Source organism: Anolis carolinensis, chromosome 5 (assembly GCF_035594765.1).
Source record: "Anolis carolinensis isolate JA03-04 chromosome 5, rAnoCar3.1.pri, whole genome shotgun sequence".
Taxonomy (NCBI): Eukaryota; Metazoa; Chordata; class Lepidosauria; order Squamata; family Dactyloidae; genus Anolis; species Anolis carolinensis.
The window spans coordinates 89,696,315-89,760,986 of NC_085845.1; the positions used below are offsets into that span (position 1 = coordinate 89,696,315).

General features: G+C 41.4%; 3 protein-coding genes across 3 annotated transcripts; all 3 read left to right on the plus strand.

The window, feature by feature from the left end:
- The first annotated feature begins 329 nt into the window (after positions 1-329).
- Positions 330-12,179, plus strand: LOC100563278 (phospholipase A and acyltransferase 3). The gene is made up of 5 exons (XM_003221466.4): positions 330-461; positions 4,181-4,316; positions 7,144-7,406; positions 9,123-9,241; positions 11,256-12,179. Exons 1-4 carry the CDS (start codon positions 423-425, stop codon positions 9,234-9,236), a joined length of 552 nt encoding a protein of 183 aa, XP_003221514.1. The 5' UTR covers positions 330-422; the 3' UTR covers positions 9,237-9,241; positions 11,256-12,179.
- A 10,492-nt stretch (positions 12,180-22,671) lies between these two features.
- Positions 22,672-37,870, plus strand: LOC103278954 (phospholipase A and acyltransferase 3). The gene is made up of 6 exons (XM_008111480.2): positions 22,672-22,777; positions 25,323-25,387; positions 28,098-28,251; positions 29,167-29,405; positions 31,250-31,335; positions 35,759-37,870. The coding sequence occupies exons 2-5, from the start codon at positions 25,346-25,348 to the stop codon at positions 31,325-31,327; spliced, it is 513 nt and encodes a 170-aa protein (XP_008109687.2). The 5' UTR covers positions 22,672-22,777; positions 25,323-25,345; the 3' UTR covers positions 31,328-31,335; positions 35,759-37,870.
- Positions 37,871-40,739: 2,869 nt separating this feature from the next.
- LOC134299312 (phospholipase A and acyltransferase 3-like) lies at positions 40,740-60,548 on the plus strand. The gene is made up of 5 exons (XM_062981776.1): positions 40,740-40,932; positions 42,002-42,100; positions 46,283-46,436; positions 52,047-52,285; positions 60,334-60,548. The coding sequence occupies exons 2-5, from the start codon at positions 42,077-42,079 to the stop codon at positions 60,409-60,411; spliced, it is 495 nt and encodes a 164-aa protein (XP_062837846.1). The 5' UTR covers positions 40,740-40,932; positions 42,002-42,076; the 3' UTR covers positions 60,412-60,548.
- The last annotated feature ends 4,124 nt before the right edge of the window (positions 60,549-64,672 follow it).

Below are 64,672 nucleotides of genomic sequence, written 5' to 3' on the forward strand. Positions count from 1 at the left end.
TTCCATCTTCTGTTATTGTGTAGTGTAGATACTCTCAGTATTCAAGGCTTAAGGAGGTAGTACAGCTTTAACAGACAGGTTTCCAAACCTGGTGCTCTTCATAGGTGCTAAATTATAAACTTTATCATCCCCAGCCAACAGTCCATAATGACTGTGTAAACTAAAGGACATGCGATCCAACACGTTTGGGGATATCAGTTTGGAAAATGTGCCATAAACTGGTAGTATCAACCAACATCCTTTTCTAGAACCCAGTCATTTCCAAGAAAGCAGCCAATCTACAGCCGATAAGCTCCCATCACTGTCACTCAAACTGTATATATAGACGTTTATGGCATTCAGACAAACACAAACTGTGTTGTGGAGTTCATAGCACAGTATTCTGTTCTAAGGCAAGAACAATAGGACTTTGGATAGGAGCGATGGAAAAACAGATAGTCTTGTCAAATATACCGGACATGGTAATGCTATTATAATGGAATGCTTTCCTTTTTACCTTTATATTTCCGTCTCTTATCAGTTGACATTTTTATACAGTAGAGTCTCACTTATCCAAGCCTCGCTTATCCAAGCCTCTGGATAATCCAAGCCATTTTTGTAGTCAATGTTTTCAATATATCATGATATTTTGGTGCTAAAGTCATAAATACAGTAATTACAACATAACATTACTGCGTATTGAATTACTTTTTCTGTCAAATTTGTTGTATAACATGATGTTTTGGTGCTTAATTTGTAAAATCATAACCTAATTTGATGTTTAATAGGCTTTTCCTTAATCCCTCCTTATTATCCAAGATATTCGCTTATCCAAGCTTCTGCTGGCCCGTTTAGCTTGGATAAGTGAGACTCTACTGTATTTAAAAAGACAATCCTGAATCAGAACCAGAACTATATTTGTCATGAAACAGTTGTCTCTTTCTGTTCCTTTTCTAGTGTAACATAATGTGTAGAGATATATGATGTAAATATGTTTATTCAGATTTTAGCTGCTATTTCATTTGTACATTTTGACTTTTACCCTATGTCTTTGCTTTTATTTTAAGTCTGTACTTTGCTTCAAGAGTTTGTTTAAGCAGGATACTGGGATAGTGATAGTGTATATGTCAATATATATGAATCTATGACAATAACTAATTACCTTTTCACATGAGCTGCTGGAATTGCCACGCATCGTAGTGAATCCGGCAACTGTTGTTGGGGGCATGTAGAATCCATCGCACCACACCCCGCAATGCCTGGCTTACCTTTAAGCTGATGCCATGAGGGGAAGTGTTGACTGTACTTGTCCCCTCCCTCCCCAGTGTATAGCCGTGGTGCTATACACTTATTCCGCACTAGATGACCCCCAGAGCCCCACTGGAAGTTTCTTTGTGTCATGAGATGGAGACGGTGAGCTCCATGGTTCAACAAGGGCAGAACTGGCATATGCCACCAAAGCAAGCCCCGTCTGATGAGGTCGTTACTCGTAGAAGGATGGTGCTTAACCTTTTCTGTAACAATAGTATCTTACCAAATGACTGAAGCATTGGTCAGCCTCTGTTATGTTTCACTGCTCTTTCTGCAGGTGGCAATATCTCAGCAAGAGCAGATGACAATAAAACCAAATACGATGTGTTCACCCAATCCTATTACACTAATATGTTTAGCAGCCTGCACAGTTTTTTACCCTGTTTCCCTGAAAATAAGACATCCCCGAAAAATAAGACCTAGTAGAAGTTTTGCTGAATTGCAAAATATAAGGCCTCCCCTGAAAGTAAGACCTAGCAAAGTTTTTGTTTGGCAGCATGCCCAGCACCTGCCAAACAGAACACCAGAGCATGCAGGATTGGTACATGTACATACCATAGAGTGTTGTACATGGAAATAATGGTAGTAACAAGATATTCTTGATAGGATTCACAGTTTGTCTGGTTATACTGGTTTGTGATGACAACTACTGTACAGTATATAATAAATGTTCATTTTTTTGTTCAACAATAAATGTGAATTCTTCTTCATGGAAAAATAAGACATCCCCTGAAAATAAGACCTAGTACATCTTTGGGAGCAAAAATTAATATAAGACACTGTCTTATTTTCGGGGAAACACGGTAATTCACTTTTCCCTCATAGTGCATTAATTTGGTGTCGGGCTGATCTATCTGCCCATTTTATAATAGCCCCATTCTCGAGGTGTTGCCAATGCTATATTGCACTTTGTCCATTTCAACTGTGAAATTACCTTCCCCATTTCGGCCCATTTCGGCACATGTTGCACTTTGCATGGGTTCTATGAATTAGTCTCCAGTGTTAATATTGTATGTTTTATGTTGATTTTAACGATTGTTTTTACTGTAATTGATGTTTTTATTGGATAACTGTTTTATTGCTGTGTTTTGATATTTGATTGTTTTATCGGGCAAGGCCCCATGTAAGCTGCCCCGAGTCCCTTTGGGGAGATGGGGCGGGGTATAAAAATAAAGTTATTATTATTATTATTATTATTGACACAACGACGTTGTATGACACAGCAAACAAGATAGATATGCTGGGTTTCGTTTCACAAAATCACAAGTCGAACACTTCCCAAGTGTCTAGGACTGTGTGATGTATTTTCGGATGATGCGTGCAGATCCCAGCAGGGTGGCCTTTTGCAGTTGGCAGATCGTAATTTTGTCAATGCCTATTGTTTCCAAATGCCGGCTGAGATCTTTATTATTATTATTATTATTATTGTGCACTTGCTCTGAAACCTGTTCTTTGTCTTTCCTTGTAGTAGACATGACTCTTATCCTGTATCAATAAGACTTTACCTACCACTCTTATTTTAATTTTAGCTTTAATTTTTTAAAAAAATAATGGGTATAGTTTGCAAGATGTTTCTATCTCAGCATAGATTTTAAAAATCTCAAAGCAGCTTATAAAGAAAACTGGTTAAACATTTAATAAAATGATCATTATTTACATTCAAAACACCTTAGACATAATAATGATTTAGTATTTTCAAAATCAAAAGCTATGTGCTTCAGTACTTAAGATGAATTAATGCTGAGCATAATGCTGAGAGGACAGCCTAAAGATCGGGGTAAGAGGATTGGGGAGGAAGATTGGTGCAGTTGCGGCATGTCTTGTTTTCCTCCCGAAATAAGGATGGAGCAAGCAGCACAATGTGGCCCCAAGGCAAAAAAAAATGCCCATGCCTGGGTTAAACCCTTGTGCCGGCTTAACTGCTGGCCTGAAGATCAGCGGTTCAAATCCACGAGACGGGATGAGCTCCCCTCTGTCAGCTGTAGCTTCCCATGTGGAGACATGAGAGAAGCCTTCCAGCAGGGTAGTAATACATCCAGGTGTCCCCTGGGCAACGTCTTTGTAGACTGCTGATTCTCTCATACCAGAAGCGACATGCAGTATGTTATCAATTCGCTTCTGACATGATAAAAAAATCTTCCCCAATTCCTGAACCTGAAAGCCACTAAACCGTAAGTGCCTCCATTTGATTTAATTTTAGTTTTTCAGCCTCTTCTAACCCATCACGATATCCAGCATCTGAGCAGTTCCAGCTCATCTGATGACAAGGGGAAATAGAGCTCCATAGCGTGATTTCATCCAGGTGCTTCAAATAGATATTGAAACATGTGAGGGATAAGATGGTACCCTGTGGCACACCACAGATTAATAGTCATGGCACTGAACAGGAATCCTCTCAATGCTATTCTCTAGAACCAGCCCGATAGATTGGGGCTGAACTAGTATAGGAAAGTGCTTCCCACTCCCATGCCAAAGAGCTGTTTCAGTAAGACTCCATCAAAAACACTTTCCCTGATAGAATAAACGTCATCACCCACAGGAGTCATCTAGTCACTCCTGCTCTACTAGACTTGCTCTACAGTCAAGGCGGACAAGGGTAAAGTGATGCAACAATGCAAGTGGTGGGATAAACTATCTTACCCACATCATCAGGCCACAAGTATGGAAACTGATTCCAGAATATATGACTGGAAAATACCTTGAGAAACTCCCTAGACACTGTGATATGTGGTGTCAAGTTGTGAGCCATTTTTCTCTTTGAAATACATAGTAATTTTTTCATAGCATGTAACCATCAGTTGCATTCATAAGATCTCCTGCGATCTATATTAAACCTATATCTAATTTACACTTATTGATTAGTAAGCCATTCTTTTATTTTAAAATTCAGGTTCACTCTGTTACAAATTTCATCTTTTCCAAAGAAGAGCCGAAGCCCGGAGATATGATCCACTTCCAGCGAGCTCTATATCAGCATTGGGGAATCTACGTGGGAGATGGCTATTTGATTCATTTCACATTGCCAGGTATAAATTGGACGTGAGAATATCAAAACTATGATTGTCATAATATGAAATCAAGAGCTCTTCAACACATTACTATATCACCATAACTTTTATAAATGAAACTCCTTTAGCTTAGACTTCTTCACACCAGGGATCATCTTTATATATGCTGCTACAGATGCCACAAGGGGGCAAAGAAGTGCTTGGTCATCCTTCATTTATATCTTGTAACAGACAGTGACAGACACATATCAGGAAGCGCTACACGGTCCATTCCTATTGAGAGGCTCAGGGTGGATCACATTGTATACATATAAGGCAAACATTCAATGCCATATACACATAGAACAAAGACAGAGATAGACGCAGAAGCAATTTAACCTTCTCCTGAGGAGATGTTTGATTCCGACCACAGGGGGGAGCAGCTGCTTCATCATCCACTGTGACAGCACTTCCTCATTCCAACGGCTGCTGGATGATTTTTATGGAGTCGTAAATTAGTTAAATAAGCCTCCCCACTTTATAAGTGGTACCTTAATTTCCTACTTGATAGATGCAACTATCTTTCGGGTTGCTAGGTCAGCAACGAGCAGGGGCTATTTTTTATTTTTAATTGTCGGGTGCTCACCCCGCCACGGGCTGGCCTCGAACTCATGGCCTCTTGGTCAGAGTGATTTATTGCAGCTGGCTGCTCACCAGCCTGCGCCACAGCCCGGCCAAAACAGTTAGCCCTACACATTTCCTTAAGTTAGGGTTGCAGGACACCCATGAAAGTGAAAAACCACCATTAAATCTTATTTTTCTTAGCCTGAGGGAATCCCTCTCTTGGAATCTCTAGTTCCTCCAGCATATTTCTATGGTGAACTGCTGATGGATGTAGATTATAGGGTTATGGTGGAAGACATAGAAAGTCTACAAATCCACACATACTCAGACAAACTAAAGTTACATCCACAAATGTGAAGAGCCAACTGTATGGGATTTTAGCTTGGGCATAAACACCATCATTATTGCATAGGTATTATAAGAGACTAGCTGTGCCCGGCCACGCGTTGCTGTGGCAAAGTGGTGGTGGTATTGGTTGAAAATTGTTGTGTAATTTTTATTTGACGTTATTTGCATTTTTTATTAATTTTATTGTAAGTTATATTTTATTTATTATATTTTATTATTTTCTTGTATTATTTTTAGCTATTTTCTGTTATTATAGTATTTTATTGTATTAATTTTTAGTGTTTTTTATTATTTTTTATTGGGTTGCTAGGAGACCAAGTTGGAGGAACTTAGCCTTCTAACTGGCAGCAATTGGATAAAAGCAATTATTCCTCTCTCTCAAATTAGGACTTTATTTTTCTTTTCTTTTTGTTGTATCAACCTAGAGGCGTGGATGATGGGTTGTGTTGTCAAATTTCGAGGTTGGGGGCCTGTAGTTTTGTTGCTTTGTGGGTCGCCATGATGCCATCACTCTTTTATATATATAGGTAGGGTATGGCCGAGAGGCTGTAAGTTATGCCAGTGCTCCAAAGCAGCACAGTGGTGCTACCCATTCTATTGTGAAGAGGTAGTACTTTGTGACAGTGTGGCCAGTGTTGTTACTCAGTTGCCTGCGGTTCAGAAAAAATGTCTGTCTGAGCCTATCAAGTTGTCTCTAACATTGGCCTTATTGATAACTTCAGACTGAAAATTTTCAAATTCACTTTAGTCCTACTATTCTACACTACTTGCACTACTTTGCACTACTATTCTACAATCCTACTATTAATCCAATTTTGGCCATCGCAATTGAAGGGGGATGTAGATAAGCTGGAATGTGTCCAGAGAAGGGCAACTAAAATGATCAAGGGTCTGGAGAACAAGCCCTATGAGGAGTGACTTAAAGAGCTGGGCATGTTTAGTGTGCAGAAGAGAAGACTGAGAGGAGACATAATGGCCATGTATAAATATGTGATAGGGAGGAGGGAGTAGGCTTGTTTTTTGCTGCCCTGGAGACTCGGACGCGGAATAATGACTTCAAACAACAGGAAAGGAGATTCCACCTGAACATTAGGAAGAACTTCCTCACTTTGAGAGCTGTTCAGCAGTGGAACTCTCTGCCCCAGAGTGTGGTGGAGGCTCTTTCTTTGAAGACCTTTAAACAGATGGCTGTCTGTCAGGGGGTACTTTGAATGTGATTTTCCTGCTTCTTGGCAAGGTGTTAGACTGGATGGCCCATGAGGTCTCTTCCAACTCTATGATTCTATTATTATATTCCAAATCACAAGAAATATCTCTGGGAAAACCTGAGATACTACTCCTTTTCGTCGACATATGATTTCTAAAAATTCAGTCCCATGACATCTGATTATTTTTTAAGTAGTGTCAGTAGGAAAAGGTGTTGGATTTAATTGAAAATACAAATACAGATTGAGTATCCCTTATCTAAAATGTTGGGCCAGACATGTTTTGGATGATGCCCCCCTTGCACTCCCATTTTTGAATGCCTGTATTTCCTATGTATAATCTGAACATGAAATCCATTTTTTAATATACACTTAAACACATAGCATGAAGGCATCCTTGGAATACTGGGAGAATACTCTAGATATAAATGCATTTCTTTCAACAGTGGGAAGAAAACAACCGTAATTATTAATCCTTGCATGCAAAAAAATAATTATTATTGTACTTATTCTAAAACTGTGAGATGAAATTTTCTCCGCATCTTTTGCTCACATGCTCTTTTGTAATTCAAAACCAAACCAACCAAACAAAAAACTCTTAGCTGATGATATTTTGTAAAGCAGTGTGCCCGTGTGCTGTCTATGCACAATGGTATTCTCTCCTTGCCTCTTCCTTTCCAATATCTTAGATTGGGACGAAACAATCAAGGAAGTCCTAGCTGGGAAGACCCTGAAAGCCACAATACGAAAGGACCCCCTAAAAGTTGTGGGGGGTAACCTTCCCTATGGTGTGTACAACCAATATGACAAACAACAATCTCCGTTATCAGCTGAAGAGATAGTAAAGAGGGCTGAAAGTCTGTTGGGGTTACAGCTGCCATACAATGTTATGAAATCTAACTGTGAGCATTTTGCCACTATGATGAGATATGGAACACCACAAGAAGGACAGGTGAGTGCTACTTTTACTAAGAACACTGTTCTAAGAACACTGTTCCCAGAACAAAAAATCACATTGTGTCATCAACAATGGACTGAATGAGGGCAAACAAATTGGAACTTAAACCAGACAAGATAGAGGTGCTCCTAGTCAGTTAGAAGACCAGGGAACAGGGATTCAGCCTGTGTTGCATGGGGTAACACTCCCCCAAAGACACAGTTCCACAATTTGGGGTTCCTCCTGGACTCTGCATTGAAACTGGACACCTGGGTTTCTGCAGTGGCCAGGAGGACCTTTGAACATTTAAACTTGTGTGCCAACTGTGCCCATTCCTTGAGACATGAGATCTGGCCACAGTGGTTAGATCCTTGGTTACATCTCATTAATATTACTGTAACATATGCTATAGGAGCCCCGGTGGCGAAGTGTGTTAAAGCACTGAGCTGCTGAACTTGCAGACCGAAAGGTCCTAGGTTCAAATTCCAGGGAGTGGAGTGAGCGCCCGCTGTTGGCTCCAGCTTCTGCCAACCTAGCAGTTTGAAAACATGCCAATGTGAGTAGATCAATAGGTACCGCTCCGGTGGGAAGGTAACGGTGCTCCATGCAGTCATGCCGGCCACATGACCTTGGAGGTGTCTACGGACAACACCGGCTCTTCAGCTGAGAAATGGAGATGAGCACCAACCCCCAGAGTCAGACATGACTGGACTTAACGTCAGGGGAAACCTTTACCTTTACCTTTAACATGCACTATGTGGGTCTGCTTTTGAAGAGTGGTCAGAAACTTTGGCTGGTCCAAAGAACTATGGGGAGATTGTTAACTGGAGCTGGCTACAGAGTATGGACAACCCCCTGTTGCAATAGGTCAGTTTATTCCCAGGAATAATTCATTATGACACTTGATAAAGCTCTGGTCCAGATAAAGCTCTGGTCCTGTCTATTTGGCAGATTGTATATCACAATATAAATCTGTCCATGTCCTGTGATCCTTAGAAGAGGCTCTTATCTTGGTCCCACCACTATTGCAGGTTCAGTTGTGGGAATGTCTCCCCCTCAACTTGAACTCCCTGCTAAGGAAATCCAGAATGCCTTCCTCTTTACTGTTGGATGGCTAGCAAAAATCTTTTTATTTAGGCGGGGTTTAAAAAAAAAGTCTTTTAAGACCAAGCCAAGGGGATGTTGTGTGGTGTTTTATGTATTTTCAAAAATTATTCATAGGTTTTAACTATTGTTAAATAGCCCTAGGTTTAATTCTATTTTAGTGCTTATAGTCTTTAGGTTTTATATTGTATTATTTTAACATTGTTTGCTATTTTGATTCTCTTGCAAAAGAGAAAAAGCGGGATATAAATATTGATGATGGTGATGTGGCTATACAGTTGTAGAATATATGCCGGGGGGGGGGGGGGGGGCAATGAAAATGATGAAGAGGTGAGCACATATTCCTTACAAGCAAAGTCTAATGAGGCAAGGATATTAGTGTAGGGAAAAATATGAATGAAGATGATATAACAGAGATTAATAAAAATATATAATGATATGACTGAAGTAGAGAAGGTAAATACATGTATCTCCACTTGTAATACTCATGCCATTTGAGCGCTCAAATAGCATGAAACTGAAAGAACGTTAGGCCAAGCAGCCAGTTGACTATTGTTTTGTTTGCTATTACTACTACTGCTGCTAATATCCCATTGATATATTGATGTTAACACTTTTATATATTAGGCAGGATGGCTTGGTTTCACCGCAGACCCCGAATTTGTGAGCCAAATAATACAAAAATTAAGAGAGGGGATTAAGGAGAATGACCACTGCTGCCAAAACGATTTAGAGTTTTAAAGAAGGTGAGTATGCACAAGAGGCTAAAATTGTGCCTGACTCAACATCTAATTACCTCGTACTCCAAATTTACAGTTTCTAAAAAATTAGACCTGTTTTTACATAGCAGGGCCTTCCAGACAGGGAAAAATTTATTGCTATAGTTGTCAAGTTTATTTTAAAATAACCAAAGATCATTTCTGTTGACCTTTATTACTATCTGGCCATTCTGGGGCACCAGTTGCAACATTTTCTTCCCTCCCTCCAGCAGGTTTTAAAAAATAATTCTAGAATAATATTTTTCCCTTTTTGCCTCCTTTATCTTTTTGTTTTAAAAAAGTTGTAATGTTATAATGCAATAGTAAAATTCCATCATTGCATTATAACTCTAAAAACAATTTAAAAAACAGTGGAGAAAATGTGTTCCACACATCCTAGAACTGCCATAGCAAACCATTCCCTAGTGAAAAAGAATTGAATCCTTGAAAGAGCCCTTGGGCAGATCCAGAAATTACGGTACTAACAACACGGTCTAAAATAATGTAAAGAATGCAAACCCAAGGATTTATTTATTTATTTATTTATTTACAGTATTTATATTCCGCCCTTCTCACCCCGAAGGGGACTCAGGGCGGATTACAATGAACACATATATGGCAAACATTCAATGTCAACAAACAACATTCAGTTTTAGACAGACACAAAGGCATTTTAACATCTTTCCAGCTTCACGATTCCGGCCACAGGGGGAGCTGTTGCTTCACCATCCATTGGTGGCTGTTCTTCCTCATTCTTTTCCTCGTGTTTTGCTGGCAGTTTTTTTTAATGGTGTTGTAGATTCGTTAAATTAGCCTCCCCGCATAAAGCGTACCTAAATTTTCCCTACTTGACAGATGCAACTGTCTTTCGGGGCTGCATAGGTCAACAACAAGCCGGGGCTATTTTTTTTAATGGTCGGAGGCTTAACCCGACCCGGGCTTCGAACTCATGACCTCTTGGTCAGTAGTGTAAGAATTCATGGTTCTTTAGACTGACTGAAATAGCCCCACTTTAACACATTGTATATACATAAAATTTCTGAATAGGCTTGCAATGAATTGAGGTGTTCCCATGCAATCCTACTCACTGATCTGACAGTCTTTCACATCTACTGTTTGTTCTAGATTTGGAACCATGGCAAACAGTGCAGTGGATCAACTAGACAGATAGATTTGTTAAAATACAGATCACTAGTTGTGTAACAATTACATCAATAAAAATCTTAGGATAAAAATCAGTATTTCCAGAAAGCAAACAAGTACAGTAGGGTCTCACTTATCCAAGCCTCGCTTATCCAAGCCTCTGGATTATCCAAGCCATTTTTGTAGTCAATGTTTTCAATATATCATGATATTTTGGTGCTAAAATTTGTAAATTATAACATAACATTACTGCATATTGAACTGCTTTTTCTGTCAAATTTGTTGTAAAACATGATGTTTTGGTGCTTAATTTGTAAAATCATAACCTAATTTGATGTTTAATAGGCGTTTCCTTAATCCCTCCTTATTATCCAAGATATTTGCTTATCCAAGCTTCTGCTGGCCCGTTTATGTTGGATAAGTGAGACTCTACTGTAGCTATTGTAATATGAGCTAGAAAGGTAAACCAGTTCAATAGTATGGGATGAAAACAACAAAGAAGCAGAATATAAGGGCAGGGATGTGTTTGTGATTTTTCCTCCAAGTTCTATATGCTGTAGAAAGAGGGAATTAAAAAATACTGACCATCATATCATATTGAAAGTTTGGGCTGTAGCATTACTAAACAGATTTGCATCTAGTGAAAACCCAGATAGTAGGGACTAGAAAGCAGTTTGGGGCTAAGCCTTGCATATAGAATAGCAAAACAAAATTGTGTTATATTTCAGTTTTACAAGGTGCCCATAAACATGTTATTTAGCTACTAGACTTCTCTCCTTACAGTTCTGGCACTGTCAAAATAATCTTTATTTTGAAGTAAAAACTGACTTGGTGGAGTCTTTTCTCTCTCTTTTATCAGGTCTTCAAAAGTCACAAATTGGCATAAGCTGGATCTGAAACATATTTTAGAATGAAGCAGCAGTTTGTATTTTCTTGCTTTTGAAAAATGGAAATATCAACCACAATTTCCTAGATGTCATCCCTGAACCACATCGACAAAATCTATGCCTTAATGGCATTGAAAAACTCTTGAAAACATGTATCTGTTTCTCTTGTCCCACCATCCACCTCTCCTAGCTGTCAGGGTGATAAAACATTAAATAGTGCAACAAATTAATCATTTCCAATATGGGAGTACATGTCTGCTTAGTATGTGATCACAATACAACAATATAAGAAAGACATTCAAATTATTTTTATGAAGCAACTGTCATCTAGAGGGATGGGACAGGGATGGGGGAATCTTCAGCTCCCAGAAACCTTTGTAATTGGCTGATAAGGGAGGTTTAATGTCCAAAACATCCAAATAATACATTTGCCACTCCTAAAGCAAAATCATGAATATAGTGCTTAATCTATAACACACTGTCAATCCAGGCCTGTTGTGGCCAGTCCAGTTTGCCCTTCACATTTGCAGGTTTTACTTTCGAAGATTTGCTTTTTTGCGGAATTCATTAAAATATTATCTCTATGCCTAATTTCTGTTTCTTTTTCCGTGATCTTATAAATCTAGTTTTACAGCTAAGACTACTGCCAATTTATGCTGGTCTGGGCTTTCTGGTTATAAGGTTTGCAGATATAGAGCTGTAAAAAGCTGAATTTCCCACTGTGCCTTTCTGCAAATAGATAGATGATGCATTTCTTTTGCTATAGATTCTCTCCTATTCAAGTAAATTAGACACATCAGTCTATTAAATTAGTTTAAGCTAGAAAAATTTTTTGTTGTTGTTACTGGAAAGTTATGATCTGTGTTCATGTCAATAAATATACATGCAAAAGGAAACATTTGTTCTCATGGTGGGAAGTTCTATTACGTTTTCTCTAATCTCTATATAAATGCCTTTTACCCAATTTTTTAGGGAACACTATATTAATGCTTTGGTTTGAAGAGCTGTCATGACCAAACATTCTCAGACAAAGGGCAAATTTAAACTGGCCTTTTATCCTGGGGCTGTTGAATTCCTGATCGGATCTAGGATGATCCCCATCACTTTGGAAGTGGGAAGGAGTCTTGACTGTCCAACGGCACAAAACCCAGGTTGGCACTGCTAGACAGCCACCCTACAGTTTTTGTTGTTGCTTCAGCAGGCATGAAATGGCTGGTGGGCCTTGCTTGCTGCCTGGAGTCATGCACCAGAATGATAGAAGAGGGAAGAAAAAGGTATCCCCTCCTTCTTTCCCCCTCGTCTCCAATGGCCTTATTACTCTGGCTAGCTTTGTACCAGAGAACAGCCACTAGCCATATTATGACTACTGGGTGCTGTGACAAAAAGAACGGGAGTGGGGTGGTGAGTTTCATCTCATGTCTTCAAGCCCCTTGAGCCCAGGGAATACGGGATAGCCATGTAAAACAGTTGCAGCCAGGAGACAGATTACTTAAAGGCATGTACCCACAAACACACAATGGACAGAGTTCATGGACTTCATGTTTAACTTATCTATATATATAAAAGGGTAATGAAATTTCGGCCTAGGACAAAACAACAAAACTACACATCCCAGAAACACTAAACTTGCCAGCACAACCCCTCATCCATGCCTCTGCGTTCATACAACAAAAAGAAAAGAAAAATAAAGTCCTATTTAGAGGGAGAGGAATAATTGTTTTTATCCGATTTCTGCCAGTTAGAAGGCTAAGCTCCGCCCACTTGGTCTCCTAGCAACCCACTCATCCCAGGGGACAGGCAGAGTTAGGTCTCACTTAGGCCTCTTCCACACTGCCTATAAAATACAGATTATCTTATTTTAACTGGATTATATGGCAGTGTAGACTCAAGGTCCTTCCACACAGCTATATAACCCATTTATAATGGACTTAATGTCAGGGGAAAACCTTTACCCTTTACCTTAACTACCACCAATTCCTCAATACTTTATTTCCCATACCACCGCCACAGCAATGCGTGACCGGGCACAGCTAGTTTATTATATAATAACTCTTTACAGGTTTAACTGTTTCCATTTAAAAATTGAATAGGGAGAAACACATAAAGGATCTTATCACATTAGCATATGGCTTTGCCACGCATCATGGCGAATTTGTGGGGTTCTGGTGGTGCGCCTGGAGAACCCATTGCCCCATACCCCATATTGCCCAATCTCTCGTATTGCCACTCCGCCAGAAGTAGACATACATTGTGTAATGGGCTCCATGGCAAAAAAAGGGAGAGGAACTGGTGTACAGTGGACAAATTAGCCTGTATGGTGAAGTCATAACTCATTGATCAACACAGCCACTTTTCTAGTACATGAGGCTGAATTGCAAAATCTAAGGAGGGATCCAAAAGTTAAAGAAACAGGAGACCTGGGACCAGCCTGGACAGGGATTCAGTCACAGGAGGCTTTATTATGAGAATGAAAGACAAAATAATTAAGAACATTGCAATACAGACATCTTGATCACACTTTGCCTTGCTGGGCCTGTGTGTTAAAAGGACTTTGGATATTCTGCCCTGTAGAAGTAAAAAAGGTAAAGGTTTCCCCTGACGTTAAGTCCAGTCATGTCTGACTCTGGGGGTTGGTGCTCATCTCCATTTCTAAGCCGAAGAGCCGGCGTTGTCCGTAGACACCTCCAAGGTCATGTGGCTGGCATGACTGCATGGAGCGCCATTACCTTCCCGCCAGAGCAGTACCTATTGATCTACATTTCCATGTTTTCGAACTGCTAGGTTGGCAGAAACTGGGGCTAACAGCGGGTGCTCATTCTGCTCCCGGGATTTGAACCTGCGACCTTTCGGTCTGCAAGTTCAGCAGCTCAGTGCTTTAACACACTTTGCCACCGGGGCTCCTCCTGTAGAAGTATCCATACCAAAATTACAGAAAACGAGTGAGTGGGTTATTGTGCCGTCCGCCAGACAATAAAAAAAACTATAAAGCTGAAACGTGCCGTCCTTTATCCGGGCGAACTGCAAATCCCTATAAGCTGTCCTAAAAATATTGAACGACTGAGTCTGGAAAACTTCTAAAAAGAAAAAAAAAAGATATTTATTCATACAAGGTTGTAAACTTGGCACAGATCTTAAAGTTACAGAAAATGAAACAAATTTCTATAGGTTTTAGTTACAGAATTATCCCTGGTTCCAGAAGGCAAAGGTGATTATAAAACCACTACACCCTAATCACGCTGTCTATAAAAGGAGAAACTCTTTCCTTCCCTATCTTTACAGCAAAGATTAGTTCTAGAAGCGACGGAATAACCTTGCTCCTCTAATTAGATTTTCTATTCCAGATCAGTATAATTCAATACTTATCTAATTTGGATAGGCTTAGATTGGCCTGGTTTTGAGGATGATTTGTCCCAGTTAGCTTTGCACAGCTGCAGCACGTTGAAAGACTATAGCCAAAATGAGGCTCCAAAATGGAGACTAGACCCTGGTAAAAAAGGGCGGTCCTAAGATGTTGTACTCTTTGACCAATCATTGCAAAGAAGACTGCAGCCAGCTCTTGCAGACTCCAAGCCACCTTTCCTGGGCCTTTGCAGCCAGAGGCTGAAACAAAATGTAAAGGAGGGAAAACAAACAAACGACCAATAGGTAAGGCAAACCATCGTCCTGGGGGACGGAACACTCCCCGCTTAAATTCCCAGGATGTGGGAATTTACCACCCCAAAATACAAACACCTTTGCACATATGACAATACAAACACTAGAACTTTAAACATCTCCAATAAGCAACACGAGATCACTAATTGGTCTGTCCAAAATGGACACTTTGTCTCTGTTGCAAGTCTTTAATTGAACTTTCCTGACCTTACCGTCCAGGCAAGGAAAGGTCTTTAATACAATGCCCATGGGCCACGCATGGCGGGATGAGTCTTTGTCCTTTAACAACACAACGTTGTCAACCTCAATGTTGTCCTGTGGGCTTTGCCAGATTCTTCTAGCTTGAAGCTGGCTTAAGTACTCAGCTTTCCACCTTTTCCAAAAGTGGTTGGCCAAGGACTGCACCTGTTTCCACAGGGCACGGTGAGTTCCGTCCGGAACTGGCAACATGATGTCCTTCCATCCTGGCACCTTTTGTGTCAAAATAAGTGCAGGGGTCAATGGCTGCAAGTTCTCTGGGTCGCTAGTAAGAGGAACCAGTGGTCGGTTGTTGATGATTGCTGTAACTTCAGCCATAAGTGTTACCAAAACATCATGCGTCAATGACCTATGACTCAAAAACATGGCATTAAGGATTTTGCGACTAATACCAATCATCCTCTCCCAAACACCACCCATATGGAAGGCGTGGGGAACATTGAAAGTCCACATAATTTGTTCAGTATTCGTAAAGTTCTGAACCTTTGGATCTCTCCCAAACCTAGACACACAATTGAGTTCTTTGGTCGCACCTACAAAATTGGTGCCACAGTCAGATCTAATAGACTTAATCGGCCCTCTGAGAGCTATGAACCTTTTCAATGCGTTTAAAAATGATGAAGTGTCCATTCCTTCTATGACTTCTATATGGACAGCTCGTATTACTAAACAAGTAAACAAAACTGCCCACCTCTTGTTATTTACAACACCACCCCTGGTTTTCCTAGTGACAACCTCCCAAGGACCAAATACATCAATTCCCACGTGGGAAAAAGGGGGGTCTGTCAAAGTCCTGTCCTGAGGTAACTCAGCCATCAGCTGACTCTAACAGTTACGTCTGAGTCGCCTACATTTGACACACTTAAAAATAACACTGCTGACCAAACTTTTAGCATTTACCACCCACAGGCCTTCATTTCTAAGGGTCGCCTCAGTCAGAGTTCTACCTTGATGGTGAATTTTCTCATGGTAGTGACGAACCAACAACAAAGCAATGTGGCTATTGGGGGGTACAATTATAGGGTTCTTTATACACACTTTGAGTTTAGCCTTAGCTAACCTCCCTCCCACTCTTAAAATGCCCTCTTTATCCAGAAATGGGTTCAGCTCACGCAAGAAACTCCGGCTGGGGGTGTTAAGCCCTTGTTCTAACCTGGCTATTTCTAGACTAAACTCATGCCTCTGAACTGACCTGAGTATTACTCCCTTAGCCTTCAGCATGTCCTGAACTTGCAAAGGCTGACTATCTTTGCAGACTAAGCGATGTATGAGCCTAGCAACTGCTCTCTGAAGACTGTGCCACTCTGAAAAATGCTCAAAGCAGTGTAGTTCCAGGTAAGATCTTTGGCCTGTCTTGATTGCAGTGGTGGTCTTGCAGGCTGTTATTTCTGGAACAGACTCTGGTAATTCTATGCTTTCCGAAGGTGAAAAGACCAACGGGAAGTAGACATCCGCTAAACATCGGGGACCCATCAACCAACTGGATCTTAAAACTCGTTGAGCTGATGCTCCTCTAGAAGCGATGTCGGCTGGGTTGTCATTTGTGGCAACATGATGCCACTGGCTAGGTGTGGAGCTAGATAGAATGTTGTTAATTCTATTTGCTACGTACACTTTGAATCTTTTGGTTGTGTTGTTGATGTAACCAAGCACAACTGTACTGTCCGTGTGGAAATTGACATCTTGAAACAAGTCTCCTATCTCTTGCTGGATGATGCGCCAGAGCTGGACAGCAAGAACTGCTGCACACAATTTCAGCCGGGGTATTGAAGTTCCCATAGGAGCTATTTTGGCTTTTGCCATGATGAACCCAACGTGGCAGTCATTCTTGTCCCTTTGCCGCATGTATCCCACAGCTGCTATGGCTTGTTCCGATGCATCACAGAAGATGTGAAGTTCTGTGGTGGGTTCTATCATCGCCTTGCAGGGAACAAATTGTCTGGGAACTGTGATGGTTTCCAGTCCTTCAGCTTGAGAAGTCCAATTTGCCCAAGCTGCTTTCACCGATGGGGTCAGCTCTTGATCCCATCCTATCTTCTCTTGAATTACCTGCCTGAACAGAAGTTTAGCGGTGATCAGGACAGGGGAGGCTATGCCTAAGGGGTCAAATACTCTGTTGATAGCAGAAAGCATTTGCCTCTTAGTGTTCACAAACTGAAATTTAGACGCTCTCAAGGAAAGATGGTCTGACTTCACATCCCAAAGAAGTCCTAAGCTTGATTGGGAGCTTAACTCTTTAAATAGTTCACGAACGTTGCTTTCCGCTAGATCTTCCGAGGGGAAAGCTTGCAAAATTTGTCTGTTGTTAGACAACAGTTTGTGCAGGCGGATGTTGGCACCCTTTAACAAAGACTGTACCTCGCGTACTATTTGGATGGCTTGATGGACAGACTCAAACGAAACCAGAAGATCATCCACGTAGAAGCTGTGGTTAACTATGCTGGCAACTTCTGGACTGAACTGGTGTCCAAACTCATCTGCAGTTCATTTGAGGCAATAGTTTGCAACAGCTGGAGACGGGGTATTTCCGAAGACGTGTACGCGCATCTGAAAAACCCGAACGTCGCACAGATTTTGAGTGTCCGCGTACCAAAGGAACTTGAGGTACCTGCGATGATCAGGGCGAACTAAAAAGGCATAGAACATCTTGTGGATGTCCGCAATGACAGCAAACTCTTTCTCTCTGAATCTCAAGATGACGCCGAGCAAACTGTTGAGAAGATCTGGTCCCTTTAACAAAACATTGTTAAGTGAAATGTCTTGGCATGCGGCACTGGCGTCAAAGACAATCCGGACCTTGTTAGGTTTTTGGGGATGTGTGACTTTATGGAAAGGCAGGAACCAATGTTCTTCATTGACCTCACTTTGATCAGAGACCTCGGCGTAGTTACTTTGGAACATGTCTTCCATAAAGCCAACGATTTGCTCTTTTACCTTGGGGTCTTTCTGCATCTTCTTCTTCAGTGACCAGAGTCTTTTTTCTGCCACATGCCTGTTGTTTGGCAAAGTGGGTTTTTCTGCTTTAAAAGGCAGAGGGGCTATCCAATTTCCCTCTGGACTCCGGGAAACTTGAGAGTTCATGATCTCTAAAAACCTCTGTTCATCTTTGGAAAGCGCTGTAGTTTCATCCCTTTCGGAGACTTCAAAGATGGAAGAATACTCTGGTGTTATCCCCTGACAATAGACCGAGATATGACTCAAACAGCTATGCATTAGTGTGGGGCGACTGCCTTGAAGCACATGCGCTTGACGAGTGCCCACCGACGATGGAGGGTGCATCCTATTTATGCACACCGGGCCTGTAACTGTCCAGCCTAGTGGTAGCAGCTGAGCAATGGGCGCCCCTGGAGGTCCCTTAACTTGGTCGTTCACATAGAACAAGTTCGGGCAGTCCGCACCAAGTAGAAGGGCAATGTCCACATCTGGACGGAAAGCAGGTAAGGCGTTCTTCAGCCTTCGCAAGTGAGAATGGGCTTCCACGACTTCTCTGGTGACAATCTGCCTTTTGTTCCGGGGAATAGAGGAACACTCAATGAGGTCTGGTAACTCGAACAGTCTCTTCTGGTCACAAGAGGAGACAACAAGGCCGGATGCTATGCGACCCTGCAACTTCTTCTTCCCTACACAGGTGGACATGGTGTAGTCAACCGTCTGGGTTTTTATGTCAAACAGTTGGAAGAACTCTGGAGTCGCCAGGGAGGCGTCGCTTTGTGAATCCAAAGCCACGTAAAGTCTCTTTTTAAGCCAAGGTCTTCTGGCTGGATATACATCTGCTAGGCAGATGGGATGGCAGACTCTGAACTGGTGTGCGTCAGAGCATAGTTCAGTGCAGGCGACCGATGGAGCATCCTCCTGCATCCGTGACGCGGCCTGCGTGTTGGTGGCTTCAGTAGATGACCCTTCTTTGGAAAACGTGTCCCCTTTGGCGTGGGAGACAGCGTCAGAGTTGTGCATCGCGGTGCAATGCTTAAGGCTGTTACACCTTGCGCATTTCACGTCCTCTTTGCAGTTGGATGCAAAGTGAAGAGTTGCTCCACAGCACCTAAAACATATGCCCAGCTTCTGAACAATCTGTTGTCTTTCTTTATAAGGCTTCTTGCCAAATTCCCGGCAGTTGGCTAAACTGTGAGGCTTTTGGTGAATGGGGCAGAGCACCTCCTTCACCTCTGACTTGGATTCGTTGGCCCTGTGCTGAGTTTCAACAGCCTTAACACTAACCGGTCTTTTGGCCTCTCTGGATGGTTTTTTCTCCACTTTAGGTGCCTTCTCTGGCTGGGTCCCTTGGTATAAGGTGGGGAGGCCCGTCTGTGGATCATTCCTTTCTCTGGCCGCCCTGGTGACGAACTGGACCAAATGAGAAAATGGAGGGTAAGCCTGGGAGTGGGCCTCCTTGTAGTTGAAGACCTCTTGTCCCCAGCGTTCTTGCAAAGTGAAGGGCAGCTTGGTCAAGATCTGCCTCTGGGACAGGTGCTGATCGAGGCACCTCAAACCGGGCAGTTCTGGATTCTCCTTGGCCGACTCTAATTCCGTAAGGAGATCGCTGAGGTCCCACAAGAGTTTGAAGTCTTTGAGTTTGAAAGCTGGGAACCTTTGGAGCTTGTCCATAAGAGATGCTTCAATCTCTGTGCTGGCCCCATACCTCTGCTGCAACCTGGCCCAGGCCTTTTCCAGGGCTTTGTCGGGATCGGCTACGTGGGCTGCGTAGATCTTCTTAACTTGTGAGGATGAGGCTGGGCCCAACCATGCAGCCAGAAGAGTCAGTTCTTCCTCAGGCAATAACTTTAAGTCTCTGATTGCTCTCTGGAAGGTGGCCTTCCAGAGAAGAAATTCCTCAGGCTTGTCCGAAAACTTTTCGACACCCTTGTCCTTAAGATCTCTTCTGGGGCTTCTGATGATGGAGACAAGCTGAAACTCTGGCGTCGAAGGGAACAAGTGAGGAGTTTGCTGTTGTGGAGTGGACTCCCACCGTGCACCTTGCGTCAACCTTTGGCCTCTTGGAGGGATGACATCGACCGCTGACGAATCGATGGCTCCCTGTGCAGCTGTCTGTAGGGGCCAATTAGCACTCGGCCTTGAGGCCCTGATTGACTGACCTAGGGTTTTAGCAGGAGGCACAGGTAGCTCGAGCAAGGGTGAGCTCCCCGCTATGACGCTCTGCTCTGCAGGAAACTCAAAGGCGACTTTGGGGCCCTGCTCTGGGTAAGGAGAGAAGTCTTCCTGTTCCTCATCCGAAAACTGGCTGTTCATGCTGCCGAGGTGCGCAAACACTTTGGCAGAAGGATCCTGTATTGGTAACTGGCTTACATTTTCTTCTGTGAGTGGATCAATTAGGGCTTTGGCCAAAGTCTCAGCCCTTACCCTTTTGGCAGCGGCATCCATCTTTATTCTAAGCATCTCTATACGAGCCTGTTCTGTTTGCATTTCGCTTTGTCTAAGGGCCTGTTCTATTTGCAGTCGTTGCTCTTCTTCTTTAAAGGGAAGGGTGAGATCAGCTGCCTTAGCATCAGCCTCCGCCCCCGCCACTTTACTCTGCAGCTCCAGACGTGCAGCCTCCTTGATGCGAATGGCAGCTAGGGAGGAGATGGCACTTCCAGCAGCGGAAGATCTGTTGGAACGGCTGCAGTCGAACAAAGCGCGCTCCCTCAAATCAGATGCCTGGCTAGAACAACCAGACTTCAGGCTACCCAAAGGGGTCTGTCCTTCCCTGGGCCCAGCCCTTGGCTGTACCGATGGGGAACTTGGCAACTTGGACTACCTTTGCTGCCAAACGCTTCCAGAGACTAAAGGTTTTTTCCAGGTCTAACCTTAAAAACGATGGTACCTTCGAAGCATCTATGCTCTCTATTCTGGCTATCATTATTGTTATGCGCTCCCATGTTGATTCCAACTTCACATGGAGGAGTTCTTTTTCCTCCTCAAGTTGGGCTAGTAACTTGGCTGAGGGGTGTTTAACTCTTTGAGGCCTATCCTCCCTGCCTTCAACTTGAGAAGTAAGTTTACCATCAGCACCCCTTTGAGATTGCGCAGACATTATGACCCTTACAGCAAGTTAAATTATACGAACACAAAGCAATATGAATAGCACAATGTACGGCAAGATTCAACACTTAAAAATCTACTTTGCAAAAGAAAGAACCTTTGGTGCCAAACTTTGGTGGACAAACTGCAACATGACAACTGGTGGTCAGTTACCACTTGCTACCTTCCTTGAGAAAGGAAGGAGGGGATCTCCTTTGCTCAACTGACTCAAGCTGCCAAAATGACGACTTTGCCAAATTTGCAAACCCTACGTGCACCGTGGCTCGGGGCCTACCACCGAAAGGGCACCGAAGCTGGAACTGGAGAGGAGGGGAGAAGAAACACTATAAATGAAGGTCACTCAGAAGGACGAAGTGGCAAGCGCTGCCGGCCGAGTGCTCCGGCCGAAATCCTGATGGCTGGGAGATGAAGAGGCAGGTCAAAGCCGGTTGAGTGCTCCGGCCGAACTCGCAGCAGCGTTGCCAGGCCTGTCCAGGTTCTGGCCTGGTTCTGGTGGGCTCCACGCCTCAGAGCCAGCCAAAGAACTGTCGCTGGAGCTCCGCGGCTCGAGATCTACCGCCGAGGGAGCCCTGGACGTTGCTGGGAACTGCACAGCCTGTGCAAACCCAGAAAGCCACTGGGCCACGTGCGAACACGCGAGCCAAATAGCAAGGAAATAGAGCCTCACTATTTGACTCCTTCAGGTCTGAGAGCGGGCTCCACTGACTCAGACGCTGGTAGAGTCTTTAGGTATGCAGACTGAGCTCAGGCGGAAAAGCCGCAGCCTATACTAAAACTTCCTAAACTATAAATAAACTATAAAGCCGTGCAAGCTAGCTCAAGCGGAAAAACCGCTGATCATCCTCAAAACTGTGCCGTCCGCCAGACAATAAAAAAAACTATAAAGCTGAAACGTGCCGTCCTTTATCCGGGCGAACTGCAAATCCCTATAAGCTGTCCTAAAAATATTGAACGACTGAGTCTGGAAAACTTCAAAAAAGAAAAAAAAGGATGTTTATTCATACAAGGTTGTAAACTTGGCACAGATCTTAAAGTTACAGAAAATGAAACAAATTTCTATAGGTTTTAGTTACAGAATTATCCCTGGTTCCAGAAGGCAAAGGTGATTATAAAACCACTACACCCTAATCACGCTGTCTATAAAAGGAGAAACTCTTTCCTTCCCTATCTTTACAGCAAAGATTAGTCCTAGAAGCGACAGAATAACCTTGCTCCTCTAATTAGATTTTCTATTCCAGATCAGTATAATTCAATACTTATCTAATTTGGATATGCTTAGATTGGCCTGGTTTTGAGGATGATTTGTCCCAGTTAGCTTTGCACAGCTGCAGCACGTTGGAAGACTATAGCCAAAATGAGGCTCCAAAATGGAGACTAGACCTTGGTTAAAAAAGGGCGGTCCTAAGATGTTGTACTCTTTGACCAATCATTGCAAAGAAGACTGCAGCCAGCTCTTGCAGACTCCAAGCCACCTTTCCTGGGCCTTTGCAGCCAGAGGCTGAAACAAAATGTAAAGGAGGGAAAACAAACAAACGACCAATAGGTAAGGCAAACCATCGTCCTGGGGGACGGAACAGTTATTGATCAACAAAACAGAAACCTGGAGCACACCTATGCTGACTATTTCAAGTAGATTGAAGGCAGATTGACAGTGTGGTAGTTAGTAAACGTGCACAGGAAAACTCCAAAATAGAGCCCTTAATGTGTATCAGAGCAATCTAGTATAAACCACATAGCCAAATCGACTGCAGAATGTGAATTGCATTCTGGCTGTAAAGCTGCAGATACTGTGGATCCCAGAATTGATTTGAGGCCAGTCTCTGCAGTATGTATAAGCATCCTCTAGACCTTGAACTATTGCAATGAAATCATTTACACACCAAAACCTCTTCCTTCCATGACGGTTTCACACCAAACATGTAGCTAGTTCCACTCACATTAAACACATTGAATCAATAGAACTTCTGGAAGTCTTGACATATCAGGTTCCCACGGATTCACTGGATCTACTGCCACTGGACCTAACATTTGTATTTAGGCTTATAATTGTAATGTTGGTTGATTAGTATCTTGTGCATTTAGCTTCTGTATTCCACCTTTTTGTCCTAAACAGGACACTCAAGAGAACTAGCAACCATAATAAAAACACAGATATCAAATAACAAAATAGAATTAGCAGCAGCACAGAGCACTTGAGAAGGCAAACTGGACAGTCAATACATCTAAGCAGTAGAGTCTTGATGACCTTTCTTTTTGCCTAAAGGCAAGAATGTCAGGCTGCAGAAGATTGCAAGACCCATGACACTGTTAGTTGCCAGTCCAAGGCGGCCAAGGCAAGAGGTGTGGTTCTTGGAATAACTGTAGATCAGGTTTTATAGCAGAAAAACAGGAATCACTAGGGTATATAGTCAGAATCTGGGACAAGTTGAGTTAGAAGGTAACAGAACACTGGGAGGACCAGAAGCAGGTATGTAAATAAAGACTGAGGTCAAGATCCAAGCTGAAAATGGGGAAAGGGGGGGCTAGACAGGGTCCTGACATGAGAGAAAAATCAGAGATTTATATAGCTTGATGTGTACATTTTTTTTAAAAATATCACCCTGCTTGAAAGTATATTACCAGTCCAGGGTGATGATGATAATAATTTATGTATTTATTTATTGTTTCTGTTTGTATCTCAATTTGTTATTATGATTATTTATACCTCTCTTTCTCTCTCAACAAAAGAGACTCAAAATGGTTAACAGTAAAACCAATTCAAAACCATTTAAAACCTAAAGATGCAAGAAAGTAAAGAAAGTAAACTATTAATGATATTAAATATAAACAGTTAAAATCCAAAAAACCTTAAAAATCGATTAAAACACATTCAAAGCTAAAACCACAGCATAGTATAAGGAAGTACATTTCCACATAATCTGTGATTAAATTTTGGAACTTTCCACCAGAAGATGTGGTAATGGTCAATGTGGTAAATGATTTTAAAAGTGGATTGGAGAAATGCACGAAAGAAGAAAGGACTATCAATAGCTATTAGCCACGTACGCTTAATGGAACATTCATGTTCAGAGACAGTATATCTGTGAATGCCAGTAGCTGGGAGGCAGCAGGTAAAATGGGCAAAATCTTAAAATATATTAGTATTTTCTCTTTTTGCGCTGGGAGTGAGTGAGAATATGCCTGTTTATCATTATTTACCTAAAACCATACTGAGAAGGGAGAGAACCTGCTACTTTTTTTTTTAAGTGGAGGAAACTATAATTCATTTAGATATAGGGACTTGGATGCTTAACTCTTGTCAAACATCTTAATTTGAATTCCTCTATATTCAGGCAGGTTTGAAATATTTTAGGCAAACTACCTCTTTATTATAAATGACTCTTCAACTTAAAAACCTACATGGCAGGCATGTATAACATGATCCTCTCCATAATCGAGTAGTTTAACCTGTGGAACATGACTGTCACAAATGGAGTACAGTAGAGTCTCACTTGTCCAACATAAACGGGCCGGCAGAACGTTGGATAAGCGAATATGTTGGATAACAAGGAGAAATTAAGGAGAAGCCTATTAAACATCGAATAAGGTTATGATTTTACAAATTAAGCACCAAAACATCACGTTATACAACAAATTTGACAGAAAAAGTAGTTCAATACGGAGTAATGCTATGTAGTAATGATAGTATTTACGAATTTAGCACCAAAATATCACGATATATTGAAAACATTGACTACAAAAATGGCTTGGATTATCCAGAGGCTTGGATAAGCGAGGCTTGGATAAGTGAGACTCTACTGTACTGTATTTACGAATTTAGCACCAAAATATCACGATGTATTGAAAACATTGACTACAAAAATGTATTTTGGATAATCCAGAACATTGGATAAGCGAATGTTGGATAAGTGAGACTCTACTGTATTTACTTTTTGAAGCATTTACCAACATTCAACCATTTCGCATAAAGGACAGGGCGGATTTGAGCAGAATTCCTACTCCGAGTTCTGTTTTTCAAGACTTCCAGATTTTTTCCTTTAGTTTCATAGTCTGTAAAGAAAAATAACAAATCAAAATCTACTGTGCAGCTAAACCTTTGGAGTTTGGAAGAATGGAAAGGAAAAACTCAGAAGGCTACTTTCAGAAGTGTGTGGTGAGTAAGATGCATGGCAATTATTCAATTTCTTATTAGATATCTCATAGATAAATTGTATCAGAATGGGAGTGTTAGTTATAGGAAGTCCTCCCTGGGCACCTCCCAGCCAGGTCTCAAGGAGGTCTTGAATAAAATAAGGAGGCTTCACCCTCCAGACGTTTTGGATTACAGCCCATACAATCCCTAATCATGCCATGCCATATTGGTGGGTCTGATGACAGCTGGTGGCTAAAGCATCAGGAGGACCAAATGTTCCACCCTTGATTTTGAGCTTGTGTTTATCAAACAGCCTCACATGGCACATGGTAAACCATTTTTAAAATTGAAAGGTCTTCATAAGGTTTGTGATACAGGATGTGTGGAGTACTTAAAATCCTAAATTCTACAGCATATATTGAAACCCTTAAGCACATCTGAAGTAGCTTCTTCCATCCAAGCTCAATAATGCAAAGAACAGTCATATATCTTGAACACAATATGTGAGTTTTCTTAATGCAGACTGAAGATCAGTGATGTGATGGAGTCAGGATTCCCAGGGCTTTAACATAATCTGCCACCACCTTCTGGGTTTAGTTACAATTTTCACAGTACTGGTCTTACATGCCTTCAAGTCATTACAGATATATAGTGACCCTATGGTGATCGGTAAAGCAATCACAACTTTCCTTTGTCTCACTTTCAGTCTGAATATGACTAGCCCAAAGCCATCTAGTGTTTTTCTATAGCCAAGCAGGGATCCAAAATGTAGTTTCCAGAGTTATAACCCGACACTCTAATGGCCAGACCAGAACTTTCCAAACATTTCATGTTGGTGACACACTTTTTAGACACATATTACTTCACGACACAGTAATTCAGTCTTACTAGCAAACTGGAAATTGGACCAACCCCTTAGATATAGACACATATATAAATGATAATAATGAAATGTATGGGAACACAACATGTCTCCTGAAAACCTTTCATTCATATATGTATATACAGTAGAGTCTCACTTATCCAACATAAACGGGCCGGCAGAATGTTGGATAAGCGAATATGTTGGATAATAAGGAGAGATTAAGGAGAAGCCTATTAAACATCAAATTAGGTTATGATTTTATAAATTAAGCACCAAAACATCATGTTATACAACAAATTTGACAGAAAAAGCAGTTCAATACACAGTAATGCTATGTAGTAATTAATAGGAAAAGCCTATTACACATCAAATTAGGTTATGATTTTACAAATTAAGCACCAAAACATCATGTTTTACAACAAATTTGACAGAAAAAGCAGTTCAATACACAGTAATGTTATGTTGTAATTACTGTATTTACGAATTTAGCACCAAAATATGATATATTGAAAACATTGACTACAAAAATGGCTTGGATAATCCAGAAACTTGGATAAATGAGGCTTGGATAAGTGAGATTATACTGTGTGTGTGTGTGTGTGTGTGTGTGTATAAAGTATTTTTTTTGCTTTTTCACGTATACTCAGAGGTTCTCATTACGTTAGTGTGACACACACACACATGAATGAAACAAATTTCACGTATACTCAGAGGTTCTCATTACGTTAGTGTGACACACACACACATGAATGAAACAAATTCTTGAGAAATACAAAGGATATTTAATTCTTAAATGCCATTTCAGTCAGAAATGTTTCTATTAGAACTGCTAAATTGTTAAGTAAAAAAGTGGAAAGAAAAGATCTTGTTATATATGGTTATAGCAACTAGAATACTCTGTGTGAAATTGTGGAAGAGCATAAAGATACCCCTGTATACAGCTAGATACAAAAAGTTATGAAATGGCAGAAATTTATATACTAACCATGTTGATAAAGGCGGGAGACAGCAGATAATTTTGCTGGAAGCCATTGCTTATATTTTTGAGAAAGACAAAATAAAATATTTTCTGTGGGTTTTGAAAACTAACTCTCCCTCACAATTAAATAATTGAAGAAGTGTAGATTATACGCTTTTAAAAGTTTACTTTGCTACTAGAAAAGTAGGAAGTGTAGTTTTTCTTTATTTCTTTTTCTTTCTCTTTTCTTTCATTTTAATGTAATTTTTTGTTATTTATGTTATTGTAGTTTGTTATTGATATAAAATTTTATGTTCTAGTTGGTGTTGTTATGTTTTTATGAATTTGCTACTTAATAAACATGATTTTTTAAAAAGACCCACCCACCCCCGGGCACACACACCTAGCAAGAAAAAAATATATTATTGTGATTTTTCCCTATTGTAGTGGAAAATACTTGGGGGTGCCTTGGTCTTGAAGGACTGGTTTTACAAAAGACTTCCTCCTAGTAAAGATACAAACTGCAAGAACTGGTTTGTTGATATGGATCTACACAGTTGTCTGAGTTGTTGGACTCTCTTCCATGTAGGAAGATGAGGACTGTCAGAACCTGTACTTGAACATTTGAATTCAACCTCTAAGGAAAAATTATTCGGAGTACATTGGAGGTAATCTTATGAAATGGAGAAAGAGGCAACATATTTCAAGATTAATGAGCACTAGCAGAAAAACACAATTTAATTTCAGATGTTAAGTGGTCAGAATTGTTTGGGAGGTTTACTGTTGAACACCAGAGTAAACTTCAACAATTTAGTCAATCATGAGAACAGTCCTCTAAAGTATGATGAATAACATTTTGCCATCTTCTTTCTGGATTAATCATTCTTTTTTTTCCATGTTGAATACAGGATGGAATACATGGTATGAAGGAGGATATCGTTCACGTTTTTCGCAATAAAGATATTCCAAAGCCTGGGGATATGATTCAATTTCAGATGCCTTTATTCCAACATTGGGGCATCTATGTGGGAAATGGAGATGTGGTTCATTTTGCATTGCCAGGTAATATGAGAGGAGGAAGAGGAGAGGACAGTAGACATAAGTACACAAAAAACATGAGCATAATAGCATGAGATCTTAAGAGAGGAATCAGGTAGACTAAAATCCCTAGTTCCTATTGCCAGTTTGGTAATGAGTAAAAACAAACTTCAGAAAATAATAAAATAGACTCTATTTTCATTTTTATAATTGCTGTATTGTGATCATTCACTGAATGCTGCAGGTGATATGTACAGTAGATTCTCACTTATCCAACACTCGCTTATCCAACATTCTGGATTATCCAACGCATTTTTGTAGTCAATGTTTTCAATACATTGTGATATTTTGATGCTAAATTCATAAATACAGTAATTACTACATAGAATAACTGCGTATTGATCTACTTTTTCTGTCAAATTTGTTGTATAACATGATGTTTTGGTGCTTAATTTGTAAAATCATAACCTAATTTGATGTTTAATAGGCTTTTCCTTAATCCCTCCTTATTATCCAACATATTCAATTATCCAACGTTCTGCCAGCCCGTTTATGTTGGATAAGTGAGACTCTACTGTAGCTACATCCGTTCAAATATATATCTTAAATATTAGTCATTAACTTAAATATTAAGTTTCCCCAACTACATCTCAATCTTAGAAATATGACTCATTCAGAAAATGACCCACATAACTTGTTTTACCCAGATATTGCTATTTTTTGGGGGGGGGGGTGCTACAGTGGTAAATTTGGTGTTGATTGGAAGAAATAAGTTGTAGCTCCTGATGAGGTTAAACAGTAAAGGTGGCACACTCCCATCCTTTAAAATTACCAATACAAACTATTTTCATTTGTGCATATGGTTGTGTATCAGTTCACAAGAAGCATGTGTTTACTAACCCTTTCATAAACCAAACATCTCACACCTTGTATTTACAGCTGTTAACGTTTTTCCACTGAGGTTGAAAGTCCGAAAAGCAAAAGTGAAGAATGTCTCACCAGTACTGACCTATGCAGTGTACAACAAATATGATAAAGACCATTCTCCATTGCCTCCAGAACATGTGGTAAAAAGAGCTGAGCACATGGTGGGCAAAATCATAAAGTACGATCCTGGGAGAGCCAACTGTGAGCACTTTGTAACATTGATGAGATACAACGTCGCTATATCAAGACAGGTACGTCTACCTTGCATCTTATTTTGTGTGTAGGTCTCATTAAGACTTAATGATAAATCACGATGGGAAATTTCCTTTGACTTGTGAATTTTCTAGAACTTAAATTATTAACCTTTCTCACAGTGCAATCCTACATACAGTAGAGTCTCACTCATCCAAGCCTCGCTTATCCAAGCCTCTGGATAATCCAAGCCATTTTTGTAGTTAATGTTTTCAATATATCATGATATTTTGGTGCTAAAGTTGTAAATACAGTAATTACAACATAACATTACTGCATATTGAACTACTTTTTCTGTCAAATTTGTTGTATAACATGATGTTTTGGTGCTTAATTTGTAAAATCATAACCTAATTTGACGTTTAATAGGCTTTTCCTTAATCCCTCCTTATTATCCAAGATACTCGCTTATCCAAGTTTCTGCTGGCCCGTTTAGCTTGGATAAGTGAGACTCTACTGTATGTAGGATCAAATCAAATCACACTTTATGAACTCACTTCTAAACATATAGGATTTGTCATCTTGGATATCCATGGTTCAAACATCTACCAGTCGAGACGACTATATCTTACTTCCAGGATTGGATATGCTACATTTCTGAATCCCAGTTGTTTGTAAATACAAATGGTAGACTACTACAGAGCTCAGGGCCTGTTTTTGGGCTTCTGTTGGTATCTGTCTGGCCACAATATGAGCAGACATAAGCATAAGACGAACCCCATTGGATCAGACCAAAGACATTTCTATTACACAGGTCAAACATGTTATACAGTAGAGTCTCACTTATCCAACATAAACGGGCCGGCAGAAAGTTGGATAAGCAAAAATGCTGGATAATAAGGAGGGATTAAGGAAAAGCCTATTAAATGTCAAATTACATTATGATTTTACAAATTAAGCACCAAAACCTTCATATTTTACAACAAATCGACAGAAAAAGCAGTCCAAAACATTGTAACGTTATGTAGTAATTACTGTATTTATGAATTTAGCACCAAAACATCTCAATATATTGAAAATATTGACTACAAAAACATTGGCTACTAATAAATTGACTACAAATATAGATAAAATTGCATAAAATGAACTTACAGTAGCAACATTGTCAGAAATTAAATCCATAAAAAGTTCAATGCTTACTGCCTAGAGAAGCAGCTGTGGATCGGGGCGGGAGGCAAACTGCGCTGGATAATCCAGAACGTTGGATATGCGAATGCTGGATAAGTGAGACTCTACTGTATGACCTTCAGCAAGCCACTGTTATCTCAGGCTCATTCCTATGTATGACATACGAGGAAAATATTAGGAAATCTTACAGAGTATTGGTACAGATTTCTGAAAATGTACGCAAAGCCTTTTAAAACCCTAAAGGTATGGGAAAATACTGCTTCCTAGAAATAACTTTCAAAGAAGTAGCCACATTAAGTCACTGGCAGCATAAAAAGGATGAAGGGAGATTGTGCTAGAATAAAAACTAACCAGTCTTAAAAGTGCTTCCACATTTTTTCCCTCTCTTCTGGCTTTTTATGCTGGATGTAACCGGACTGCATTTCCTATCAGTCATCACTATTGCCTATGCTAGTTAAGGACCTCATCAGATGGGCAGGAGGAAAGCGGAGGAAAATGGAGGGGACTGTCTTAGACTGTTCCCTCCCATCTTTTCCCGTCCTGAGGGATGGCCAAGAATTATTCAGTATTCATTGTCATTTCAATTAAAACGATTAAAAGCAATGACACCAGGTGTCATTATTCAAAAAGGGAAAAGAAGTTGTTAAATTGCATTACTTGCAAATTCTGAATACAAGTTGTGAAGCATTGCCTTACCTAATCCTATTTTTTTAAGGCAGAGAGATTCAACTTTCATGTGGATCCTGATTTTGTGAAACGGATCAAAAGATGTCTAGCTGAAATCAACGAGTAGGCAAACTGGTGAGTACATCTGCAAACATCCAGAGACAGAAGCCTCTGGCATTCATAGCAGTAAACCTGAAAGAAAAGCTTGCAAAATGTGATTAATCCAAAATGTTCCTTGCCTGTCACCTTACAGTAAGATAAGATAGAAAGGAAAGGTCCTTGATATAGCTTGACATGTTTTGCTTTAGACTATGTCTCTTTTGATTTGCTTGGTTGGAGATCATGTTCTATGACGGTCTTTCAAAATTAATGCCCCTCATTCTTTTCTCAGTCACTAACAAAGGTAGAAAAGTTTGCTCTTCTCAATCACATAGTCATTTCCGACTGTTCGTGACCTCATGGACCAGTCCACGCCAGAGCTCCCTGTTGGCCGTCACTGCCCCCAGTTCCTTCAAGTTCATGCCAGTCACTTCAAGGATACCATCCATCCATCTTGCCCTTGCTCGGCCTCTCTTCCTTTTTCCTTCCATTTTCCCCAGCATCACAATCTTTTCCAAGCTTTCCTGTCTTCTCATGATGTGGCCAAAATACTTCAGCTTTGCCTCTAATATCCTTCCCTCCAGTGAGCAGCTGGGCATTATTTCCTGGAGGATGGACAGGTTGGATCTTCTTGCAGTCCAAGGCACTCTCAGGATTTTCCTCCAGCACCAGAGTTCAAAAGCATCTATCTTCCTTCGCTCAGCCTTCCTTATGGTCCAGCTCTCGCATCCATAGGTTACTATGGGGAATACCATTGCTTTCACTGTGCGGACCTTCGTGGTCAGTGTGATGTTTACTTTTGAATATTTGAAATCTGACGTTTCTCCCATGCCTGCACAGAGTTTCAAGTCATTCCAATAGATAGGGGAGCTGTAATGAACTGTGAAAATGGAAGCTGTTGTAGACTATCGTTACAAGCAATGAGCTGTAACTGATTTCTTGGTCCATGAAAACGAATATGATGTGAACATGTGTAAACATTTGTGTGCAGTGGGAGTTATGGGAGTTGTGCAGCTGATAGAAGCACTGTTGGGCAGTGGCTAAGAGAGTTCAAGCATCAGGAAGTGCAGAAACTGAGCTCTGTGTTCTGATACATGTGGATGTCATCCCACAGCCAATACTCCAGACATGTTGAACCATGTGGATTCCATTATTTGTGCGGATCAGTACACCACAATGCAACAATCAGCCCTACACCTGTGTTGTTGAAGGCTTTCATGGCCGGGATCACAGGATTGTTGTGTGTTTTCCAGGCTGTATGGCCATGTTCGAGAAGTATTCTCACCTGACGTTTCGCCCACATCTATGACAGGCATCCTCAGAGGTTGTGAGGTACCTCACAACCTCTGAGGATGCCTGCCATACATGTGGGTGAAACATCAGGAGAGAATACTTCTCGAACATGGCCATACAGCCCGGAAAACACACAACAACCCAGCCCTACACCTGTTGGTAAACATCAGAAGTGTATGTTCAATCATTGAGGCTCTCAGATATTTGAAAGTCTGCACAAAATTGATTCCATGAAGACTCACAACAGACCACAAAATTCAGAAGAAAACTATTTATTTGGAATTGTTCGAGCATTTTGATGCCAAGGGAGAGGCCACTTTGTTCTGGTGATGAAACCTGAGTGCACCATTCTGTGCTAGAGAAAGATAGTAATTGGAGTGGCATCATCCTCCATTGCCCAGAGAGAAGAAATTCAAGACAGCTCCCTGTGCACTCATGGTTACTGTCTTTTGGGATTGTGATGGAGTCATTCTTGCGGATGTGATGTGAACATTAACTCATCAACACCCTAAACAAGCTCAAGCAACATTTCCAGTGAATTCAGCCTAACAGGAATCCAGCAGAAATGTTGCTTCAGCATGACAATGCATACCCTCACACAAGTTCGAGAACCTAGGAACACATTTTCAAAATGGTTTGGTTGGTGCTTCTCTACCCACCCTAAAGCCCAGATCCGACACCATTGGACTCCCACCTCTTTGAGTCTCTTAAAGACACTTTGAGTGGAACTCACTTTGAAGATGACAATTGTGTAATTGGTGCACAGAGGAAGTGGTTGTGTGTTCAGGGTGGGCATGGTACCGGCAAGGAACATGTACTTGTTCCATGCTGGTGTAAGGCCGTACAAATTGAAGAAGACTATTTAGAAAAGTAGTACACATAAAAGAAGTACAGTAGAGTCTCACTTATCCAAGACTCGCTTATCCAACGTTCTGGATTATCCAACGCATTTTTGTAGTCAATGTTTTCAATATATCGTGATATTTTGGTGCTAAATTCATAAATACAATAATTACTACATAGCATTATTGCATATTGAACTACTTTTTCTGTCAAATTTGTTGTTAAACATGATGTTTTGGTGCTTAATTTGTTAAATCATAACCTAATTTGATGTGTAATAGGCTTTTCCTTAATCCCTCCTTATTATCCAACATATTTGCTTATCCAACGTTCTGCCGGCCCGTTTATGTTGGATAAGTGAGACTCTACTGTAGCATTGATTTTGTCAGAACAAATATATTTTGATCAAACTGTGGGGCATTATATTTTGAACAACCATCTTATGCTAAAATTAATGAATATGAATGCGATAAAGATCTGATTTCAGCAATAAAGCACTGCTCTACCACTTAAAAAATGAGTAGCTGCATCAAGACAGCTTGAGAAGATGACCGGACAAGGTCCAATCTCAAAGTGAATGATATTCTGAAGGTGCCAGGCAATGGCTCTGTAGATTATTAGCTCAGTGGGATAAAATCGGCTTCCTGCCACCACATTAAACATAGGTTATTTCCCCGCTCCAGGGAATAATACACACAAACCAATTGCCTTTGTTCTATAACTTTTTTTTACTGTCAGGGAAAATCCACACAGTACACAGGTGAAAAGAATAATTGGTAATAAATACATTAAGACATTTTTTCAATTTAAGCTTTCAAAATTTGAATTTTCTAAACTTGATCATGAAGTAGAGTGGAGTTAGACATCAAACCTGTAATTTCTCTATGCTTTTAATGCAGTTTGGGAGAGGGCCCCAGTGGCGCAATGGGTTAAACCGTTGTGCCGGCAGGACTGAGGACCTGAAGGTTGGGTTGCTGACCTGAAGGTTGCTTGTTCGAATCTAACCCGGGGAGAGTACGGATGAGCTCCCTCTATCAGCTCCAGCTCCAGCTCCATGCGGGGACATGAGAGAAACCTCCCACATGGATGATAAAAACATCAAAACATCTGGGCGTTACCTGGGCAATGTCTTTACAGACAGCCAATTCTCACACACCAGAAGCGACTTGCAGTTTATCAAGTCGCTCCTGACATGAAAAAGTAATTGATTTCATTTTTTCCTGAATTACCCAAATCTTATAATTTCTAGATGGTATACACATCTAAATATTATCTTATTATGTTTCTATATTGTTTCCATTGTGATCACATTAGAACACCAGAACTGACAATATTGTTGGTGCTTTTTCTGCTAATGATTGTATTAAGTAACCCTAGGTTAAGCTCAGAGTTCATGCCACACAGATGTCGTTTATTGCATTTACTTATGTTATTTGTCTTATGTGTGTTCAAAGTACTCGACATATATTCCATTTAATTAATAACTATATCCTGGTCAACGAAAATGAGCTGACAGATAGGTGAGATCAAGGTTATAGGATTTTAATATGATTTCTTACAAAGTATTATAACTATGTAACATAAGGGATTTGTAGTATTTTTAGAAATATTCAAGAGCTGCTTCCTCAGGAAGACCAAGCTTCCAAAGAACTACAGTAAAGTCTCACTTATCCAAGCTTCATGTTCTATATTAGCCAAGGCAGTCTGCCTTTTAGTAGTCAATGTTTTTGTAGTAAATGTTGCAATGTTTTGTTGCTAAATTCGTAAATACAGTAATTACTACATAACATTACTGTGTATTGAACTGCTTTTTCTGTCAATTTGTTGTAAAACATGATGTTTTGGTGCTTAATTTGTAAAATCATAATGTAATTTTATGTTTAATAGGCTTTTTCCTTAATCCCTCCTTATCCAATATTTTGCCGGCCCATTTATCTTAGATGAGTGAGATTGTACTGTACTTCTATAAATCTTACATTTATTTATTTATTTATTTATTTCAATCATTTATACCCCGCCCTTCTCACCCGGGGGGACTCAGGGCGGCTTACAATTGGCAATTGATGCAGTTACACTGATATACAATGAACTAAAACGTTAAAACAGTTAAAACAGTCATAAAATAATTTCCTTTCTTCACTTGATTTAGCTAAAGATCTGTCTACCATGTGGAAGAGGTATATGAGCCTCTCTTTTTTGTACTCCTAGAGCTATATTAATCATTCCTATAACTAAAAAGGGAGCACTGTATCAAGTCCTAATTGCAGATGATTTGTCACTTATATTAATTATTTCAATAATGTTTTTGCTCTTTTGCTTTCAGACAGCATCCAGAGATCTTTCACAAAGGAAAAAACAAACTTTGGTGTAATGAAGGAGCACAGTTTGCCATCAATCTTTTTGGAGCCACTGCCGCCTCACATTACCTTGGGAAGAGCAGAGCTTCGCTTTTTGCATCTACTGCCACCTCTCCTTCCTCTGACCCCCGCCAGGATATCTCACCCCACAGCTACTCTGTGCTACCTGGGATGGTGCTTTCTAGAGTGCTCAGCCTAGGAGATCACGCAGCCTTTTGTTAGGCCTCACTTTCAGAAGCAGCAAAGCAGCTCCATCAAATCTAACGCACACCTAAATTATGGCAATGTAATTTAGCCCAAAAGGGTGGGCATCAGATTTGAGTAAATATGGTATTATGAGTTGATTAGAGGCCAATGGTGAAATTCCTTTCAAATTAAACCTGTACCCGGTGCAGAAAGCATTTTCATGCAAAGGATATATATTACCACATACAGTAGAGTCTCACTTATCCAACATTCACTTATCCAACGTTCTGGATTATCCAACACATTTTTGTAGTCAATGTTTTCAATACATCATGATATTTTGGTGCTAAATTCGTAAATACAGTCATTACTATGTAGCATTACTGCATACTGATCTATTTTTTTTCTGTCAAATTTGTTGTATAACATGATGTTTTGGTGCTTAATTTGTAAAATCATAACCTAATTTGATGTTTAATAGGCTTCTCCTTAATCTCTCCTTATTACCCAACATATTCGCTTATCCAACATTCTGCTGGCCCGTTTATGTTGGATAAGTGAGACTCTACTGTACCTCCATCACACACACAATTCTTACCTGAAGCACCTTAGACATTGTGACTATATAAGACTGCCTGATGGGTGAGAAATTTTGACCTATTGACAAAGTAGTGAAAGTAGGGCTTGGCCATAACAAATATAATTGCAGAATAAAACTCCAAAAAAACTTTTCAATTGTGATTGCTTCTCATTTTAGTAAAGTGATATAAAAGGGTAAAGCTTCCTGATAGGCCTTCTCTGCTAAGCATGGCACTATATATCTTTGTGGGGCTTCAATTATGCATGCCTTTTTAGGCTAGATACTTTTCACTTGTAACTTCTTTAGAAGAGAACTACAGTAGAGTCTCACTTATCCAAGCTAAACGGGCCGGCAGAAGCTTGGATAAGCGAATTCTTGGATAATAAGGAGGGATTAAGGAGAAAAGCCTATTAAACATCAAATTAGGTTATGATTTTACAAATTAAGCACCAAAACATCATGTTATACAACAAATTTGACAGAAAAAGTAGTTCAATACGCAGTAATGTTATGTTGTAATTACTGTATTTACGAATTTAGCACCAAAATATCACGATATATTGAAAACATTGACTACAAAAATGGCTTGGATAATCCAGAACCTTGGATAAGCGAGGCTTGGATAAGTGAGACTCTACTGTACTTCCATTCACATTAGGTGCATCACTATAAACTGACTCAGTTTTCTCCTTGATTCCCATTTCCTATATTTATAGTTGCAAACAGACATTCTATTGTTTTGAGTCCAATAATTGTCTTTGATTTTATTTTGTTATTATGAATAACATTTATTATGAGGATTTTCTCTTTCTCAAGGTATTGTTCTGAAAATAAAATAGGAATCATCTGAAAAATATGTCAGATTTTGGACTAAAGATATTTTTCCTATTACTGTTTTGTCTAATGATTTAAATTTTGAATTGAGCCCAATCTTATTTTTTTATTTTTCTAAAGTGTGGCTCATAGTTTTATTGATATTGCCTCTTAGCTAACTGTTGTTTTTGCTGATTGTCTTTGCTCAGTTTTCTTCATGTTCTGTGGCATAAATAACATTTGGTTTCTCATGATATATACATATGCCTCAAATTACTGCAGATTCCAAAACTGTTGTTGAGCCATGGCACTCACTCCCCAAAGGTTTATGATAAATAAGAAGACTTCAAGAAAGAGATACATTTTTTCCTTTATTTTTAAAATGTTTTCTGCTGTTTTAATGTTCTGCAATGTCAAAGCCGCTGAAGACTCTGATGGGACCCAGCAGCAACTGTACCCCAAACTCTATCAAAGCTTTTAATAAATATATTTAGTGATATTTTGTGTAACTTGTACTGCTTGTGTGTTGTGTCAATTTCTAAATGTATGAACTTATATCAAATGTATTCTGAAGGCATTTGCTGTCCCCATGCCCTCTGTTTGCATAAGCTTCTCAGACTATACAGTAGAGTCTCACTTATCCAACACTCGCTTATCCAACGTTCTGGATTATCCAACGCATTTTTGTAGTCAATGTTTTCAATACATCATGATATTTTGATGCTAAATTCATAAATACAGTAATTACTACATAGCATTACTGTGTATTGAACTCTTTTTTCGGTCAAATTTGTTGTATAACATGATGTTTTAGTGCTTAATTTGTAAAATCGTAACCTAATTTGATGTTTAATAGGCTTTTCCTTAATCTCTCCTTATTATCCAACATATTCGCTTATCCAACGTTTATGTTGGATAAGCGAGACTCTACTGTATTTCTAATATAGCAAAGAAACCATACAAAAAATTAAACATAATAAAGAATAATAAACATGAATCAAGAACATACAATTCAAAACAACCACATTTTTTAAAAAAATTACAAAATACTCTGTTAGCAGGGCCAGCTATAATGCCCAGGTCTTCAGGGTGGGCAAGGCTAACTATAAAGTGCTAGGCAAGACAAGTGCAACAGAATATCTTTGGGCTGGGAAGTGGGTAAAGTACTGAGCGGGGTCCGAGTTAACAACTGACCAGGGAGGGGGGCTAGGACTAATCCTGCTCAAAAATCTGCAGGAACCACCAAGTTTTCAGATCCTTGCAGAAAGAGAATTATGTAGAGGCTTGTCTGATCTCTCTGGGAAGCGTGTTCCAGAGTCAGGGAGCAACCACCGAGAAGGCCCTCTCCCATGTCTCTCGTGATTGACTGATCACTTGAATACCAAGGAGCCAATTAATTGTAAATTATTTAATTAACTGGCAATTTGTAGAATGTATATATAAACATATAATACTGTTGAAAAATCAACTGACTCCTTCCCAAAAGATTACAAAATAATATATGAATTTTATTATATTTTCACACTTTATTAAGTTTCACATTATTGAACCCCTAAAATTCCTCTTGCCTGCAATGGACTTCATATCCAGTAGCCCAGCCAAGAGACTACACATTCCAAAGAGGACTAGTTGGCCCTTTATCACAATAACATCTGAAGGGAACCAAAGAAGAAATGTATGGTTGTGCATGTAGAACTTTTCTGGCTCCCTAGTGGGTCCATCAGGAGGAGACACTGCCATCTGGAAAAGTTAATTTCATCAACAGAAGTTTCGATATCCTGAGGGAATCCAGATACAATTAACAGCATACAGATAATGTCTGTATGTTCTACTTTGAACTGTTTATATTTACAGCCCCATTGTGTTTCTAAGGCTCACCCTGGTGCAACCAGACTTAGAAAATAATCTCATCATTGGCTGTTTTACATATTGCCTTAACACATTTTACCTATCCACCTCCTTCTTCAGGGTGGATCTTCCAAACAACTTTGGCTTCAAATTGACAAATGACAGCTGCTAGTTTTTCCCGCCACGGAGTTGACTCCGTCCACTCCTGGTGTCATGAGGATTTCCTTGCCAACAGGATCCCGAACTTGAAACTAGGCCAGTTTCTGACCAGTCAAGGGAGGGTGTGGGGACTTTAATGGCCATCAAAGAAAATAACATGTCTTGCGCTGTACTGCATGTTTTTATGTCCAATCTTTCTGAGAACAGATTCTGTATTAGACATCCTTTCATGTCTGAAAGCAAAAAACCTCTGTTCCTTTGTCTTCAAACCCGGTTTGTATGTTGATCTGGTGTTCAAGGAGCAGAGTGCACTACGCACCAGACTCCCAGCCTGCTTATTTGGAGGGTAGCTGAATTTTATATTCAATACTAAGATGTGTTGGAATCAGGGCCGGCCCCACTATTGAGGCACCTGACGCCGCCGCCTCGGGCGCAGGCCCGGGGGGGGCGCCGTCAGGCTGGGCGGGAGGCGGGGCACCGCCCTGACGGTGCCCCGCCTCCCGCCCAGTGCGCCCTGGCCCGTCTGGTCTTTTCTAGCAGGCCAGACTTCAGCGGAGGTCCCTGCAGGCCGCAATCGCGGCCTGCAGGGACCTCCGCTGCAGTCTGGCCTGCTAGAAAAGGCCAGACGGGCGAGCGGGAGTAGAGTGGGAGGCGGAGCCAGCTCTGACGCCGCCCCCCCCCGCCCAGCGTGCCTTGGCCCTGCCTCCCACGCAGCGTGGGAGGCGGGGCCAGGGAACGCTGGGCGGGGGGGGAGCGGCGTCAGAGCTGGCTCCGCCTCCCACGCTACTCCCGCTCGCCCGTCTGGCCTTTTCTAGCAGGCCAGACTTCAGCGGAGGTCCCTCCAGGCCGCGATTGCGGCCTGCAGGGACCTCCGCTGAAGTCTGGCCTGCTAGAAAAGGCCAGACGGGCGAGCGGGAGTAGTGTGGGAGGCGGGGCCAGCTCTGGCCCCGCCCCCCGCCCAGCGTTCCCTGGCCCCGCCTCCCACGTTGCGTGGGAGGCAGGGCCAAGGCACGCTGGGCGGGGGGCGGGGCCAACTCTGGCCCCGCCCCCCTCACTATTCGCCCTGGCCCCGCCTCCCACGCAGCGTTTTTTCAGCACCCCCGCTTCATATCAAAAAATATCTCCGGCCGGCCCTGGTTGGAATACTTAGCATTTCAACAGTTAAATGTGTCTCAGAATGGGTTAAATAAATAAATGTTAAATAAATAAATGTGTCTCAGAATGGGTTAAATAAATAGTGTTTCCTCACCTCTCTGATGCATAAATTGAAACTCTTAGGGGTCACTCCAGTGCCTCATAATCATAATAGCTAACTGCACACTCTAACAAAATAACCTTTGGATTTCTGCTGCAGTCTTGTTTTGCTTTCCGGAATGAAAATGAAAGTATCAACCAAGTTCAGTTTTGAGCATCCGGTCATTTCCAAGAAAGCAGAAAATCCAGGGACCCAGCTCCTCCCTGTAAGCACAGAGATATACACCTTTGTTGCCTGTGGAACTATGCAAACTGCATTGTGGACTTTATTGTGCGGCATTCCGTGATAAGGCACAAACGGTAGGACTTCAGTGAGGAGCAATGGACTTCTTTTCAGAAATGGAAACATTCTTATTTAGAATCTTTGCCTTCTACTTTTATAGCCTCTTCTCGTGTTATAGGTGCTGCATTAGTTTCCAGTTTTGTTATGTTAAACAATTGTAGATCAAAGTTGGAGTTATATTTTACAAAGGACAGCTGCCTCTTGTCTTTTTCTATACTGTTTCTGCTGACAACTACAGTAGAGTCTCACTTATCCAACACTTGATTATCCAACATTCTGGATTATCCAACGCATTTTTGTAGTCAATGTTTTCAATATAACGTGATACTTTGGTGCTAGTTTTGTAAATACAGTAATTACAACATAACATTGCTGCGTATTGAACTACTTTTTCTGTCAAATTTGTTGTATAACATGATGTTTTGGTGCTTAATTTCTAAAACCATAACCTATTTTGATGTTTAAAAGGCTTTTTCTTAATCTCTCCTTATTATCCAACATATTCGCTTATCCAACGTTCTGCTGGCCCGTTTATGTTGGATAAGTGAGACTCTACTGTAGTATAAAATGACATGTAGAGATGTATGATGTCCTTGTGTTTAAGATTTTACCTGCAATTCATCTGCTGTTTGTGTCTTTTGACTTCCTCCCTGTGTGTTTGTTTATAATTATTTAATAAAATTCAGATTTTGTTCATAACAAAGAGAGAAAAGACTTGATATTGTTTTCAAAAAGTGGTGGAACTGTAATCAAGATTGATAGTGACGTGAATGCTTAGCTTCTAAACATCTAAATTTGAATCCCTGTATTTTCAGGCATATTAATAATAAATTAGATGTACCACCTTTTTTTCTGAAAAAAACTCCTCAATTAAAGACTTATATGGCAGGTAGGGATAACATTACCCTCTTGATATCAGGAGTCGTTTTACCTGAGGAATACAAATAAGGGAGAATTCAATTTTTGAAGCATTTACCCAAATTCACTCATTACATATAACAGATAGGAAGGATTTGAGGTGTCAAAAACAGTAAATTTCATATTCCTGTCTTATATTTTTCAATACTTCCTTATTTTTTCTTTTAGTTTCATAGAACATAAAGCAAAATAACAAATCTACCAAGTACCAAATCCATTGGAATCTGGAAGCAAAACCCAGAAATGACCTTCTTTCAGAAATTTGTGGCAAGATTGATGACAGCTATTCAATTTCTTATTAGACAGCAGAGCAACCTGCATTACAGGTAACTTTGAAAGGAACAGACTCTGGTAGATAACCTGTATCAGAATAGGAGACAGAGTGTTAGTTATAAGAAGTCCTTCCGTTCTTCTTCCTTCCTTTCCATTTTGTGTAAATCCATTTCACATCCTTAAATGTTTTAAAAATAATCCTCAAAACTTGACCAATCCGTCATTTTCAATCCTCTACCGGTGGGTTCTTTTAGTAAAAAAGTCAGTGAATCCATGTCCTTTATTTCAATAACTTTACTTCTCCAATCCTTCACCTCTGGTATTGTATCTATCTTCCATTGTTTTGCAAATACCATTCTTGCTGCTGTGGCAAAGTAAAAAGCTTTTCTTTGTTACGGTTAGCGAAAAGTTCTATGTCCAAGATTCCAAGTAGGTATTATTCTGGTTTCATAGAAAAGTCTTTGTTCAAAATTATTTGGCATTCTTTATGTATATTTTTCCAATAGTTCTTTGTCTCTTCACAAGTCCACCACATGTGGAAGTACGATCCTTCTTTTGCCTTGCATTTCCAACACTTGTTATCTGAATTTTTATACATCAATCCCAATTTTTTTGGCGTAATGTACCAGCGATGGAGTATTTTTAGCCAATTCTCCTTCAGATCTGTAGCATATGTAAATTTCATCTTGTTTTGTCAAATTTCCTCCCATTCTTTTAACTGTATTGGTCGCCCTATATTTCTGGCTTAAGGGATTAAGGAAAAGCCTATTAAACATCAAATTAGGTTATGATTTTACAAATTAAGCACCAAAACATCAGGTTATACAACAAATTTGACAGAAAAAGTAGTTCAATACACAGTAATGCTATGTAGTAATTACTGTATTTACGAATTTAGCACCAAAATATCATGATGTATTGAAAACATTGACTACAAAAATGCGTTGGATAATCCAGAACGTTGGATAAGTGAGACTCTACTGTAGCTTCAATCGCATTTTGAAATTAATAGCCCATATCTAATTCTCGGAATAATAGTTTAAAGAAGTCCCAATTTATATTATCAAAGGCTTTCTCCGCATCTAATGAGAGCAAAGCCAGTTCTTTTTGATGATTATTTTCATAGTATTCTAATGTGTCAGGAATGATCCTTACACTACCTTTGATGTTCCTATTAGGGAGAAGCCCGCCTGATCCTCCCCAATCCAGTTGGACAGAAAATTCTTTAATCTATTTGCCATGATACTCACAAAAATTTTATAATCTGAATTCAGTACGGAAATTGGACGATAATTTCCAACTTCTTCTGGATCTGTCCCTTCCTTGTATATCATAACAATTTCTGCTTTTTTCCAAGAATCTAGGATTTCTTTATCAGTTAATGCCTAATAGTGGTTTATAAAGACATAATATTGATACGGAATCTCAACAAGGAAAGAATATATTTACTCCCAAAATTAGTGGTTTAGCAAGATGTATGAAATCAATGCAATAGTGATTTGGAGTAAGGAATAATCTCCCAATCTTGTCTATATATATAAATGTGTTCTGACCGTTTTTACCTTAAAGCAAACAGAGAAACTACAACACCCAGAACCACGAAATTAAACAACACAACACAACTCCTTGTGGCTGGGTTTAAACAACTAAGCCACAATTCAGATAATGATCCCTGGCCCACACAAACCCAAAAACACACAAAAACCATGTGCGCTTGCGCTGGACAGGCCCAGCGCGCGAAAGTCACCCGCCCCACCCCCCTCCTCAATGCTCCCTCGTGCCCTCAAATGCTGGCCACCTCGACCGCAGCCATCTTGGCCAGTAGCCCCAGCACAGCAACGCTTGCTTTCTCGCCACTTCCCCAGGCTCTGCTAAGTGCCAGGGAAAGAGACCGGCAAAATCGCTGGTATTTACTCTCCTTCACATCCAGAACACAGGAGAGAGCGAAGGAGGAAACAAGGTGTACGACAGTGGCAGTTTCTTCTCTCCTTCTCTTCACACAAACGGCTGAGAGCTAAGTGGGTTTCCCGACTGGGGAGCTATCACGAAGGAGGGAAAGACGACAGCAAAAACACCGCTTATTTCTGTCCTGGACTTCTGAGACCTATCGATACAAACCAAACAGTCCAGACAGATGGCCATCCAACCGCCCCAAAAGGGGGGAGGGGCAGCGGGAGGGAGAAAAGTCCAGACACATGGCCATCCAACCGCCCCTAGAGGAGAGGGGGGAAGGGGAACGACGAAAGACGATCTAATGGCGGCGATGACGGAGCTCCCACTCAAAAGGGAATGACAGATATTTAAAAATGCTGCGCCACCACTGCCATAAGAGCCTCCCACTTCCTTTACCCCTCAAATTCTTCAAACCGTAAAACAGGACACAAAACAAACAGTCTAGACAGATGGCCATCCAACCACCCCAAAAGGGGGGAGGGGGAAAGGAAGAAAGAGGAAAGACGATTTAATGGTGGCGGCAGAGCTCCTGCGCAAAAGGGAATGACAGAAATTTAAAAACGCCGCACCGCCACCGCCATAACAGTCACCTGCTTGCTGTACCCCTCAACTTCTTCTGAGCATAAAACAGTACACAAACCAAACAGTCCGGACAGATGGCCATCCAACAGCTCTAATATCTTAAAATCCTAAGGTAGACAGAGACCCCTCAGGAAAAAACACTTCACATTCCATCTACCATAAAACAGGACAGAATCCAAACACTCCTGCCAGATAGCCATCCAATCTCTGTAATATCATAAAATCTTGACAAAATTACCACCTGCCAGCTGCAGAAGGCCACCTTACTGGGATCTACACAAATTATTCACCGATACATCACACAGTCCTAGACACTTGGGAAGTGTCCGATGTGTGATCCAGTACAACAGCCAGCAGAGTGTCTGCTGTGGACTCATCTTGTTGTGTTTCAAATAATAATAATAATAATAATAATAATAATAATAATAATAATAATAATAATAATAATAACTTTATTCTTGTATCACGCCTCCATCTCCCCGGAGAGACTCGGGGTGGCTAACATGAGGCCAAACCCGGATAATTACAATAAAACAGAATAAAATACATACTTAATACATAGAGTCTCACTTATCCAACATAAACCGGCCGGCAGAAGCTTGGATAAGCGAATATCTTGGATAATAAGGAGGGATTAAGGAAAAGCCTATTAAACATCAAATTAGGTTATGATTTTACAAATTAAGCACCAAAACATCATGTTATACAACAAATTTGACAGAAAAAGTAGTTCAATACGCAGTAATGTTATGTTGTAATTACTGTATTTATGAATTTAGCACCAAAATATAATGATATACAGTATTGAAAACATTGACTACAAAAATGGCTTGGATAATCCAGAACCTTGGATAAGTGAGACTCTACTGTAATATTAATAATATTATTTTGTAATACAATATAATACTAATAATACAATATAATAATATTAATTATATATTACATTTAATATTAATAATATTACAATATATAGATATGGTACAATATGGTAATTTATTGCCAGTATTGTGCTATGCTAATAATATAATATTGTATGTAAATTTAATTTGTAAGCCGCTCTGAGTCCCCTTCGGGTGAGAAAGACGGGATATAAATGTATTAAATAAATAAATAAATAAATAAATAAAATCCTAGGACTGTCACAAACCCCACAGGAGCAACCACTTCAACTTACTTCTAACATAAAACAGGACACAATCAAAACAATCCTCACAGATGGCCATCCAAACTCTGTAATAATAACAGTAAAAAGATCAACCACACTCACCACAGTCAGACATCAAGTTTAACCACAAACCAAAGACAACACTGATCCCAAACAATCTTCACTTGAGACGAAACTTGACGAAGATAACAGACTTCAAGTACTACTACTGATGTAAGTATAAAGGAGGGGGGAGATCACAGCATAAAAACAACCTAATACATACTGACCAATACCACCAGACTATGCCACAGCAACGCGTGGCGGGGCACTGCTAGTATATTATATAAACATTCTTTGGGGCTTCACAAGAAACATTTGCTTCAAAAAGGACCTCTTACTGCTCAGGGGGTGCTTTGATTGTTAGGTAAATATACTTTTTGCCATCTTCTCTCTATGTATTAATGATTACTTTTTTTCTTTCCATTTGGATACAGGATGACATACAGGATACATACCAGGATGTTCTTCACGTTTTTTCCAGTAATGATATTCCAAAGCCTGGGGATATGATTCAATTTCAGATGCCTTTCTTCCAACATTGGGGCATCTATGTGGGAGACGGAAATGTGGTTCATTTTGGATGGCCAGGTAATATGAGAGGAGAAGGAGGAGACAGGGACAGTAAGCATAAAACATGAGCATAATAGTAAGAGATCTGAAGAGAGAAAAAATAGAATAAAATTCCTAGTTCCTATTGCCAATCTGGTATTGATTTAAATAGAACATAATAACTTTATTGTCATTGTACAACAAAATTAAATGCCACCCCAATCTATATATATAAAAGGGTAATGAAATTTCGGCCTAGGACAAAACAACAAAACTACACATCCCAGAAACACTAAACTTAGCAGCACAACCCCTCATCCATGCCTCTACGTTCATACAACAAAAAGAAAAGAAAAATAAAGTCCTAATTAGAGGGAGAGGTATAATTGGGTTGTTGTATGTCTTTCGGGCTGTGTGGCCATGTTCCAGAAGCATTCTCTCCTGACGTTTCGCCCACATCTATGGCAGGCATCCTCAGAGGTTGTGAGGTTTTTCAAATGACCCGGGCACCGCTGGGTCTCCAAGCTAGTCTATATATATAAAAGGGTAATGAAATTTCAGCCTAGGACAAAACAACAAAACTACAAATCCCAGAAACACTAAACTTGGCAGCACAACCCCTCATCCATGCCTCTACGTTCATACAACAAAAAGAAAAGAAAAATAAAGTCCCAATTAGAGGGAGAGGTATAATTGTTTTTATCCAATTGCTGCCAGTTAAAAGACTAAGCTCCGCCCACTTGGTCTCCTAGCAACCCACTCAGCCCAGAGGATAGGCAGAGTTAGGCCTCACTTAGGCCTCTTCCACACTGCCTATAAAATATAGATTATCAGATTTGAACTGGATTATATGGCAGTGTAGACTCAAGGCCCTTCCACACAGCTATATAACCCATTTATAATCTTATATTATCTGCTTTGAACTGGATTATCTTGACTCCATACTGCCATATAATCCATTTCAGTGTGCAGTCGGACACAGCTGGACTTAATGTCAGGAGAAAACCTTTACCCTTTACCTTAACTACCACCAATTCCTCAATACTTTATTTCCCATACCACCATACTTTGCCACTCCCATCCTTCTACATTGTAATTACAATTGCACAACCCCTAATGCCATCAGTGTGAAACCTTATCTCTAGGATAAAATTTCTCAGCCTATTTGTCCTTGTTTTTATCATCCCAAAACAAATTTGACTATGAAAAATCATAGTCTCCATTTTTATAATTGCTATATTATGACCATTCACTGAATGCTGCAGATGATGTGTTGCATCAGTTCAAATATATAAACACTAGCTGTGCCCGGCCACGCATTGCTGTGGCAAAGTATGGTGGTATGGGAAATAAAGTATTGAGGAATTGATGGTAGTTAAGGTAAAGGGTAAAGGTTTTCCTCTGACATTAAGTCCATTATAAATGGGTTATATAGCTGTGTGGAAGGGCCTTGAGTCTACACTGCTATATAGTCCAGTTCAAATCAGATACTCTGTATTTTATAGGCAGTGTGAAAGAGGCCTAAGTGAGGCCTAACTCTGCCTGTCCCCTGGGCTGAGTGGGTTTCTAGGAGACCAAGTGGGCGGAGCTTAGCCTTCTAACTGGCAGAAATTGGATAAAAACAATTATTCCTCTCCCTCTAATTGGGACTTTATTTTTCTTTTCTTTTTGTTGTATGAACGTAGAGGCATGGATGAGGGGTTGTGCTGCCAAGTTTAGTGTTTCTGGGATTTGTAGTTTTGTTGTTTTGTCCTAGGCTGAAATTTCATTACCCTTTTATATATATAGACTAGCTTGGAGACCCAGCGGTGCCCGGGTCATTTGAAAAAGGCATTGTTTGCCTGTGTTCCAAGTGTAGCCTATATTCAGTGTCAGCTGGGTTCAGTGGGTGCGGGTGAGCTCCACCTCCCATATGCAAGTCCCATTGTCCAGTGTCCATCCCTCTCCAAACAGAGCCAGTATGTAGAGTAGGTCATGGGGGCTCCATGTACCATGTTTGGTCTTGATCAGTCATTTGTGTGGGTCGCCGTGCTATCAGGAAGTGAGTGAAGGTATTGGAAGTCCCATCGTGCATGGTCCATCGTCCTCCAAACTGCACCTGGGTGTAGAGTGAGTCCATCCTCTGTCAAAGTGCTGCAGCATGTGAAGTGTGTCATTTGGGATATGTGTGCCTGGTTTGGTTCAGTTCTGTGATTTGTGGCAGTTGCTGTGGTGTGAAGAAGTGAGGGAAGGTACTGCAAATTCCATCATCCTTGGTCCATCCTGCCCCAATATACATCAGGATGTAAAGGGGGCCACAGGGGTTCTGTGTGCCAAGTTTGGTCCATTTCCATCATTGGTGGGCATTGCAGTAGTGTGTGGAAGTGAAAATGTTTGAAAGTAGTGCAAATCCCATCCTCCATGGCCCATCATCCCCCAAACGGCACCAGGACATAAAATGGGTCATAGGGGTTATGTGTGCCAAGTTTGGGCCACGTCAGTGATTCCTGGCAGTCACAGTGGCCTGTGAAAGTGGCGGCCAATCAGAAAGCTGCCACATACTCGCAAACAAACATATTCCGCCAGGCCAATCAAAACGCTGATACATACAAACACTGACTTTTATTATATACTAGCTTGGGGACCCGGCGGTGCCCAGGTTATTCGTAGACGGCATTGAGTTGTTTTGGATATTTTGAATGGGCCCATTTGTGCAGATCTGTGGCTGATGGGGTTTTCAGTGGGAGGCAATTTGGGTGAAGGTACTGCAAATCCCATTATCCTTTGTCTATCCTCCCACAAACTGCTGCAGGGTGTAAAGTGTGTCATCTGGGATATGTGTGCTGAGTTTGGTTCAGTTGTGTCGTTTGTGGCAGTTGCAGTGATCTCAGGAAGTGAGTGAAGGTATTGCAAATCCCATCATCCATGGTCCGTTGTCCCCCCAAACCACATCAGGATGTAAAGTGCGTGAAAGGGAGTATGTGTGGCAAGTTTTGTCTTTATCAGTCATTGTTGTGGGTTGCTGTGGTCTCAGGAAGTGAGTGAAGGTACTGTAAATCCCATCATCCTTGGTCTTTTGACCCTCAAACTGCAGTAGGGTCATGTGGGGCATATGTGTGAAGTATGGTTATGATGCGTCATTGGATAGAGTAACAGTGGACAGCAGAAGGGAAAACATTTGAAAGTACTGCAGATCCCATCATCCATGGTCCATCCTCTCCCACACCACATCAGGGTGTAAAGTGGGGTACATAGCATCTGTGTGCCAAAATTGGTGTAGTTGTTTCAGTCATGCGTGTCTCAATGGTCTGTGGGAGGTGAATCAAGGGAAGGTACTGTAAATCCCATAATCATTGGTCCATCCTCCTCCAATTGGCACCAGGATGTAAAGGGGGTCACGGGGGCTCTGTGTGCCAAATGTGGTCCAGATCCATCACAGGTGAGCACCACAGTGGTGTGTGGGAGCTGAAGCATTTGAAACTACTGCAAATCCCATCATCCATTGTCCAGCCTGCACCAAATGGCACCAGGAGATAAAATGGGTCATGGGGGTTCTGTGTGCCAAGTTTGGTCCTAATCCGTCATTAGTTAGAGTAACAGTGGTCTGTCAGAGACAAAGTGTTTGAAAGTACTGCAAATCCCATAATCCTTGGTCCATCCTCCCCCAAACTGCTGCAGCATGTGAAGTGTGTCATTTGGGATATGTGTGCCAAGTTTGGGTCTGTTCTGTGATTCGTGGCAGTTGCAGTGGACTCTAGAAGTGGGTGAAGGTACTGGAAGTCCCATAATTCTTGGTCTGTCCTTCCCCAAACTGCCCCAGGATATAAAGGGGGTCATGGAAGTTCTGCGTGCCAAGTTTTGTCCAGTTACGTGACTGGTGGGCATCGCAGTGGTCTGTGGAAGGCAAAGCAATTAAAAGTACTGCAAAGTACTCCATGGCCCATCATCCCCCAAACGGCACCAGGACATAAAATGGGTCATGGGGGTTATGTGTGCCAAGTTTGGGCCAGGTCCGTCATTCGTGGCGGTCACAGTTGTCTGTGAAAGTGGGAGCCAATCAGAACGCTGCCACATACTCGCAAACAAACATTGACTTTTATTATATACTAGCTTGGAGACCCAGCGGTGCCCGGGTCATTTGAGAAAGGCATTGTTTGCCTGTGTTCCAAGTGTAGCCTATATCCAATGTCAGCTGGGTTCAGTGGGTGCGGGTGAGCTCCAACTCCCGTATGCAAGTCCCATCGTCCAGTGTCCATCCCCCTCCAAACAGAGCCAGTATGTAGAATAGGTCATGAGGGCTCCATGTACCATGTTTGGTCTTGATCAGTCATTTGTGTGGGTCGCGGTGCTCTCAGGAAGTGAGTGAAGGTATTGGAAGTCCCATCGTCCATGGTCCATCATCCTCCAAACTGTACCTGGGTGTAGAGTGAGTCATGGGTGTTCTCTGTTTGAAGTTTGGTCTTGATGAGACATTGATGGGGGTGACAGTGGTTTCGGGAAGTGAATGAATATACTGCAAGTCCCATCATCCAAGGTCCAAGCTCTTTCAAACCTCACCAAGATGTAGAGTGGGCCATGGTGGCTCTATGTGCCAAGTTTGGTCTTGATCAGTCATTGGTGGGGGTCACAGTAGTCCCAGGAAGTGACTGAAGATATTGTAAGTCCCCTCATCCACGGTCCCTCTTCCCCCAAACTGCACCAGGATGTAAAGTGGGCTACCCTGCACCTGCGTGTCAAGTTTGATACAGTTTTGTCATTCATGGGCATCACAGTGGTTTGTGGGAGGTGAATAGGATGAATGTACTGCAAATCCCATAATCCTTGGTCCACCCTCCGTCAAACTGCTGCAGCATGTGAAGTGTGTCATTTGGGATATGTGTGCCTGGTTTGGTTCAGTTGTGTGATTTGTGGCAGTTGCTGTGGTCTCAAGAAGTGAGGGAAGGTACTGCAAATTCCATCATCCTTGGTCCATCCTGCCCCAATATACATCAGGATGTAAAGGGGTTGACAGGAGTTCTGTGTGCCAAGTTTGGTCCATTTCTATCATTGGTGGGCATTGCAGTAGTCTGTGGGAGTGAAAGTGTTTGAAAGTACTGCAAATCCCATCATCTGTGGTCCATCCTCCCCCAAATGGCAGCAGGTCATAAAGTGCATTGTGGGGATGAAGTGTGCCAAGTTTGGTGCAGATCCGTCATTCCTGTTGGTCTCAGTGGCCTGGGATAGTGGCGGCCAATCAAAACGCGAGCACATATTCCGCCAGGCCAATCAAAACGCTGATACATACTCCGATTTCACTTTTATTATATATATAGAATAGATATAGATATAGATATAGAATATAGATTAAGTATAGGGAGGACATTTTGATTCCCTAACTGCATCTCACTCTTAAGAGATATGTCTCATTAAAAAAAAAAAACAACAAAAACCCAAGACCTTGTTTTACCCAAAAGTTGCTATTTTTGCAGGATGCTACAGTGCTAAATTTGAGGTAAAGCAGTCAAGGTAAACCCATCCTTAAAAATTGCCCATCAGAAAGATAGATTGGGACTAAATATGTCTTTGTGCATGCAGGTGTGTGTATCAATTGACAAATAGATGTATGTTTCAGAGCATTATGTTATTATGAATCCTTTCATAAGCTAAACATCTCACATCCTGTTTTTTCAGCTGTTCGGCTTCTTCCATTTGAGTACGAAGTCCGAAAAGACCATGTGAAGGAAGTATCACTGGCAATTTCCTTTGGCGTATACAACAAATTCGATAAATACTATCCTCCACTGCCTCCAGAACGTGTAGTAAAAAGAGCTGAATACATGGTGGGCAAGACCATGAGGTATTATCCTGGTTCAGCCAATTGTGAGCACTTTGCCACGATGATGAGATACGACATCACCAGATCAGGCCAGGTACATCTACCACATATCTTATTTTCTGCTTGGGCCTTGTTCAGACTTAATGATAAACCATAATGAAAAATTTCCAAGTGTTAGTATATCTTACTTCCAGGATTAGAGATGTCACATTTCTGAATATCAGGTGTTTGGAAATACAAATGGGAGGCTACATGTGCCGTCGCGCCTGGGGCTGTAAACTCTTAGTGAAAGAGGCATGGACGTGACATCTTTCCCCAGGGGATTGCTTCTTGCCCTCCTTTAGGGAAACTGGAACTCCCAAGGACCAAAACACTGTAGTTAACTCAAAAACTGGGTTTATTCTTCACAAAGGGGGTAAAAGAAAATATACATTACAGTCTTTGATTGTTTAAGTCCATGAAGCTTGTCCAGATCCCTCTTTCTCTGGCTGTGAATGCCGGAGCAAACTCAGCCTCAGTCCAATGACCTATATCTGAAGACAAGAGTCTTCCTCTGTTGCCAAAGGACTGATGTGAAGGCGCTTGAGACTCCTCAACGTTGTTCAGGTTGGCCCTGAACATGAAGTGTGAGTCCCAAGGGTAAGAACCTCAGAATTGGTGCTGAGAGGTAACTTTTGAAGGGCTTTCAGAGCCAAGCCTCTCTTTCACGTCCATCCGATAGAGTGGAATGAAAAGGAGGAAACACAGTCCTACTCCAGGAAGAGGTGGAGCCAAACAGTTTTGCTGAGTGAGCAATATAACAGGTACAAACAACATTGATTGACAGATATAAATAACCAATCCAACTACATTTACAGGGTAAGGGCAAAATCAGGCATGATACAACAATTCAAATCTTGAAACTTATAGTTTGACATATAGATGGCGCCACTCGCGCCGTCACACTCCCGGCCTAGATTTCCGGACTTTCGGAAATCTAAACAAAATGGAGTTAAATACCTTTAACTCTAATAACTCTAAGACTGTATGTCTTGTGAAAATAACATAACCATGTCGCTAATAGGCCTGTCAAACAAAGAAACCTTTTCGTTAGAGACGACCTTAACCTGGGCCTTGCCCACTCTATTGTCAAAGCTAGGATATAATTTTGACACAATACCCTTAGCCCATTGGTATCTAGGAGCATCTTTTGTTTAAGTAACACCAAATCCCCAACCTTTACGTTGGCACCTAACAATCCAAAACCCATAGTTTCTTAGGGCAGACTGAGTAATTGACCTTCCTTGGTGTTTGACTTTTGTGTGGAAATGCTGTGTCAACAGCAGAGCTATGTGGCTATGGTGTGGCAAAATAAAAGGATTTTTAACACAGGATCTAATCTTTGCTCTTTTTAGTCTACCTCCAACCCTAAGGAGACCCTCATTGTCCAGGAAGGGGTTCAAGTCCTTTAAACAACTATTTTTGGGCAAGGATGCTTTTCTTTCTAGAAAAGCTATTTCTTCTAAAAAACACTGTCTTTGAGTGGATCTCAGGATGACTGTTGAGGCTTTTGAAAGATCTTGGGGCTGAATTGCACCACTGTTTTTTGTAGTGATGTAATGTATGAGCCTGGCAATGGCTGCCTGAAGTCTAGTCCGTTTTGAAAATCTTTCAAACTTGGCTGGATTTAAACCTTGCCTTGATAAGTCTTGGCCATCGATGGTAGATTTGCAGGACTGAATTTCTGGCAACTCAGTGTCTTTGAGCACGGAAATGCTTTCTGGAAAGGAAGGATTTTGAAGACATTTGGGTCCAGTGATCCAGGATGACTTGGACAACTTTGCGGCTGATGTTCCTCGGGATGTCACATCTGCCGGATTTTCTGAAGTGGATATGTAATGCCACTGCTCTTCTCCCTCCGCACACACGCTGGCTGGTTCAGCGTAGTTGCTTCTGAAGAGGTCTTCCACAAACTGGGTGATCTGGGTCTTTACCTTCGGATCCTTTAGCATCCTTCTTCTTAAGGACAGGAGACGATGAAGGGCAACATCTCTGTTGTTGGGTTGAGATGGTCTTTCCGGCTTGAAAGGTAAAGGTGCTATCCAATTACCTTCAGGGTCTTGAGTGACTTGGTTGTTCATCGTCTCAAGAAACTTCTGATCATTTTTAGAGAAGGCTGTTTGCTCATCTCTCTCTGTGACTTCGATGATGGGAGAGTAATCTGGCATTACTCCCTGGCAGCAAACTGAGATGTGGCTGGCACATCCTTGCATTAGTGAAGGCCTTTTAGTGACAGGCTGGAACATCTTGTTCAGGCAGACTGGGCCTAACACCGTCCATCCTAAAGGCAACTGCTGGGCCATGGGTGATCCCTTAGGACCTTCAATCTGGTTGCTAACACGGAACAGTGTGGGACAATTTGCACCGATAAGCATTACGATGTCTGTTTCTAAGTCCAAAGCTGGAATTAGGTCTTGAATACCTCTGAGATGAGGATGGGCTTGTACCACCTCCTTCGTGGCTATCTGTTCTTTGTTCCTGGGAATCAGGCTGCATTCTATAAGGTCAGGAAGATCGTATCTGACCTTTTGTCCGACAGGCGAGATTTTGAACTTTGTTGCAACTCTGCCATTCATCTTATTCTTTCCAGAACAAGTGGATATGGTGTATTCTATTGTCTCTGTATGAAGGTCAAACATGTTGAAGAACTCTGGGGTTGCAAGAGATGCGTCACTTTGGGCATCCAAGGCGACGTAGACCCTTTTCTTATTCCATGGCTGCTTGTCTGGATACACCTCTGCCAGGCAGATTGGGTGGCAAATCCTTGGCTTGTGGCTATTTTGACAAAGCTTGGTGCAGGCAACCGCAGGAGCCTTGAGGGCTACCTGAGGTTCTGTAGGCTTTTGGTCTTCTTTGGTTTCTTCTTTGGCAGGAGAATTTGACTTTGCTTTGAATTGAGGGGAATCGAAGTTGTGCATTGCAGAGCAATGCTTGATGCTGTTGCAGTGTTGGCATTTAACCTTTTCTTTGCAGTCTTTGGAGAAGTGAATAGTGGCGCCGCAGCATCTAAAGCACACCTTGGCCTTTTGAATTATTTGAAGTCGTTCTTTGTAAGGCTTCTTTGCGAACTCTCTGCATTCAGCTAGGCTGTGTGGCCTTTGATGAATGGGACAGGATATGGTGTTGTTGCTGACTGGTTGAGCAGAAGTTGCAGGAGTTGCATCTGTCATCTTGACACTCAAGTTCCTTCTAAGATCTTTGCCCTGGGCTTTGTCTTCTTTGGAGGTCTTTTCAGGCTTTAGGTCTTGGTACAAAGCGAGAAGACCTGTTTGAGGGTCATTCCTCTCGCGGGCTGCTCTAGTGACGAAATCCACCAAAAAAGTGAAGGGCGGGTATACATTTGCATTCTCCTCTTTGTACTTGAACACCTGTTTCCCCCAAGCTTCTCGAAGAGGAAAAGGAAGTTTGCAGAGAATGGCACTCTGCGACGTGTGCTGGTCCAGACATGCTAAACCTGGCAGCTCTGGATTTCCTTTGGCTGAAGCTAGCTCTAGTAAAAGATCACTAAAGTCCCAAAGCTGTTTGCAATCTTTCATCTTCAGTGATGGGAACCTGTTGAGTCGATCCATGAGGGACGCTTCTATCTCAGGGCTCGCACCGAAGCGCTGGTCCAAGCGAGACCACGCTGTGGACAAAGCTCTTTGGGGGTCTGCTACATGAGCAGCATAAAGTCTTTTTACTTGCTCAGCTGAGCTGGGTCCAAGCCACGCCATAAGAAGGGACAGTTCTTCATCCGCTTCTAGCTTGAAATCTCGAATGGCCCTCATGAAGGTGATTTTCCACAGAAGGTAGTCATCCGGTCGGTCAGTGAATTTCTGGACGCCTTTGTCTCTGATGTCTCTTCTTGGATTTCTCAAGAGGGAACCCAATTGAGACTCCAGTGTGTAAGGGTACATCTGAGGAGTGTGATGTGGCGTGACAAACTCAATGTTCTTCGGTTGAACACATCTTTTCGCGATGGTAGGCGATGCTGGGTTCAGCAGATCGCTGGCAGGCAGCACCTCTGAAGCCTTCATCTTCAGCGATGGGAGAATTGACTTGGTATGCAGGGATGAATGTGGTGGTTCACTCCCGGCCATGCCTTGCCAATGTGGATGGACATCTGGATGTTGTTGAAAGACGTCATCCATTCGTTCCCAAGTAGACAGGTGGTATCTCTGAGGCCTAAGTGCAGGAATGGACTCTGACAGAGATGGCACTCTCCCGGCCGTGCTTTGCTGTACTTCTGAGGAATGGGCTGGCCTTGAAGTCGCGAACACTGGAACAGATGAGCGATCTTCAAGGTGGCAAAAGGAGATATGACTCTGCACTACAGGTGGTGCCAGTTGCAGGTGTGCTGAAACCTTTGCTGTAGGCTCTTGTGTTGGCAGGAAACTAAGGTTTTCTTGGGTTAGTTCCTGTGATAGGGCTTTGGCTAGAACGTTAGCTCTGACTATCTTTTGTGCTGTGTCTCTTTTTACTTGAAGCAGATCTAGATCCCGTTGCAGTTCATCTTGCTTGGCTTCAGCCATTGCAAGCTCTATTTCTCTCTGGGCCCTGGCCTGTGCTAGGTCAGCTTCTTGTTGGGCCCTAGCCTGCGCTAGAAGCAGTTTCTGCTTGGCTTTAGCCTGTTGAAGGAGGAGTTCCTCTTCATTGAAGGCAAAGTCTTGCCTAGCCATTTCTGCAGACGCCTCTGCTTCTAAAACCTCTTTTCTAATTTTCAAACGGACAGCCTCTCTGTTGTAGTGGGCTGCTTTGGAAGAAGTACTGATGAATGAGTGTGTGGATTGGGAGGAACTGCTATGCCTAGATGAATGCTTGGATTTAAGGCTAGCATTAGATGGAATCTTGAGCAGACTGGATCTAAGGCTTACACATGGGGAGCCTTGAACCCTTTCTTCTGCACCTTCTACAAGGGGGGATTTGACCCTTGTCTGCAAAATCTCATTGCTATGACTTGCCATTATGAAATTCAAAAGGAAACTTATCCCAAGTTTCAAACAGTACAAAAATGCAATACTATATAACTATACAATTAAAGGCACACAAAAAGGGCAATGCAATACTTTAAACAAGACAATTAAAACAGCTGCTTAACTGAGAAGTTAAGCCTGGGCTTTCATAAACTTGCAGCAGGCTTTGAAGAAATGGCAGGAACTGCAGAAGGTTGGAATTTATTGCTTTGCAAACTGGTTTCTGGAAGAGGCTTGGTTGCTGTAAAGGCTGGCTTCTGGAGAAATGTATCTACTTTGCAGAAACCTGGATTTTGCTGCAGTTGCAAGAGCTGGATGTAGCGATTTGCTGGCTAGCTTGGGAAACAGAAAAGGCGGGAAACCTAGCCAATGTTTCAATTTTGCAAAGGCTTGGCTTCTAGCAAAATGTATCCACTTTGCAGAAAGCTTGATCTTGCTGCAAATGTCTCAATTTGCAAAGGCTTGCTTCAGATGCAAAAAGGGCGGGAAAACTAGCAAAATGTATCAACTTTGCAGAAGGCTTGAACTTGCTGCAGCTGCAAGAGCTGAATGTAGCAATTTGCTGGTGGCTTGAGATGCAAAAAGAGCGGGAAAGCTTGCAAATGTCTCAATTTTGTGAAGGCTGGGCTTCCCTCTGAAGGCAAAGGCAGGCTTCTTTTGACTTCTTTATCTTTAGGAGACTATGGGCTTGGCAAATTCAAGGCCCTTCCACTCCTTCTTTCCCCTTCTTAGCACTTCTGGAAGGCTTCTTTCAGCAGTTCTGGAAAAGAAGGCTCCTCTCTCAGTACTCCTGGAAAAGAAGGCTTCTCTCAGCACTGTGCCGTCGCGCCTGGGGCTGTAAACTCTTAGTGAAAGAGGCATGGACCCTGATCTTTCCCCAGGGGATTGCTTCTTGCCCTCCTTTAGGGAAACTGGAACTCCCAAGGACCAAAACACTGTAGTTAACTCAAAAACTGGGTTTATTCTTCACAAAGGGGGTAAAAGAAAACATACATTACAGTCTTTGATTGTTTAAGTCCATGAAGCTTGTCCAGATCCCTCTTTCTCTGGCTGTGAATGCCGGAGCAAACTCAGCCTCAGTCCAATGACCTATATCTGAAGACAAGAGTCTTCCTCTGTTGCCAAAGGACTGATGTGAAGGCGCTTGAGACTCCTCAACGTTGTTCAGGTTGGCCCTGAACATGAAGTGCGAGTCCCAAGGGTAAGAACCTCAGAATTGGTGCTGAGAGGTAACTTTTGAAGGGCTTTCAGAGCCAAGCCTCTCTTTCATGTCCATCCGATAGAGTGGAATGAAAAGGAGGAAACACAGTCCTACTCCAGGAAGAGGTGGAGCCAAACAGTTTTGCTGAGTGAGCAATATAACAGGTACAAACAACATTGATTGACAGATATAAATAACCAATCCAACTACATTTACAGGGTAAGGGCAAAATCAGGCATGATACAACAATTCAAATCTTGAAACTTATAGTTTGACATATAGATGGCGCCACTCGCGCCGTCACACTACACATCACTTGTTTGTGGGTGTATGTAGGTATCTGTCTGGGTACCGTAAGAGCAGATTAGACAAAAGAAAGACCTTTCTGCTGCAGAGTTTACACATATTATATGACTTTCTTCACCTTTATGTCAAGTATTTAGTAAAAGTAAATATGACTTCTTGAACTATGATTTCTGATGCATACATGCACCACTTTTCTCACTATTTGAAAATGCTGATGAAATGTTTGATTCTTGAAATGTCTTTGGATAAAACTTATGGAAAGAGGTTTCTTATCACACTTAGGAGATGCTCTATAGCAGAGCTTCTTAAACTGTGTAGGTTTCAATGTGGAGGTCATGAAAATTTTGGCAACAGTAAAAAGTATCTGGAGCCTCCGGTGGCTCAGTGTGTTAAAGTGCTGAGATGCTGAACTTGCAGACTGAAAGGTCCCAGGTTCAAATTCGGGGAGCGGAGTGAGCGCCCACTGTTAGCTCCAGCTTCTGCCAACCTAGCGGTTTGAAAACATGCAAATGTGAGTAGATCAATAGGTACCACTCCGGCGGGAAGGTAATGGCACTCCATGCAGTCATGCCGGCCACATGACCTTGGAGGTGTCTATGGACAACGCCGGCTTTTTGGCTTAGAAATGGAGATGAACACCAACCCCCAGAGTTGGTCACGACTGGACTTAACGTCAGGGGAAAACCTTTACCTTTATCTTATGTATATACCTATACACCTGAGGTCATATAAAAATTTCTCAGGCGAAAAGGGATCGCCATATGGAAAACGTTTAAGAAGTCCTGCTCTATAGCATAGGACTGCTCACCCACTTGCAACATTACATATAATTCAGTTATTTCCATACACTTTCGCCTGCTCTAACAAGACCTGAGCTTCGAAATGTATTTTAAAAGCCAATGGAAGAAGAAAAAAAAAACATTGTCTTGTCTCATTTGTCCCTATTAATAATAATATATAGTATTATGTTACCTGTAACATAGGCAACTATATACCCCTCCAGATGTTACTAGACTGTAATGCTCAACATTCCACATCACTGGCCAAACTGGGTTGGGCTGCTGGAGCTACAAGCCATTAGATTGCCAGGATACACAATTCATATCCCCCTCAAATAAATAAATGTTATTCAGCACTCAAATGCAATATTTACTCCATTTCCATTAAAACAATTAAAAGCAATGACAACAAGTAACATTATTCAAAAAGGTAAAGGTAAAGGTAAAGGTTTCCCCTGACGTTAAGTCCAGTCGCGTCCGACTCTGGGGGTTGGTGCTCATCTCCATTTCTAAGCCAAAGAGCCGGCGTTGTCTGTAGACACCTCCAAGGTCATGTGGCCGGCATGACTGCATGGAGCGCCGTTACCTTCCTGCCGGAGCAGTACCTCTTGATCTACTCACATTTGCATGTTTTCGAACTGCTAGGTTGGCAGGAACTGGGGCTAATAGCGGGTGCTCATTCCGCTCCCGGGATTTGAACCTGGGACCTTTTGGTCCGCAAGATCAGCAGCTCAGCGCTTTAACACACTGTGCCACCAGAGGCCCCTATTCAAAAAGAAAAATGTTAAAATGCATGATGTGCAAGCTCTGAATAAGATATGTTATGAAGCATTGCTTTATATATTATGTGCTAATTATTTTTAAGGCAGAGAGATTCTACTTTCACGTGGATCCAGATTTCGTGAAACAGATCAAAAGATGGCTAGCTGAAATCAACGAGTAGGCAAACTGGTGAGTGTATCTTAAAACTTCCAAAGACAGAAGCATCTGACTTTCATAGCAGTGAACCCATTAAAAAAACTTGCCTAATCTACCTCATTCAAGGTGCATCTTGCCTGTCACCTTACAATGAGACAAGATAGAAGGGAAGGTATTTGATACTGCTTGGCATGATTTTATTAAGACAATGTCTATTGATTTGCTTGGTTGGAGAGCATAGTTATGCTACAATTAATGACTACAAGCATGAAAAAGTTCTTACTTCAGACATAAACAATTGTTTTATCCAAGTTTCTAAACTGTGCTCCTCCAAGTGTTTTGAACTTCAGCTCCCAGAAATTCCAACCAGCTTACCAGCTGTTAGTAATTGTGGGAGATGAAGTCCAAAATATCTGGAGGAGTATAGTTTGAGAACCACTGCTCTATCCACTTTTTAAAAATTGGACAGAGTCCAACTTCAAGGTGAAGAATATTCTGAAGGCTCCAGATAATGGCTCTGTAAATTATTAGCTCACTGGGAGAAAATCAGGTTCCCACCACCCCAGTAAAATGTAGTACATGGGTTAATTTTCACCTGTGGGGAACCATGCACACACCCCTACTCACAGCAGTTGCCTACCTTGTTTCTAAAACTTTTCTACTGTCAAAGAGAAAATCTATAATGATTGGTGAGAAATGATTTCAATTTGAGTCTACTGGATACCATGCAGCTGTGGACAAGTCTACATAGGGACCACCAAACGCAGCGCCCAAACAGGAGTCAAAGAACATGAAAGGCACTGCAGACTAATTCAACCAGAGAAATCAGCCATAGCAGAGCACTTGATGAACCAGCTTGGACACAGTATATTATTTGAGAACACAGAAATGCTGGACCATTCCAACAACTATCATGTCAGACTACACAGATAAGCCATTGAAATCCACAAGCATGTGGACAACTTCAATAGGAAGAAACTATGAAAATGAACAAAATCTGGCTACCAGTATTAAAAAACTCTAAAATCAAAACAGTAGATGGAAACCAACACTCTGAGGGCAGAGGACAGCTAATGACTGAACAAAGGATGCCCCCAGGCAAGAGACAAAAACCTTTCCAATGCTAATTAGGGTGATTAACTGAAACATTAATGCTGGCTTCCCAGTGACAAAGGACTCTTGCCACACCCTGGACTCTACACAGATATATATTCTTTCCTTTCATTACTTAGTTTATCCATACCTCACAACCTCTGAGGATGCCTGCCATAGATGTGGGTGAAACGTCAGGAGATAATACTTCTGGAACATGGCCACACAGCCCGAAAGACATATAACAACCCTGATTTCAATTTGAGCTTTCAAAATTTGCCCTTTCTAAACCTGATAATGAAGTAGAGTGGAGTTACACATCAAAATCTATAATTTCTTTATGTTTTAATGCAGTTTGGGAAAACAGTGCAGTGTATATATAGGAGTTGTGCAGTTGATGGGAGCACTGTTGGGCGGTGGCTAATAGTGCAAGTATCAGGAAGCGCAGAAACTGAGCTCCGTGTTCTGATACATGTGGATGTCATCCCATAACCAATACTCCAGACATGTTCAACCGTGTGGATGCCATTATTTGTGTGTATCAGTGCACCACAATGCAACAATCAGCCCCACACCTATGTTGTCGAAGGCTTTCATGGTCAGGATTGTTGTGTGTTTTCCGGGCTGTATGGCCATGTTCCAGAAGTATTCTCTCCTGACGTTTCGCCCACATCTATGGCAGGCATCCTCAGAGGTTGTGAGGTACCTCCATTTAATTAATAACTATATCCTGGTCAGCGAAAATGAGCTGACAGGTAGGTGAGATCAAAGTTATAGGATTTTAATATGATTTCTTACAAAGTATTATATGATTCGTCTTAGAACTATGTAATATAGGGGAGTTGTAGTCCTTTTGGCTGCCTCAGAAAGACCAAGCTTCCAAAGAACTACTTCTATAAAGATTACATCTTACATTTCCTTTCTTCACTTGATTTAGCTAAAGATCTGTCTACCATGTGGAAGAGGTATATGAGCCTCTGTTTTTTGTACTCCTAGAGCTATATTAATCATTCCTATAATTAAAAAGGGAGCACTGTATCAATTCCTAAATGCAGATGACTTGTCACTTATATTAACTACTAGCTTGGGGACCCGGCAGTGCCCGGGTCATTTGAGAATGGTATTGTTTGTCTTTCAATGTTATGTATTCTGTTTGGAGTGGGTGAACTACAATTCCCATAATCGTGGGTCAATCCTCCCTAAACCCAGCCAGTATGAAAAGTTGGCAATTTTGGGGCCTGTGTACCAAGTGTGGTCCCGATCTGTTATTGGCTGGTCATCACCTGGGTGGAGTACTCTCTGGATGGGGGTGAATGACTACAACTCCCAGAGTCCCGGGATAATTGCCCCAAAACATCTGTCAGTATCCACAGCAGGCAATGTTCCACCTGTGTGCCAAGTTTGGTCCAGATCCGTCATTGGCTGGGTTCAGTGGTCTTTGGATGCAGGTGAACTTCAACTCCCAAAATAAAGGCCCATTCCCAAAAACACCTGCAGTATGTTCAGTTGGTCATGAGGATTCTCTGTGCGAAGTGTGGTCCTGGTCCATTGTCGGTGGGGTTCACTGTTTCTCTGGATGCAGGTGAACTATAACTCCCTTTCCCCCAAACTTGTCCAATATATTGGTTATGGGGGCTCTGTGTGCCAAGTTTGTGGGGTTCGGAGTGCTCATTCATTGCAGGTGAACTATAAATCCCAGTAGTTACGACTTCCAAATGTCCAGGGTAATTGTCCTCCAAACCCCCCAGTATTGAAATTGGGCATATCAGGTATGCATGGCAAGTTTGGTCCAGACCCATCATTGTTTGGGTTCATAGTGTTCTGGGTGTAGGTGAACTATAACTCCTCTAAATTCCCCAGTAGGAGTCACAGTGCTCTGACTTGGTGCGGGGTGAACTACAACTTCCATCATGTGGCGTCAATCCCCCATACTCCTCCAGAAAATGTAGTTGGAGCTCAATGTTGCTCTGTTTGTTATGCAGAGAGATTTGAAAGGAAAGGGCAGTAGGCGGGGTCATGCAAATTCCACAGCAATGGAGAACCCTGGGATGCCTGTCTGTGGTGGAAGAAAAAGCAAAATCTAGGATGAAATGGTCCCCAAATGAAAGCATTCCTTGGGTGGTAGGGCCGTAGTGCTTGGGGAGGACATTGGCAGGGTTTGGCCTACATGTTCATGGTGCTCGCTGTAACCGCAATGTCAGTGCAAAGGAGTGACTTGCTGGTTTCTCTCGAGTGGGAAACGTAGCCTGTTTGTGGAGGCCGGAGGCTGTCTGTGTGAGTGGACAGCTGTGCCACATACACACATATGGGTTTTCACTTTTATTATGGATTTAGATAGATTTAGATTAGATTTAGATAGATTAGATTTCTAGAATGTTTTTGCTCTTCTGCTTTCAGACAGCATCCAGATTTTTCACAAAGGAAAAAACAAACCTCAGTGTGATGGAGAGGCTACTTTGAAGTGGGTCCATCAGGAGGAGACAATGTCATCTGGAAAAACTAATCCCATCAACAGAAGTTTTGATATCCTGAGGGAATCCAGAGACAATCAACAGCATACAGAATAATGCCTGTATGTTCTACATTGAACTGTTTATATTTACATAACAGCCCCATTGTGTTTCTAAGACTCACCCTTGGTACAAACTGGACTTCAGCAATAATCTCATTATTGGCTGTTTTATATATTGCCTTAACACATTTTACCTATCCACCCCCTTCTTCAAGGTGGATCTTCCAAACAACTTTGGTTTCAAATTGACAAATGACAGCTGCTAGTCCGCTCCTGATGTCATGAGGATTCCCTTGCCAACAGGAGCCCAGACTTGGAACTGGGTCAATTTCTGACCAATCAAGGGAGGATGCAGAGACTGTAATGGTCATCAAAGAAAATAAAATGTCTTGCACTTTACTGCATGCTTTTATGTCCAATCTTTCTGAGAGCAAATTCTCTATTAGACATCCTTTCAGGCCTGAAAGCAATAAACCTCTGTTCCTTTTCTTCAGTCCTGGTTTGCATGTTGATCTTGTGTTCAAGGGAGCAGGGTTCACTACGCACCAGACTCCCAGCCTGCTCCTTTGGAGGGTAGCTGAATTTTGGATTCAATACTAAGATGTGTTGGAATACTTAGCATTTCAAGAGTTAAATATGTCTTAGAATGGGTTAAATAAATAGTGTTTCCTCACCTCTCTGA

What these genes read in the sequence shown, in the direction of transcription:
- LOC100563278 (XM_003221466.4), top strand. Translation starts at nt 423, where the DNA reads ATGGAAAAACAGATAGTCTTGTCAAATATACCGGACATG. An exon ending in GATTCATTTCACATTGCCAG is followed by an intron (nt 4,317 to 7,143) that starts GTATAAATTGGA and finishes CCAATATCTTAG; the next exon opens with ATTGGGACGAAACAATCAAG. An exon ending in GAACACCACAAGAAGGACAG is followed by an intron (nt 7,407 to 9,122) that starts GTGAGTGCTACT and finishes TTTATATATTAG; the next exon opens with GCAGGATGGCTTGGTTTCAC.
- LOC103278954 (XM_008111480.2), top strand. Translation starts at nt 25,346, where the DNA reads ATGGAAAGGAAAAACTCAGAAGGCTACTTTCAGAAGTGTGTG. An exon ending in GCTACTTTCAGAAGTGTGTG is followed by an intron (nt 25,388 to 28,097) that starts GTGAGTAAGATG and finishes TGTTGAATACAG; the next exon opens with GATGGAATACATGGTATGAA. An exon ending in GGTTCATTTTGCATTGCCAG is followed by an intron (nt 28,252 to 29,166) that starts GTAATATGAGAG and finishes TTGTATTTACAG; the next exon opens with CTGTTAACGTTTTTCCACTG.
- LOC134299312 (XM_062981776.1), top strand. Translation starts at nt 42,077, where the DNA reads ATGACCTTCTTTCAGAAATTTGTG. An exon ending in CCTTCTTTCAGAAATTTGTG is followed by an intron (nt 42,101 to 46,282) that starts GCAAGATTGATG and finishes ATTTGGATACAG; the next exon opens with GATGACATACAGGATACATA. An exon ending in ACATCACCAGATCAGGCCAG is followed by an intron (nt 52,286 to 60,333) that starts GTACATCTACCA and finishes ATTATTTTTAAG; the next exon opens with GCAGAGAGATTCTACTTTCA.